The sequence below is a fragment of the Kryptolebias marmoratus genome, linkage group LG1 (genome assembly GCF_001649575.2).
Source record: "Kryptolebias marmoratus isolate JLee-2015 linkage group LG1, ASM164957v2, whole genome shotgun sequence".
NCBI classification, from domain to species: domain Eukaryota; kingdom Metazoa; phylum Chordata; class Actinopteri; order Cyprinodontiformes; family Rivulidae; genus Kryptolebias; species Kryptolebias marmoratus.
Genome location: NC_051430.1, coordinates 29,601,691 through 29,673,779, shown reverse-complemented (window position 1 = coordinate 29,673,779; position 72,089 = coordinate 29,601,691). Strand labels below are relative to the sequence as shown.

General features: G+C 40.3%; 1 protein-coding gene across 1 annotated transcript; it reads left to right on the top strand.

The window, feature by feature from the left end:
* Positions 1 to 19,829: 19,829 nt before the first annotated feature.
* On the top strand, positions 19,830 to 55,035 carry antxr2a (ANTXR cell adhesion molecule 2a). Its single transcript, XM_017430812.3, has 16 exons — positions 19,830 to 20,352; positions 24,703 to 24,774; positions 28,434 to 28,505; positions 29,315 to 29,396; positions 29,486 to 29,590; positions 29,691 to 29,759; positions 30,714 to 30,794; positions 34,333 to 34,393; positions 34,499 to 34,594; positions 36,836 to 36,905; positions 44,471 to 44,549; positions 45,547 to 45,642; positions 50,328 to 50,378; positions 51,186 to 51,275; positions 54,346 to 54,516; positions 54,862 to 55,035. The coding sequence occupies exons 1-16, from the start codon at positions 20,180 to 20,182 to the stop codon at positions 55,018 to 55,020; spliced, it is 1,527 nt and encodes a 508-aa protein (XP_017286301.2). The 5' UTR covers positions 19,830 to 20,179; the 3' UTR covers positions 55,021 to 55,035.
* Positions 55,036 to 72,089: the final 17,054 nt, after the last annotated feature.

Genomic DNA, 72,089 nt, shown 5'->3' with positions numbered 1-72,089 from the left:
CTCATCGAACCCTTGAATCTCTCCCCCCTCTTCAGAGACATTTAGGCTGCAGGAATGCCCCTAATGAAGCTCTGCCGTTTATTCAGGGGTGACCAGCCTCAGCCCCGTCATGTCAGGGCGAAGCAGACGGCGTTACCCCGCACACTTTCTGCACGGTGGAAGATTTCACAGCAACTTTACCTCAGAAGCACCAATCATCCTCCCTTCTCCTCTCTGGGGAATTCTCACTGTGATCTCCTTTGTCTTTGTTGACGTGGGTCTGAGCCTGGCACGCACCCTGAGCCGCCAGCCCTCTTTTGTCTTATGTGGTTTTTGGAAATGGGGCGGGGAGCACAAGGCTTCTTGGAGTGAAGAATGTGCAACGTGTTACACGGACGCCTGCCAGAAGAGAGGACGGCTGTAAGAGCCTGCTTCGAGTTTTAATTGGTCTCATATTCTTGGTGCAAAGATTGAAAGCGAGTGTGTGGGGAGGAAAAAGGGGGAACAACCCAGATCAAATTCTGTTTGTATAAGAAATATGTAAAGAGTTCAGAATAAACTTATCAGATTATTAGTTAAAATTATTTTAAAAATCCTGTTTGCTTCACAGATTTATCCCTATTTATTTATCCCTATTTATCCCTAGTTTAATAACAGTCTATATAAATGCTTTCCTGGTCATTAACTCCAGAATTTAGAGGAATTTAAAAAAAGCATGCAGGTGCTCAGACTGCCTGGGGAGTTTGAGCAACTTTGGGAGGCAGCAAATGTTTTACTGTTAATCCAAGTGTGGGACCCATTGAAGTGTTCAGACTCAGTTTGAATCCAAGTATTTAATGGAGCATCTAACTCGCCCCCNACTTGAGTGGCGTTTGGTGTTAAACTAATATGACTCGAGGCTCAGGCACCGCAGCTCAATGTCCGACTAAATATTGCCGAGATTGGCTCCAGTTTACTGGTATTCTAAACGCACCCATTTAATCTTACAACTCCGCTCTACCCAACCACCGCGCTCATTACTGTCACAGCCCTTTAATATTCGTTCTGTGACCCTTTGGAAATCAGAGGATGACCAGAGAAGCAGTCTTCTGAATTGACTGCCAGGAGGGATATGAAGCGGTTCTCGTTCAGCATCCATCTAAACCTCTTATGTTCGCTCTGGGAAAACGGACACCGTGGCCTCGAACCCTTGTCATCCTGTATGGACAGTAATCGTGTTAAAAGTTCACACAGTTTTCTGAGATGAAAACACCGTAGATGTCCTCAACAGTGTCCCATTAGAGGTGCACATTACAGAGACGTGGCTCCGGGCTGAGATGGATCTTATTAGCTGATGGTTTCAGAGAAATGAGGACACGAAGAGGAGACTTTAGGAGACTGTAAAGCTGCCTGCTGAGCTGGAAAGGTATCTGCCTGCATCAGATTTGGAGTTACTTGTGTATCTTCTCACAGGGTTGAAGAGCGTTCACACCACACGGGGAATCTGCATGGTTTTTACACCTGGACTTTTGCCTCCCATCCAGGTGTCAAAATGCAGCTCTAACATTTTTTTTAGATGAGTTGGAGATCCCCAACACCTCTGTGATTATTTTGAGAGAAAATTCGTGATTTTATGGTTTTATCATGTTCAAAACTCAAGCGACAGGACTGTGTGTGTCTGAGACTCATGCAAGAACAGTGAGAACCACGGAGAAGGTCAGGAGACATTCTGGAGATTTTCTCATGAATGCTATGAACCGACCAATCACAGCCCAGTGAGATACCACCTTAAGTCCACTTCACGCCTACTCACCAACTCCACTCTGTGACTACGAGCCTTGGCTGCTCAGAGGAGTAACAGCAGTGGAGCGACTTCACGTTAGCCTGTTTGTTAGCGAGACGGTTGCCTCAGCTGATTGTAGAACCTCGCTGGGTTGAAACTGTCGGAGACTAGTTGGCGACTCAGAACTTCAATAAAAATTATCGTGTTTACGATAAATCCCATGTTTTTGTGTTCACAGCTTGCAGAAATGTGTTCTAGGTGTGTAAATTATTTAGTTGCCCACATCAGACTCGCATTGGCCCACTTTGCACAAACATTTTAAATCACTGGAGTACACTTTTGAAATGAAGACATGCAGATTTGGACCAGTTTTTAATACTTATTTTTTACCTTTTAATGTGGTTTTTAGGCCTGCTGTGTTTGATGTTCTCTGTCTGAGAAGATCTCAGGGAGGATTATGCAGACTAAATTGAAACTGGTTTGAGATGCCTGTGACAATGCTGCAAGCTTTTGTGATGCATGCAACAGGAACTGAGAACGTCCTCAAACATGTCAGGACATTTTGGAGACTCCCTCACTCATCTCAACTTTAGAGACAGTCTTCAGCCTTAATGCAGCACAGAAATTAATTTAACTGAGACATTTTTACAAATATTAGGCTTATATTTGGTGTGGAGGTAGCTGAGAGTCATCTCCAGCTCATACTTTGGTATGCAAGGTGGTGGGTGATATGCATTCCTGTAAGGAATTCTAGTTAAACTCAGCATCAGGCAGAGCATCCGTACCACTGCAGCCTCCTTTTAAACAGGAAGTGGAGGATATTTCTTCTTTAATTTCTCTGTCTGCTCTCATACCTCTCCTGCTAATGTCTGGTGACACGGCGCTCGCTCCCTCCGCCGGCGTCAGTCGACGCTCTGGAAACCTGAGCGGGAAAAAGGTGACAAGAAAGCAGAGTTGATGGGGACTTGGCGGTTGGCTGGCGACGAGAGCGGAGCACGGTACTGAAAATGGCAGCTGTCAAGAGATGTGACGGGTACCCACACACACACAGACTCACACACACACTCTTACAGACTCGACGCGTCGTCTGAGCACTATGTCACATGTGTTCGGTACTTCTGGTTGTCAGAGTAAATGCAGATGGGCAAGCTTGTCAAGCTGAGTGAGGAAGTCTGGACGCGTGAAGCCAAGTGTGACTGTTTAGGTAAATCCATTAAAGTGCTTAGAAAAAGAGGCTTTCTTCATCCCTTCACAAGAGCCCGTCGTGTTTACGATAAATCCCATGTACTGGAGATAAACTCGGGCTTCAAATGGGTGTTGCTCAGATGATTTCATGATTTTTTTTGTGCTTTGTGTAAACGCTGAAAAAGTGATTGATTAAAGTAGTTAGAGATGGAAAAACAAGATCAATGCAACATCAGAAACAGGACAGAGTTCTGCTCTCCACAAAAACTGGAAAACAGTCAAACATGCAGTGAAGTCCAAATAACACAGAAGGAAGATAATCCAACATGGGAAAGTCCAAATAAATGCTTTATACTTTTACCAAAATCCCTCCCAGTTTGTCTTAATAGCAACCATATTTTAGTTTACATGCAGCAAAAAAAGGTGCCTTAGATGAAGCCAAGATAAACTAGGAAATAGTTATTTAAAACCCTTTTTGTTTGGTGTTTAAAGTGTTTAAAATCCCAGGGTCCTTGCTGACAATCCCACCCGCACCATGAAGCTTTGGGATTTATCACACCATCCTCGCTGGGCGGCACATGAAGTCCAAGTTTCTATTCTGGAGGGCCTAAAGTTGTCTTCGAACGTGAAAGCATGTGTTTATTCACCCAAAGTTCTTCAGATTTGACTAAATGAGGACAACACAAACAAGATCTGAAGAAGTCTGTTTCTGAGATGAGACTAAAAGAAACAATTTTCCTGGAGGAAGTAAAAATTAAACACTTTATTATTTAAATTTAGAGGAAATTAGTGACACAATATGCTTATTTTTTAAAATGAAAATATAAAAATGTATTTAACTTAATTCTAGAAATATTAAAGTTCTGGTCAGGGTCCATATAACAAGGATTTTATATGAAATTGTTTTATGTTACAATTACTTTAGCATTTATGGACACTTTTGCTGATTTTACTTTTTATCTTTTGCTCTTTTTAGCTACCATTCTGCTCGTTTTAGATTTTAGCTGCTGTTCTGCTGGTTGATGTTCAGACAGTGTTCTGCAAATTTGAGGTTTTAGATACTGTTTTAGCTACTAGGTACGGTTTTGTCGATTTTACTGTTCAGCTACGGTTTTGCTGATCTTAGCATTCAGGTACGGTTTTGCTCTTTTAACTTTTAGCTGCTGTTCTGCTTGTTCCAGCTTTTAGCTGCTGTTCTACTGATTTTAGATTTTAACCACTGTTTTGTTCATTTTAGCTGCTGTTCTGCTCATTTTAACTTTTAGCTGCTGTTCTGCTCATTTTAGCTTTTAGCTGTTGTTCTGCTAGTTGATGTTTAGACAGTGTTCTGCAAATTTGAGGTTTCAGATATTGTTTTAGCTACTGTTTTGCTGATCTTAGCATTTAGATACTTTTTTGTTCATTTTACTGTTCAGCTACGGTTTTGCTCCTTTTTAACTTTTAGCTGCTGTTCTGCTCATTTTAGCTTTTAGCTGCTGTTCTGCTGATTTTAGATTTTAACTACTGTTTTGTTCATTTTAGCTGCTGTTCTGCTGGTTGATGTTCAGACAGTGTTCTGAAAATTTGAGGTTTTAGATACTGTTTTAGCTCCTGTTTTGCTGATCTTAGCATTTAGATACGGTTTTGCTCCTTTTTAACTTTTAGCTGCTGTTCTGCTTATTTAAGCTTTTAGCTACTTTTGAGCTTCCTTTAGCTTTTCACAGTTTTCAAGTTAATATCTTGAACAATTCAGTTTCAGCTTCTTCAACACATTTCGGCAGCCATTCAACACTTTGTGCACCTTTTCCTCGTTCAGCTGTGAAAGACTCACTGAAGTGCCTGGAAGTTTAGGACGGGTCACGGGAAAAAGAAAACAGTGTGCCACCAAGTTTTCCTCGGATGCTTGAAAAGTAAAAAACGACTCCGGTGACGGGCTGGAAAAACATCAGCAGGATGAACTGCGAGTCTTTTCCTCTGAGAGCCCCGAGGCACTTTCAGCTGGGGCTGCTGGGAAACGAGTCGGGCTGAGCGGCGCCGGAGAGGTGACGAGCTTGGACGGATTATTTGTCGAGAACTTAAGCGACAGCAAGGCTTGTGGACTTCCTGCTTCTTTTAGCAAGTGTTTAACAGCCCCGGGGGGACAGGGTGCTGTGGCTGATCATTACGCTGTGAAGGCCTCACCAACGAGTCCACGTCAGTCCCGAGCGGCGCCGCAGCCTGACATGTGAAGGAACAGCTAGTTGAAGGCCTCGTCCATTTCTGTCCCTGTTTGTCCCCTGGGTTTCACTCATTTATCTTGTTTTTGTCCTTAGTCGTTTATATAGGATGACACAAGTTTATTCAGTGCTTTTCAACGAGAATACAACTTTAAATCTGAACTTTTGACTCAGTAAAGGTTTGATTTTGAAGACAGAAGTGGTAGAATGATCTTTGCTGCCTGGTTAAACAGAGGCGACAAGTTTGCTCAGATGTTTATTTTACTGAATGTTCAATCATTCAGCTTTAACTTTTCAACTCTTTCAGTGCAAAACATCAACTACATAAAAGGATTGGCGATAATAATATTAGCGATAATAAAAGTCACAAAATTCTCCACGAGACAGAGTAAGATTACTCCTGTCATAAAGTCATGTGTGGGCTTGAATCAAAGGAAGTCAGGGCTCTAAATGATGATGCAATCATAAAACTTCCAGCTTTATTTTAGACTTCTGACGTCGTCCTGCATGCAGACTGAAAACCGCTGATAGGAGCAACAAGTCAAAGCGAAACTGTCCCCCTGACGTTCGCTGTACGAATCAAACTTTGCAAATGATGCAGGAACATTAGTGTGGGTACAAAGATTATCTAAGTTGTGTTTAAGTGTTCAGCTTTCACATGTAATCAACTTTCATCCATCCCACCTGGACCAGTCGAGTTTCTAAAATACGAAAATAAAGATCCAGGTTTACTCTGAACCCTCACGAAGACCGGGGATGCTGAAGATAAATACTGATTAGCATTACTAATAGTTCCTCTGTCTAAAACCAGAACTTAAAGCTGATTTGACCCAGAACCACTTCAGATTGTGTAATATTTACATTTATCCACAAAATAAAACCATCATTCTGAGATGACAAGGATTTAATTTGCTATGATGTTCTGATTGTTTCTTATTTTAACTCCTAGTTATATTTATTTAGGTAAAAATGAAGTAAGCGAACTGAATGCAATATAATATAATAAACTTTTATTTTGTCTCTTTAAGGAAACCGTTGTTGTTGTAGTTTTAATGTTATAAAAGCTTAACTGAAGCTGCTGGTGTTTTACTGTGAAGTCCACTTTTTTAAGGAGGGGGGGTTTAATGTTGTCAGCACAGCTTTACAATAAATCTGTAAAAAATAAAAATAAAAAGGTTGTTTCAAAGTAAACCTTTAAAAGGACTTGATAAGACAGAAACATCTGCAAAGTAAAAGTAAAGAAACGTGAGAAGCTTTCTGGACACAGATGCAATCAAAGGTATTTATTTCCACAAACCAGAGACCTCACATTACTCATAAGTTTGATATGAAAAGTTTTCTTGCATCTGGAAGTTTTTGAAATCCTGCATTTAAAAACTTCGTGCCCGTCAAGACTCGCCTCCGAAGCCCCGACCGACTCGCTCAGAGTCACAGCAGAAAACTGCTTCCAAAAAGGAGGAAATCGTAAAGATGTGATGACCAGCATGGCTCTGGATGCTTCACTGACCTGATGTTTGCAAAGGCAGCTGTCAGCCTGGAAGATGTTAAAACCAACACACACACACACAGAAAGTGACAGCTGACATTCACCTGCAGCGCTCTGGACAGGAAGGTGAGCAAACAATCAGCAGCAGCAGGTGCCTTTTGATGGACAAAGCTGCCAGCACGAAATCTGCATGTCAGCCGAGTAAATAAAACACAGGAGGGGTGGAGGGGCTGGAGCGGGTGGAGGTGGATGCAGACTGATGGTTGTGTGTTTACAGACAGGGGTGATGTCTTCATCTGAGGATAACTGAAGTTCCCGATCCACTTATAGCAGTGGTCTCCAATCCTGGTCCTCAGGGCCTCCATCCTGCAGGTTTTACTTGTGCCTCTGCTTCAACACACCTGATCTGAATCAATGGGTGATTAACAGGCTTCTGCAGAACATGAAGAGGTGATTTAGCCACTGAATCAGGTGTGTTGGAGCAGGGAAACAAGGGAAACATGCTAGATAGTGGCCCTCCAGGACCAGGATTGCCCACGCCTGACTTATGGAAAGAAAATTCAAAAACCCCCAAAACCCTTAAATTTCCTTAGCATTCAAACATTTGTTGTCCTGTTTTTTTCATACGTTTCATTTCTTATTTGCTTTCTGCTAACGTTCAGCTCATTAAGCAGATCTTTGTTTTATTAATTTAACCTTATTAACAAATATTGTCCCCATAGACATGCATGATCTCTTAAACTCAAGGAAAGGACTGTCTGTGAAATCTGCTTCAGAATATTGGACGTATTTTTGTCTTCTTATGCTAGTTTTAGCTTTCAGCTAGCATTTTGTTACTTTTAGCCTGTAGCTAACCTGTGCTACTTTTAGGGTTTGGCTAGCATGTTGCTTTTTTTTAGCTTTTAGCTATCGTTCTGCTTCTTTTAGCTTTAACAACTAAGTTTCAGCAAATTTCAGCAGTCTCTGAGCTTTCACACTGTAAAAAATTCAGTTTATCTCGTTAAATATGATGCTTTAAAGAAGCTGTGAGGGGAATTTTGTGTATTTGTTATAATCTGCATGAACTCATTGTTGCAACATGATTTTCTCTGAGCAGCTGGTCAGAAAACACGAGCTGCTTCAGGACAAGTACAATATAATTGATGTTTTTTTTTATTCTTTGTTTACTGAAATAGCTTTATTTTTGCTACAGTTAAGCACAAGTGTTTGGAGATGTTTCTGTTGTTGAAACTTTTTGGATGTTGTCGTCCTCTTCAGTCCAGATCAGATTAAAACTAAAACCATCCAAGAATCGTCCGTCTCGTCTGATTGTGTGTTTGCTCCGGACCTGAGCAGTTTTTACTCACAAACTTTGGAAACTTTTGTGGAAATCTGCAGCTCTGCGTGGTGGTGTTTTTTATGAGTCCGCCATGGAAACAAGTCGTGTCAAACAAAAAGATTTGTGCTGCTGCAACAATCAGTCACTGTAAACATTATGAGCTCAGTGTTTACTTTCGCCTCCCAGATTCACATCTCCCCAAACTGGACCAAATTCTTTGAGTTTAAAGTTTAAAATCAGAAATGTTCGTGTATAAAAGAGTCCAAATGAGCTGCGCTAAAAAAAAATGCACCTTTTTTCATTCATCTCATCTTCTTCAGTCCAAAAACAAAAACAAAACTAAAATGGCCCACCGAGGGCCAAGGAGCCTTAAATATAAATGTGTTCTGTACTAAAATATGTGAAGACAGACAAGACGAAGCTAACATGTTAGCACAATGTCCACATGGGACAGGGGTGTCTGCACCAAGTATCTGAGCGAGTATGGACACTATATGAGCAGTGGTGGACGAAGTACTCAACTATAGTACTTGAGTAAAAGTATTGATACTCATGGTCAAATCTTACTCAACTACAAGTAAAAGTTGCTCGGTCAAAATGTACTCAAGTTAAAGTACTGAATTACTCGCTTTTGAAAATACTTAAGTATTCAAAAGTACATGCATTTAAAAGTACTTAAGTATTCAAGAATACAAATTAAATTTTCTAATATCAGTATGTTGCTGTATAATTTTCAGAACCTTGTAACTTTCAGGAACCACCTGATGTATCGACGCATAGAAACACTCTGCTACAACTTCTACACCACCTGTAAAGAACTTCAGCATAAAAAAGCCACAAAAAAATAGAGATTTTGAAGAAAATAGAGATTTTTTTGTCTAAAAACACACCAAAACAGAGAGTCTTGATTCTCCTCACACTTTCACTAAAGGTTAAAGGTTGAGTCTATTACCACAAAGTAATGACCAGCTTCCTAGATATGTAGTGGACTGAAAGTTATAAGTTCCCCCCAAAAGAATTATTCCAGTAAAGTAAAGATTCTCAAAAAATGTACTTAAGTACAGTAATCAAGTAAATGTACTCAGTTACTGTCCGCTACTGTATATGAGAGCCTGAGTCCCCTGAATGTGTAATTAGGTCTGTGAGCTGTCGTCTCTGAGGGATCGTCATCGAGCTGCAGCATCAGGACCGACCAGGACTCGTGTCTGTAAATCAGTACGTCCGTTTGTAAAACACACGGACAGAACGGACAAATGTCCCAGCACAACTCTCATCTACAGGAGTGTCGACACCATGGCACCACAAACAGACTCGCAGAAAGGCCGGGCGTTGGTTTGATAGCTTATAGTTTAAAATATTTGCACGGAAACAAAAAGCTCACAGCGACAGCTCCTCACAGTTTGTTATGAAACTCGGACTGAGTGGGAGGACTGCATGCATCACATTTCTGCTGAATATGAATCTAAGAAATAATTATGACAGGCTTTAATTAGCTGTGATGTTCTCGATTAGTAATGTCAACCAGGCCCAAATCAGACTTTCATACTGCAGTGTTTTTCAAATAAAGCGCAAAATAAAACTACAAAAATTCTGTTTTCAGTAACATTCCTGTGAAGCTCTCATTAAATCAAACTCATCTTTTAAAAAATAAACGAATAAAAGCAGCATTTTGTCATCTATTTTAAATTCAAATGAATTTAGCTCTGCTGGTTCATTTAACACAGACATTAATGTGAAAATTAGTATTTTGTCAAAGTTTACTTATTGTTACTGGAGACACAGAATATGATATAATTACATCCATCCATTTTCTTTACCTGCTTCAAAAACAAAAATAAGTGTAATGTTTTCATTTAAAAGGAACCTATTTCTTGTTTAAACATTTGACTCAAACACACAACCAGCAAAAATGCAAAATGAAAAATAAAAAAGTCATTAAAGTAAGCAGTTCATGGTTTTTAGGATCAGAAATGAGACGTGACACATTAGCTTTGTTTGTTTTTCCTAAAAATGAACTTTTACCTCAAAGCTACTAAATAATTGTCATAATTAAAAGATATTATAATAAATAATGAAGCTAATAGAGTCGTATACCGCCCCAACTCCACTGCTAAACATCAGGAAAGACTCTCACTTTGATATTAGTCAGTTCACACACACACACACACTTCCTCCCACCCATGATACTCCACGACGTCTCAGCATTTCCGTGAAAGAAGTTGATGATGGTGAAACAGGCTCATCACCTGTTCTTCTCCCCAACACGCCGCCTCACAGTGTATTATTCCCTCTAATCCAATTAAACGTGGGAGCAGAGGTGCTGTCATTGCCAAACATGTTTCTGCAAGAGCCAACTGACAAAAAAAAAAGCCTCCAGACAGATTAAAGCAAAGAAGATCCTTAATTTGTTAATCACTGAACTCTGCTGGCACTGATAGGGGGGAATGAACACGTCTTTATACACGGGCCTTGATACGAGCGCGGAGTCAAGCGTGAAACACAAAGGAGGAATCAGGAACAATTACCGGGAGATGAGGAGAGGATCAAACGTGGATTCATTTCATTATCTGGACGACGCCTCGCTGCCCGACCTTCTCTAAATGCAGACGTCTGCCTCGGAGGAGTTTGGAGTCGGCGGAGACGGGTTTATCAGGAAACGACCCCACAGCAAGTCGGTGGAAAGCTGTCTGACTGCTAGGGTCTCTGGGAGCATTTTGTTTGCATGATTAGAAGAAAAAAACCTTTGAAAATCAAAGGAAGTGTCACCGTTTCCTGTCTGTCATGAAACATTTGTAGTGTTCTCTAGAAGAAAGATGCTCTTTTTCTACTAACTGAGAGGAGTCATTTAATGTTTGACCAGTTAAATCAAGTATGTTAGCTTGTAACCAAATCTCAACCAATCATCAAATCACCAAATGAGGAAATGTTTGTTGGACTGTGGTGTCTCTCCAGGACACTGGAGACCAAGGAACGAGTGGTTTTGGTCCTCCGTAGCACAAAAAGTGCATCTGATACTTTTGTTTGACTTTATTTCCTGACTTTGATACACAAATCTGGTGCAGATTGTTGATAAAATACTGTGTAGTTGTTTTATTTAACTTCAGCTCTGAGGATTTATGATGCTTTGAAAGCCTTTGTTCTGAATTACATTCACTAGAAGAGACTCCACCGAAGTGAGTTTACAGGTTTATTCAGAGTTTGGAAATTCAGGATGAGGGTTTGAGTCCCGGGTTCTGTGGATCGGGAGAAGGAGACTCGGAGTGTGGGAACATCTGCACCACTGCTCCAAACAGAGAAGAGTATGTTGATGAGAGATGAAGGATGGAGGCAACAACAAGGAGAACTGGACTGGACTGAGTGGAGAACGGTGCTGGATCTGGATCTGGATCTGGATCTGGGCAGGACTGAGTGGAGAAGGGTGCTGGATCTGGATCTGGATCTGGATCTGGACTGAGTGGAGAACGGTGCTGGATCTGGATCTGGATCTGGATCTGGACTGAGTGGAGAACGGTGCTGGATCTGGATCTGGATCTGGATCTGGATCTGGATCTGGACTGAGTGGAGAACGGTGCTGGATCTGGATCTGGATCTGGATCTGGGCAGGACTGAGTGGAGAAGGGTGCTGGATCTGGATCTGGATCTGGATCTGGACTTAGTGGAGAACTGTGCCGAACTGGACCTGGATCTGGACTGGACTGGACCTGCTCTGTAGACCCCTCAGCTGATCTTCACCGTAGCTCAGCGACATGCAGTCAACCTGAAAAGGGTTGATTTGATCTAAGAAGATGAGAAGGGCTGAGATAAGATAAGTTCTTCCCTTCCTGTGGAGGATTAGACTGGCATTATTTATTTGTCTCTTCTTTTCTTAAAAGACTGGACTCAGTCTGTAACTCTGTTGGGTTACAAACGCAGGTTTATGGACTCATCACTGCAGCTTGCATGACTCTTAGAACAAAGAAGAAAAATGGATGTTTCTGTTTACTGCAGATGCTCTGTTAGGTAATTATATCTCAGTGCTGTTACAGTTATTATTTCAGGTCCTCTTTAAAAACTCCCTTCTGTCTGAATTTGGTAAAACAGCTTTTTTGTGCCCCACTTCCCTCTCTTCATGCTTAAAAATGGATGAAGGGCAGGGAGGAAGACAAGCTGCTGAAAGGGTGAGCTGACTACAAGAAGCCTTTCCAGGTAGATCCAGGTGTTATAGAGATGCTGCCCTGGTTAACAAACAGATTACTTTTGTTTGTAAGGTCATCAGGATTCACTTTGGGCTTCTACTGATTTTTTGTTTTTTAGCCTCAACTGATTTATGGTTTGAATAAAAGAAACGACATGATCAATCAGACCCCCAGGTGTGCCACGTGTATTCTGCAGATAGACGTCGTCTCCCCGGTCTTTTTAAAGGACTTCTGAGTGTTAAATTTCCCCTCTCCATATCTTCTACGACCATCTGCCGTGTCCAAGCTGAAAAGTTCCTCCGGTAACGGATGAAGGTGATGTGGAGCAGCTGAGTTTGCTCATTGCAATGAAATGAAAAATGGCTTGTTAAAAACAACTCAAGATGGTCACTGCGTGCATAATTATCACACAAACACGCACGCACGCACACACACGGAGTTGGCTTTTGTGTGTTTTGACACTTGGCCTCGAGTCATGATTGATAGATGCTGTTTACTTCTGGGCAAGGCACTCAATTTCAACTTAAGATGCCATTAGTGACAAACAGTGCTTTCTCAAAGGAGGAAAAACAAGCTAAAATAACAGTTATTAAGGTAATTATGAGTTATAGATGCTATTAGGGCTCAATGCATCTTTGTTATTGTGACTAATACTTCTTTGGTTGCTTTTCCTGATAATTTGACGCCTCTCCAGTTATTGATAACAAGTTTTAGATTTGTGTTGAAGTTCAGACAGAAACTGTGAACGAAACATGAGAAATTCGCTCTCTGCAGGACAGCAAAAAGACTGTAAATATAATATACATGTTGAACATTGTGCACACCGAGACGCTTGACATTAACTCAGTAAATCATCCCAGGAGGAGGATTATTAAAAAATATATTTTCTGTTTCAGTTTGGTTTAAAGTTTCTAATCCAGAGCAAGCTGAATATTTGGATTTTAGTTGATTTGCCTGAAAGTTATTAATGAATTCTTGGGTTTTTTTTACACTTCTTTCATTTCTCTGTACTCAGACATTGTTCTCTTAAATGGTTGAGAAATGAACTCTCTCGGATTTCTTGGTTTCCTGCAAATGATTTTTTTTTTTTAACTAACCCCAGTTTAAAATGGCTCCCACAGCAAACTGACCTCAGGAAACACAAACATGGCTGTAAGTCTGTCAGTTTCACAGAGTTAAAACTCGATGCATTCCTTGAAGAAATCCCAGGCCTTTAGTCCTAACTTGAGGAAATAATTGTTTGTTTTTGCACTTTTTGCTTTTTGTCGCGGCTCTATCTCTTGATTAGCTTCCACGCCTCGCTGCTCACAGAAATTAGAGTTGTTTTAACTGTCACTTCTGATTTCCCCTCCAGCTTTAAAGTCCCATGACAAACCGGTGCACTGCAACTATTTTCTCGAGCCGCTGGATTTTCGCACACATGCAGTTTTAAAAATAATGGGAACTACATGGTTGTTGTGTTGTTTTTTTTAATCCTCTCTTTGTTGTTGTGGAGCTCTGCTCAGGATACACAAAGTAAGCCGGCATATACTGAAACCAAATGGTGTGCAAAAGAATTAACATTCTAATTAAAATCTAATTAGACTTTGATTTGCCAGATAATTATACTCGTGTGTTGCTGTTCTCTGCACTATTCAGATTTGATGAGGTGTGTTATGGTAATTACCTCGCTGATATGGATTTGTGCGACTGGAGTTTTCACTCTGAGGCAAAACAAAAGGAAATAAATTTAAATAATGTAAAAGCTTCGCTTTCAGTGACTGATTCCTGCACTTAATGAAGTGAGAATAAATCAAAATGAATGTAAAATAGTTTAAATGACACATAGATTTGAAGTTAAATTATAACATCAGTGTTTTTCAGCCTTTCAGATCAATAATGAAGGAAACTAAACCTGCACAAAGCATTCTTTAGAGACTTTTAACAGCATCAAAATAAGGCGAACCTTAGGAAACAAGGCAAAGCATTATTGATGTTAAAGAGGGAAGCATCAACACCGGTATCGGGTATTAGTATGATACTGTGTGTACTCGTATAAGTGCTCCTAAACTCACCTCTCTGCTGAGCAGTCAGGAGGTAGAGGAGGGCCCGGTCCCAATACTCGCACTTGCACCCTCGTTCCACCCTTGTGTCCTTCAAATGCCCGTTCATGCTGAAGGGTTTGAGTGCTCTTTAGCCCCGCCCCCTTTGTGTACTACATCCGGCCTTCGGCGAAGCCCGCATCCAAGCAGACTTCGGCGAAGTGTTTACCCACAATTCATCGCTGCATGTGCCGTTTCGATTTTTTTTAATTATCTTTATTGACAATGAAAGGGTTTTGAATTAAACGGCAGAAATATGGCAGTGATGACAGAGCAAGCTGTGTCTGTTACAAAAAAAGCAGTTTTTAAATGTAAAGTTTTGAAATAATTCTTGTTTCACTCTGCTGTACAGGTGTGAATACGATCAAACTTTGCTCCGTATTCAACAAGTCAGAACAAAACACATTTTAACAGCGAAATATCTCATGCAATGACTTTGGAAAGCAAAAATACCTAAACTGTACTTTTAAAATTGTACTGGCACCTTCTTAAGTTTTTGGAGTCTGTACTGATCCAAACTCCTTACCAGTTGGTGGCGGTAATGCACTAAAAACTGCCAATAAAATGAGAAGACAAAGAAGAAAAAGCTGCGTGGAAGTATTTCAAAGTGAGCGTTGGTGACAAAACTAAAGCGGTCAAGAGGAGGGACGAAATCTAGCACTGTCAACACAAACGATTTGATAAAACGTGCAACAAAATCAAGATGGAGCAACGTTCAAGGAGTTTGTTAACAGCAGCAGGAAACAGCTGCAGTCTCTTATTGAGCAGAAGAGGATCCTGGGAAAAAAAACAACCCTCAGGGTCACCAGTGGGCCCATTGGAAAACATGATTGCTGTCCTTGGTCCATTTAACGATGAAAAAGTAATTGCTTTAAGTCTAAAGGCTTTTATTTGTACTTGTATTGGTACTTGGTATTGACAAGTACTCTAATGAAAGTGCTTGTACTTGGTTTGAAAAAATGTGGCATCTGTGTGTCCCTAATTTTAAACAGATTTTAAACAAACACAAACTTAGAAGTACAGAGGCTGACATGTCAAACACAAGAATGACGCAAACTCCAAAACACAAACTAACAAATGCAACAAGAAAATGCTGCCAAATAAAAAGGCTCCAATCACAGGAAACAGACAGAAGCAAAAACCTGCAACCAGCAAAACAAAAGCAAAGGAAAAGTGCTGCAAAAACCAAAAAACACTAAAAAAGAAAAGCTGCAAACGGAAGAGTCCCAGACCACCAGGGGGGACTCCAGGTTGGACTCGGCGGTGTCTTCCTGCTGTTTGACCCGGTGCTGGCAGCCAGATGCCGGTCAGACCACCTTCTGTGTCTCCCTCCTCATCACTATACTCCCTCCTCCTAAACATGGAGGTTCACTTGGGGACCATCAACAAATTACCCAACCAATGACACTTCAATAAAAACGAATAACCTCCATGTCTGACCAAGAGTTAATGTTGAATTGTTTCATGTGGCACACCCAAGTGTATCAGATTTTAACACATTTTATATTTTGTATTAATATATATTTCTTTTTAAATAGTAGTTTTTTCTCAATAGCTTCCATATCTTTGGACCAGGTGACGAAAAATTATCGTTGACTTGTTTCATTAAGTGGGTGTCTCTTATATTATATAATTAAAAATTTTCACCACCTGATCTCAAAAGCTCAGTCAGAATTTGTTTGGGGCCTTTTTAAACTTAATGTTTGGGATTTATCCAGACCAATGATTCCCAAAGTTGGGGTCGGGAACCCAATGTGGGTCACCCAACACCAAGTAGGGGTCCTTAGATAATCTCCAGATATCAACCTACAATTTATGATATATTTGCACCATAATCGTGACAGAGAATTGAAATACATATCATAATTTGATTTTTAAAAAAGCACAATGTATGCTAGGACTGTTTGTGTAGTCATTATGTTCTTATTCAAGAGGGTCATTACCATTTTTGGATATTTAAACAGCCAACAGATGGGATCGAAAGCTGAAAAGTTTGGAAAGCACTGATCTAGACCATTTAAAATACTGGTACCAATAAATGTTTTGGGGGTGATTTGGGTGTTGGGTATTGAAAATCATGTTTGCTGTCTTTAGGTGTATCTTGTTAATATAATGTGAGCAAAATTTAAAAAAAATAAAATGTTTCTGTCAGTGTACAGCCCGTTCCTGGATGCCAACTACTGTGACTTTCTGTAAAATGTAAAACCAGTAAATAAATCCAATCCTTTAATTCTACTTTCAGAGGGAACATTTGAAGCAGCAGATCCAGGTAAACCAGGTACAGCAGGTGTGGAATTACAAGGATTTTTCACAGATTTTATAGCCTGGAGTCACATCCAGAGCCTTGTTCAAACAAGCGAGACAACCGATGAGATAAGCAAACCTGGAATTTCCTGTATGTCCTGGAAACCACCACCTGATGAAATATACTGCTTGTGTTTAATGTAACCTGGGGGGGAGAGGAAGGGGGGGAGTTATGAAATGAAATTACTCATCTCAAGTCAACAGATACAACTGTGAAAACATTTGCATGATCTGTCTTGGTTTTATGGTTTTGGAATGCTACTTTGCCACATGTTCCTGTTGCGTTTGATTAGATGGTGCTGTGCGGCGCCGTGGGTGGAGCGCGGCTTTGGTTTCAGAGCTTAGCTCCCGCTGTAGATTACTGTCCAGGTTTGGGGATTAAAAACACAGAATGAGACGTCCAAACTGAAGATGGAGGCACCTGCAGCTCCTGAATGTGCTTTCAGTTTGGAGCGAAGCTAAATAAATTAAAGGCCTAGCATTCCTCACATGCCAGGATTTGAAACTAAAACCATCTTATGATCAGAAATCGTGGTGTTATAGACAACTTGATCAAAATTTGTAAATGTCATACGATCTGCTGCTCAAAGAATATTCTGGAGATGACGCTCAGCTGCTACCACGCCAAATTTAACTCATTTTCTGTAAAACTGATCGAGTTGGAGCTATTTCTGTGTTGGCTAATTTCAATTAGCTGAAGCGGCCATGTTGAATTGGGTTGACTTCAAATGTTAAAGAAAAAATAATTAAACCTAAACAGCCTTAAGACTGAGGAAAGATGAGGTTTTGTTCATTCATTATAAATTTACAGATAAAGTCTCAGAAGGACTCAGATCAACCCTCACATAAATTATAAAACTGATTAAATTGGATTATTTTCATACTCTTTGACCATTTCAGCTTGCTTTAAAATAAAAAAAACCTACCACCTTTTGGTGATCGCCGGCTTACTTTATGCTAAAAACCTCAGAAATGTTCTTAGTGGGGAAACAGCTTTGATTTCACACGCAGCAGACGTCACATCCTGTCCTCCTGACTTTGCTTCACAGTGACGGTTCTAATGTTTTGCATGCCTGCGATGTTTGCCACGTGTTCACACATCATTTAAAATAAACCATGTCACTGACACTGAGCGGGCCAAGCTGATAACTCGAGACTCCATACTTTGACATCAGAAGAGTTTAGGGAATTTGTGACAATGTGAGAAAAAGAGGTGAATATACGATTTCTCCTGTTTGGGGATTTTGTGAGTTCAAATGTAATACAAGAGTTAAAAAGGGGAGAAAAAAAGATCTCCTTTGTGTGTTGATTCCTGGTGTACAAAAGGAGGTTTTGTTGGTTTTTAGGCCAAACATTAGACAAAAACATGTGGGTTTTTCATGCAAGCCAATTGTTTCAATTCCAAACAGTTTTGTCAGAGAGCTGGACTCGCCTCTTCTTGCAGTTTCAACTGTTTTTTGTAGATTTCTTCTTTTCTTCTTCTTTTTATCAGACACATTTAGAATAATGTAATACAAATGAAAACCTACAGATCTCAGCACTGAGGGAACCAAACTCCAACCCTGAGAAGTGATTTATGTAAAATAATAAATAAAAAACCCTGAAATATCTGAGATATGTGTCAGTAATTTTAACGTGAGATATGTTGCCTAATGCTGAACTTGGTACAGATGTTGCAGGGTGTGTGCGACGGGAACTTGAACCCTGCGTAACAGCTGTTCCATCCCGGGCATGTGCACTGGACTGGAGGCCCATGAGGCCTTCGAGTGCTTCTCAAATAGCCTTCGTGAGGCGTTCAGGGACATGTCTGTTGGACAGAAACTGTTTAAAACAAATGTTACAAAGAACAGCTAAACTACTGTCCTCTCTGGCTGCTGCTGTTGGACGCAGGGGATTTTTGGTCATAAGATACTTCCTGCTTTTGGTGTTTCTAAGCTGTGTGACGCTTTTATTTTAACTGTTTAGGGATGGTAAATACATTTATTTGTATGTATCAGGGGAAAAACATGACCTATGTTTAGATTTCAAATTAGCTTAAAGGTTTGTTACAGGTATTATTACTTCAAAAAAGGTAGCTTACAATATTTAGACTTGTCCCAAATAAACTAGTTAATAGTTGAACATTAATAGTGTGATTCTCTGAGGATGCTGTGGCTGTGGTGGCTTGTTGGTCAATGCTGCAGTCTTGTAATCCTGAGGTTGCAGATTTGAGCCCAGGTTGTGTCAGGAAGGGCATCCGGTGTAAAACGATTTCCAAATTATTTGTATGAGTTTGCTCGCTGTGGTAACACTTGAAGAAGGTACTTTTATTATTCTCTGAGGACGACGTTTGGGTCAGTGATTGAGAAAAAATTACAAACCAATAATTAGGTATGGTAAAAGTACTGATATCAGAGTTTCAGACTAAGATCATCTTATGTTAATAAATAAAAGTTATAGCAGCTTTGGTCAAACCTTGAAGATAACATTATAACATTATGCTCAATCTCATCCAAATAATCTCTAAACTTCTACCACACCAAATTATAGCTCAGTAACTATAACATTTACAGAAGTACAGTAAATTTTCGATTGAATAAGGTTGATCACCTGTGTGTAGGCCATTTTTAATTGGGTTAAGTCCAAAAGGTAATCAGTTGTAGATACACATTCACTGATTACTTTCTGGGAGTTACATTATTTATCCACCTACTATATTTTGCTAACAAACAAACAGGATTGACTCCAACTTCACTGATCTTTAGGCATTTTTGTGTTTACATTCAGTTGGCTGTGGAGACCATCTTGAATTGGTTTGAATCCAAAAATTAATCAATTATAGATGTCAACCTATCTAAAAGTTTCAATAAACTCTATTGAGTCGTTTAATAAGAGATTTTGTTAACAGAAACAGTTCGTGGGAGTTTTAAAGACAGATTTTGAGCAATCTGTTGGGGATCAGGCTCAGCTACTACCACACCAAATTTTAACTCAATGTCTGCAAAATTGTATTTTTGTGCTTGCTTAGCCGCGGCGGCCATCTTGAATCAGGTTAACTGCCAAAGTTAAGCCGCTGTAGATGTGCAACGGTTACTTTCTGAGCGTTTCAAAAAAATCCGTCCTGCGACTAATTAGTTATTTTTCACTTATGCACGCACACACGGACTTGGGCAAAAACAATGTCGCTCCGATTGCGCTTTCGGCGGCGGGTGATAACAAAAGCCGCAAATGAGTCATTTGTGTAAAAAAAAAAAAAAAAAAAAACAGTAACCGCTTCTCCCCAACGGCCGCAGTCACACCTTGGAACGCTGAGAATTCCGAGCTTTGTGTGGGTCCGTGAAGGCACCCCGGCCTGTGAAGTTTAGCACCGGTGGCTGCAACTTGTTAACGGCAGAAGTTAGCTAGTCTCTGCTCGGAGTTCGGGGGGCTTGTTCCGGGGCTCGGTTCGGGTTTTATTGAGGATGTGAGTGAGTGAACAGTGAGTCAGGAAGATGTGGAAACCGCAGCTGCTGACGTCGAGGCGGTAGTTTCCTTTATTTTGCAGTTCAGCCTCTGAACTTTATTCTTTTGTTGGAGTTTAGGTCGAGAAGAAGAAGAAGAAGAAGAAGCTGTTCGTTGCTGCTGGATGTGCACCTCGGTCTCCGGAAGAATTATTGTCTCTTTGTCAACTTGAAGTGACTTCACAGAGACTTATTTTTAACGTGTGCGTGCAGACATGTTGGAAAAGTGTGGTTATTTCACGGCGGAGGAGAAGAAGCCCGGCCACGGGGGCAGCCGGTGGACCTTAGCGGCTGTTGCGGTGACCGTCCTCGGCTTGTTTGGGTCGACCTGCTGGGCAGAAGAAGCGTCCTGTCACGGAGCCTACGACCTCTACTTTGTTTTAGACAAGTAAGTTTGGACACAGGGGGGGACCACTGAGCCCAAAAGACAAGAGAAGTTGTTGCTTTTGTCCAAAACTGCTGCATTTTTTAGGAATAGGAGGTAAGATGGAGAAGCAGGATCTTTCTTTCTTTTAGTTTTCTGAACCATTTTTGGACTTAACCCAAGTTCTGAAAACATCTGGATGATCTCTAACATGTAAATAAAAGCAGAATGTGAATCTCATAGACCCATATTTTGCTCACAATAGAAAATGGCAAACAGCAAAAGTTTAAATTCAGAAATTATATAATTTTGGGGGGGGGAAATATGGTAATTTTGAATGTGATTGCAGCAACATAGAGGCAACAAAAGTCTGTAAAAGTAAGCAGTAAGATTAAGAAAGAAAAGAGCATTTTAGAGAGGCTGAATCTGAGAAGTAAAGACGGGCATTGGTTCAGCAGGCTGAGAAGACTGCCTAAAAATAGTGGAATAATTTCAGAATAATGGTCGTCAATGGAAAATTGGGAAGACTTTGAGTATCCCATCATACAGTTCAGGCTGTGATGTTGGGGCCCTCGGGGATGGGATTGGCTCAGGAACAATGTCTGTAAACACTGTTAACCGGGCCGTCCACAGAACCCTGATGTTCTCCTCGACCCAGCAGGTGCTCTACCTTCTGCTGGGTCCAGAGTAACACCTGTCCCACTCGCTGGACGGGGCTCAGACTGGTTCCCCTGATGCAGCGGTCTCCAATCCTGGTCCTCGAGGGCCACCATCCTGCATGTTTTCCTTGTTCTTCTGCTCCAACACACCTGATTTGAATCAACGGGTCATTAACAGGCTTCTGCAGAACATGAAGAGGTGATTTAACCACTGAATCAGGTGTGTTGGAGCAGGGAAACAGGTAACACATGCAGGATAGTGGCCCTGAGGACCAGGATTGGACACCCCTGGCCTGATTCTAGAGTAGCACCTGTCTCACTTGCTGGACGGGACTCAGACTGGCTTCCCTGATGGGTCTTTGTGCGCCGGATCGTATTTTGGTTTCACCCAGAAGCGTTCAGCTGCTGATGTGCGACTGGAAGGCTCACCGCTGAATATGTTTGACACATTCACACCAAGCATCTGGGGACGTTGTTTTTGGTAATACCCAGATTTTAATCCCTCTGGATTCATTCAAAACAAAAGAGACAAACAGTAATGGACATTTGTTGGAGACGGAAGTCCAGTGAAATCGATTGCAACACTGAAATGCTGCAAGGGAAACGTAAATGCTGTTGCACCACAACAATTTCCTGACTTTATTTCCTGAATAGGCACTCGTTCGTTTGACTTATTTTAGTTCGATCTGAGCCCTGCTCAGGTTGGTCTGCATATGAGACGTTGGGACGTTCAGAGGAATCACTGTCAGTTTGAAACTTTTCTATTTAAGAGATTTTCAAGACATGATTGAAACAAGAAAGCTTGATTCTCGAATATCAAACACAAAACGAATCCCCTGGTGAGTAAACTGATAATCTGAGTTGTGTACACTCACTACCTGCAGTTTTTAGATGATGCTCTAACTCAGGGGTGTCAAACTCCAGGCCTCGAGGGCCACTGTCCTGGAGGTTTTAGGTTTTTCTGCTCCAACACACCTGATTCAAATGGCTTAATTACCTCCTCACCAAATCATCAAGTTCGCCAGGAGCATGGCGACAAGTCATCTATTTAAACCAGGTGTTTTAAAGCAAGAACACGTCTAAAACATGCAGGATAAAGGCCCTTGAGGAATGGAGTTTGACACCCCTGCTCTAAAGTCACGTGGGACCACACAAACCTCCCTCTAACCCGACTCAAGTGGTTTCCTCATAAAAACCAACCCCAGTTAACCAAACCTGAACCGTGCAGTGTTTTTATCTGAGTGCAAACTCTGCATCAGGAAAGTTTCGTTCTCCTGATTTCACCTGATGTGGAGGAAATTCAACTTAGTGGTATAATCAATCAGAACTTTATTTTTCCTACGACACAGCGATGGAACGTGCTTTACAGAGAGGATTTAAAGGTCAATAGTCGAGGTTATGATGCTGATCTTTAGAAATCAGGCCAGTCGATGGTTGATGTACAACCAGTGTCTCTACGTTGACCTAAAAGAGAAATAGTTGCTCTCTGGAAATGTTTTTCAAGCCATAAAATTCAGTTTTAACAACCAATTTGATACGGGTTAGCACTAGGATTCATCTCCAGGAGGAACTTTGAGTTTTTCTCTCTGAGCTTCAGAATCGATTATTAAGATCTCAGTTGAGCGTTAAACGTTGTTTGGCTTCCATAGCATGATATCTGAATGCATTTATACAGATTTTCAATATAAACTGTTTTTCTCAGAGTCCTGTTAGGAAAAAGGATTTTGAAGAAGGAATCATGAACAAAACCAGCTGCTTCAACCCAAAAATAAGAGAAATTTAAACTTTTTGTTTTTTATTTTTTATGCCAGTGGCCATTAACCTTCTCTAAATTCTTTATGAAGGTAAACTTTTCTCTTTGTTAAAACTTTTTACATCCTGTTGAGTGCATCAACTCCTAAAACGTTCTCAAATCAGCATGAAGAGTGTAAATCTTTGACTTTGTTCCTGAGATGGTGGGAGTGTCCATGAAAAATGAAACGGAGCAAATAAAAACACACCCAGCTCTTTGAATGTGCTCCGTTTGACAAAATGAAGGGGCACCGTAATTTATCACTGTCAGTTATTAAATTAAGACCATTTTCTTTGTGAATATTCTGTGAAATGAAACCTCTGAAGCTCACTGACGTGCCTTTGAAGGCTTTTTGAATCGTGTTGGGGGATTGTGTCATCAGTTGGAACAGATTTTGGCGCGGGATCACTTCCTGTGTCTTTCATGCACTCGGAGTGCCGCTTCAGACGTGCAAAGTCTTTGCAGTTCAGCAAAAACTCCTCCAGCGCAGTGAATTATGGGGGAGTTTAGAGCCTTGACAGCAACTGCTTTTAATCCTGCCCCCCCTCCCGGCTTGGAGAAGTGCCATCCTGCAGGACTGCCGAGTTCAACATGGCTCCCCTGACCCAGTTCTGAACTCCTCTGATCCCCGTCTAAATTACAGAAATCACAGGATGATGAGCAGATTACTGCATACTCTGCAGGTTTTTGGGGTTTACTTTATCTCTGCTGATAAAATAGTTTTCCTGGGTTTCCTGCTGGAACTGATGAGTTCCAAGTCTTTATGTTTCTGGTGAAAGATTTTAGATATGAGGCAGCATTTCTGCACAAAGAACCTTCATTATTGTTTGAATGTTCTGTTTGAAACAATGCTGTTTTTATAGTTTGGTTTTAATGACCTAATTTTTTCCAGCTTTTGGTAAAGAGGCATACTACTATTGATTTATTAACAGTAAAATCCTGATTTTATCACCATAGAAATATAGATTTGTTATTATTTTGCAAGTTACAAAACAGTGCATCCAAACTATTTTACCAAGTAAAAACTCAGTCAGTAAGGATTAAATAAATAACTGTACCGGCACATTTATTTCTGACATTTTCATTTATAAGGATATTCAAGATCAAGGCTGAAATTTTAATTTCAGCACAAGTTTTTAGAATAAATTTTACATTTAAAAAGGAAGCATAAGGAAAAACAAGTAGAGCAAGTGTGCTGGAGTAGATTTTTGAGTATTTAAAGAGATTTCGAACATGTAAATACAGTTTTATATATTCCTGCTGGTTGCGTCTGAAAGTCTAAAAATCAACCTTTTTTACCCGTTTAACTGGCACCAGTACGAGTCCAGTTACCAGCTGCTGACAGGCTGACGTCCCGGTTCTGTCCGGGTCCGGTGACCGTTTCCTGCGTGACCTTGTTTTTACAGAGCGGGGAGGACAAGGAGGTGGCATGAAAGATGAGCTTCCTAATGGCCAAACTCTTTTGTTTTATGTTCTCCGTGCATTCATGGAGTTGTAATTATTGATTTAATAACCTCTCCGTCGTTACACCAAGGGCACGTTTTACACACCGCGCTGATTGTGCTCAGATTGACTCATCGAGGGGGGGGAGGGGGGATGACAGGTTGACACACTGCTGTGTTGTGAAATGAAGTTTGTTCTTCAATTCTTGAAATAGTTTTTGTTGGTTTTAATAAAACCACACGTTTCAAACAAAGTTCTCACGCCTTCATGCCTTCCTGTTCTTCATCAGGACTTCCTGTTGAAAACCAAAAACTTGAGTTCAAACTAGTAATTTATTAAAAACACAACCCTGCTTTGAATGTTTAGCTGCTTCATGACACAGACGTATCTACAGTCCTCCAGCATGTGGTTGGTGTAAAGATGGAGAACGTTTTACGACCCGACAGCCTGATGCCGCTGATTCTTCTTCTGTGGTTTCAGGTCTGGAAGCGTCGCCAACGACTGGGGTGAGATTTACTCCTTTGTGAAGAACCTGACCGACCGATTTGTGAGGCAAGTACGAAGTCACATGGAAATTTTAATAATTCGGTTTTTATTTTTAGATTTTTAAATAAGACAAAACTGATAGAAAAGTGGATTAAATTAGTAAATATAGAGCAAAGATCTGGCAGTGACAGAGTTTTGTATCAAAAATGTATTTTTCTGTGAAAATACAGTAAATGCTGAGTCCTGGATGACTGCTGAAGTTTTGCTGAAGAACCTGAAATTGACTTGTTAAAGCTAAAAGAAACCGAGCACTAGCTAAAAGCTAAAAGTAGCAAAATGGTAGCTAAAAGGAGCAGAACAATAGCTAAACACCAGAAATAGCTAAACACCAAAAGTAGCAAAAAAGTAAATACGAGAGTGGTAGCTACAAATTAAATGCAGCTAAAATAGAGATCGGAGCAGCCGTCTCCTGAATGAGCTGAAGGTTTTGATATAAGAACAGCTAAAAAAGCACAAAGTCTTCAGAAGTAGTTAGTGCAAAAAAATGTTTGGAAAAATAATAAAAAACAGGAAAACAACAGTGTGAATGTTCAATTAAAACCTCCCTGTCTCGAAACAAATTGATAGTGGATAATCTAAGTTTGTTTAACTGAACACTTTTGACTGATTTCTTATATTTTACATATGTTTGATATTAAGTTGGATCTTTCCTGGAACTCAGAAGCCGACATCATTGTTTGCCGTCTGTTGCACAGATTTAAAGGACTTCCCACCTGTTCCCCAAACTATCGTTTTGCATCCTTTTTAATCATAATTAATAAAAGACAAAAGCGTTAAAATGGACTCGAAACGTTCAGCTTGCATAATGTTTGAGTCAAACGGCGCCTGCCAGCACAGTACAGACGGTAGCGCCACAGCCAGAATGAAGTGGTTGGTTGAAGAAAATAGCAAAGGCACCAGGTGGGAGTGGGTGGCAGAGAGGAGCAGTCTTCTGGGCTGTGAGAATGGCCATTTGCACCGGGGGGGTCCGGCTCCACACTTATCCCCTGCTTCCACCACAGAACGGCTGACAGGCAGACAATGTACAGTAAAGCAAAAGAACACTGGAAGGCGACGAGGACAATCTGCTAAACAATGCTCGCTCACCAAGAGCACTTCTGTTCTGCCATGTGGAGCAAACTGGACTACTTCATCACCCCCTCCTTCTCAAATTAAAAAAAAAACAATCCCACCACCATCCTCAGATCTGTCCTTGGCATCAGTGCCTCTTTATCTCGAGTTGGTCTTAAAATTCCTCCGTGCTTCTGAAGATTTGTCACGTAAGCGCTTATGAAAATATACATTAGGGCACATTTCTGTCCTAAAGGTTTAGCTTTTAGTCGACGTATGACTGAAATTTAAAGATGGCGTGTGAACGACTACTGCTGCTCTGCTCCTCTCTGCCAAATCTGCTTTAAAGACTGTTTGTGGGGGAGGATCGCGACTGGGCCATGTGTCATGTGGTGGAGAAATATCAGCACCTCTCCTTATGCTCTGAAGGCTTCACATCTCTGAAGGAAACACTTGAGCGCTTAATTATCTGAAGTTTAGCTCTCTCTGTGGGAGGGCATCCGCGTGCACGCTGTCTGAAGCAGAGGTGGTAAGTTACTAAGTGCGTCGGATTTATTTAAGTACTTCAATGTTTCTGGGGTTGGAGATCTTGTACAATTTATCCGTTTTACTAAATATTTCTTAATATAATATTCAAAATCATAATTTGGAAATTTCCAATTATTATGCAACTCTGCTTCTAATGAAGCGATTCTCTCTTTTTTTTTTTTTTTAACCAAATCCCACAGTCCTTACGCCCAACCAGGACAGCTCTACATGAATCAGAGATCCAAGTCTCCATGCCAAAAACTGTAATAGTTAGCGCTCTTTTTATTTCTTTATCATTTCACGCAAATTTTTGCCCGAAACTGGTCGCAATCAGCCAAGATATTCATGCACAGGTGATGATGGGAACCTACGTTTTGGATAAATAATGAACAAATTCATCAATGGATCGCTAAAACAAGACTAACATTTATCTAAATTACAAAGCCGAACATCCAGGTTTGACCAAAATTTAAAGCGTTGCGTAAAAGAATGCAGGAAGTAGATCAGTGGTTCCCAAACTTTAACTTCTGACCCACAAAACAACGTCAGAAGCTTGACTCCTTCTTCTGCTGGTTAAAGTGTAAAACATTTCTAATAAATTAGTTGAATGACGATGTAATGAAAGCACAAACAGCCTCAACAACTATTATAGTATTTAAAATAATTTCGGACTCTTTTATTGCAGTTATGGCCAAGATGTGCTATTAGCAATCATTTTAAGGTTTGTTTGATTTCTGAAGATTGTCACGAGACCCCTCAGTTGTTTGGGCAGACCCAGAACTTGCTGAAGGGGTTTTATGTCCTCACTGACCCTCAGGAGGAACTGCAGAGTTTCGCTGGGGAGAGGGAGGTCTGGGATTTTCTCCTGGACCTCCACAACCCAACCTAGCATCAAAAGCTACAAACAAACCTGAAATTTGCTCCGAAACAACAGACACCAGCTTGGCAAAAACCACTCTGAGCCGTCAGCATCAGAGTCACCACCAAATATTTATTCTCTGTTGACTTTGGAATAATCTTTGCTTCCAGTTGGGGTCAAACATTAACAAAGAAATAAACGAGAGCCCTAATATTCACTGTTTGTTGAAGATTAGCAGCCAGACTTTGGTCCTGATTTAAAGATTCCCTCATTTATTAGATTCAGGATTAATTTTTTTCTCTTAATTCCCATAGTTCCATCCTAGTTGCTTATATTACTCTCACTGCTTTTGCAATTTTTGTTGAAATACCTGTTAATGCTAAACATTTGCTTTTATTTGGGTAAAATCAAGAAATGTGGGTTTTTTTGAGCATTCTTTTTTTTTTTTTTTTTTTTTACCACAAATGAAGATAATTTGTTTAAATGATGTATTCCTCAGCATGAGTCAGTAAAGTTTTCAGAGACAGCTGCACGCCTGGAGTTGCTTACAGTTTTCATCGTAGTGTTTGCATGGTCTTCACCAATTTAATCTGGGTATTTACATAAAAACCACCTGTGTTTGGAAAGCAAAAATCTGTTACCAACCATGAGTCCTCTCATGTGACTGAGGTAGAACGAATGTAAACAGCTTTAAAAATTTAAACTAAAGGCAGATTCTGTAGCCAGAGTTGCATCAAAGTGTCCAGAGTAAACTAACACCCTTAGAAAAAAATCACAGGTACAATATATTTATATATATATATATATATATATATATATGGTGCAGCAGGATGTTTGTGACTCATCGGCATCACAACATGTTTCTTGTCTGATTATTCACTTCCTGCTTGAAGTCATGCACTAATATTAGTTGACATTAAAGGAGCTCTTTCTGTTTGCCTAATTATTTATGTATTTATTAATTTTATTAGCAGAACTGAACTCGCATGAAATCTTTAAATCAAACTGTGGCCCTGACACTTCTGCAGATGCTCAGAGAATTGGACAGGATTTACTTCAGTGATATTTTAACTCATGAAGAAGACGACTGACCTTTATGTGGAGGCAGGACTCTGCTCCGATTCTCCAAAAAAAAGATTTTAATTAGCGCTAAATGGTTAGCGTGAAGACGATGTACTGGTTGCCTACTTTTAAATAAATTTCTTGTGGTTTTTGTTTTTCTCCTCAGCCCGAATATGAGAGTCTCATTCATAGTTTTCTCGGCCCGAGCAGACGTCCTGCTGCCGCTGACTGGAAACAGGTACGAGACACCGAAATCACTCAGATTTATTCTAAACTCTGATGGTAGGTTTGGAAAAACAAAGCATTGCTCAGCAACAAATCTGAACTGCACCTTTTGGCTTACAGGTTTAATTTCTTATAAAAATAACAACTTGATTTTAGGACGTCAAAGAGTTTAACTATGTTTTGTTTTCCTTGATTTAATTTTAAATTGGGTCAGTCTGCAGATAAGACGTTATAAAACCTCAGCATCTATGATTCTCTTATTTGTTTACTGTCAACAAATTTGGACAAAGTTTATTTAGGATGCTTTTTTTGACCTAAAACTTGATCAGATGTTCACACATCCTACAGCCTGCTGCTGCTGTTCCTTTTTTATCACCTGTACAGTTCTGCTGGAACGCCATGATGAAAACCTGCAAAATGTGTTTTTAGTTGTTTTTGTTTAAAAACAACTGAGTGAAAGAAGGTGCTCTTGTTAAAAATCCTCTTTAAAAATTTAAATTTTACTTATTTTGATTGTTTCTGTGTCACAAACCTTTTTATTTATAATTTTTTGTTGTTTATTTAACTCCTTATTTTAAATTTTAAACAATTGTGTTGTTTATGCAGTAGCTGAAGTTATATAGTAGAGATGTTTGTAGATTATATTAAGGGGGTGTAGATGATTTCTTTTTACTTCTAAAGGTAACAAATCATGACTAATTCCCTCTTACAAAGGTGTGTTTTCTGTATTAGGGCATAATGGAAGGAAAATAAGCAGACAACACATTATTTTATGATTTTAGTTGCAGAAAAACTGGTTTAAATGGTAATAAATCCTTTCAGATACGAGATCGAAGAGGGCCTGCAGCGTCTGAGGGATGTGAAGCCAGCAGGTGAAACCTACATGCACGAAGGCCTCAAAGAGGTCAGTTTGTCTTGTGGAATTTTCCCAGTTTTTTAGCATTAAACTCAATAAAACGTGAGATCTGATGACGTGTTGTTTTCAAACTGAAGGCCTCGGTTCAGATACAGCAGCAGCCGATGAAGTCCTCCAGCATCATCTTGGCTTTAACAGACGGGAAGCTGTCAGTTTATGTTCATGAACTCACCGTGAAGGAGGTGACGTGCACTTTTTGTCTGAGCGCTGGCCTGTTGATAAATTGTATGTATTCTTACTGGCGGAGTGTGTCCAACCTGTTGCTCTTCATCCGCGCTGCAGGCTGACGAGGCGAGGAAGTACGGCGCTCGTGTTTACTGTGTGGGTATCAAGGACTTCGATGAGCAGCAGGTAAGGGAGATTTATTCTTAATCTGCTGCAATCAAACATGAGAGAGTGTTTGCGCAGTGATTAGGGTTTTTGTACAAAAAGTTCTGGCAGGCAGGAAGCTTTCTGACAAAAGAAAACCTGTGTTTTACCTGCACAGAAAAGCCGTTTAAGGTACACGTAAATCTGGTGAAATGTAGCTTTCAGTCAATAATTGTCTGCAAAGTGAGAAACAAATCAATCGTTCAGCTGCTGAAAGGAGAAAAATCAAGATGTTAGAGGATTCTGTAACGTATGACACACATGTAAGTGCTCATTTTTAAGGTTCGGTGTGATAAATATCTCCCCATCATGCTGTGCAGAGGAATTGTTATCACCCGCCATAGAAGGCAGAGGGATAATATTTTTACCTGTTTGTGTGTGCATGTGTTCGTTTCTCCATCTGTTAGCAAAATATTTCATGGTCAGCCAAATTCAAGATGGCTACATCAACCTTAGCCTGCACAAAAATGACTCTAATTCAGTCATTGTTACAGATAATGAGCAGAAATATGGTGTAGTAGGAAGTAAAACTAATCCCCAACAAATGTTTCTTTAAAAGTTTGGATTGCAAGGCGGCGGGTGACATGCATTCTTTCTGGGAATGCTGCTGTCATTACAATGAAAGTCTCATATCGTAAAGTGTCAGGCTGTGTTGTCCGTTAATTTCATTTCTATCATGATTGTCTGTTCCTGGTAACCATTGGTAACCGTCCATCCATCGGCACTTATCAAGTCAGAAACAAAGGCAGCGTCGCTCGCAGTTTGTGCTACAATCATTTTTTATAGTTGAGCAAAGTGTTTGCCACAGTCATGCCATCTGCTGCGGCTCCTCCTGCCCGTAACACGAGAGGAAAGACACAACTCAGTCATAAAGAGGAAAGCCGTGTAAAATCAGCAGTCCTCCTTGTTTACTCCTCTCCTCCATCGTACCAACAGCTTGCTGAAATCGCCGACTCCAAAAACAACGTGTTTCCTGTTAAAGATGGCTTCCACGCTCTCAAAGGCATTGTCAATTCTGTAAGTTTGCCTTCTGTTTCTTTGTGTTTGTGTGTTAAAAAGATTCAACTTCATTTTTGTCTATTTTAGCACCAAAGAGGGTTTAGTCCTAGTTTTAAAAAATGTCAGATGTGCAGAGATTGGATCTTTTTTTTGTGCAGTTTGTCACTATTAAAAGCAGCATCAGGCTAAGCTGCATGGAAATCTTTGTGGAAATGACCACTTGATGTGTCCTCATTTTGCAGACAGGGAAGGAAATGCCTCACCCACTCTGTTGTAAATTACACAGAAACAGATGCTCACCGTCATGAAGACGCTCATTGTACTGCTTTTATTCATTAAAACTCACCAGCACCACTTTAATACTTTTAATTCCTTCGCTTTACACGAGAAAACAAAGTTCAGCACAACTCCTGCTCCCAGTTTAACACTGTAATTTGTGAAAAGCAGTCACAGATCCAGCCTCCTCATCCTCTGCCAGCTAATTAGTGATACTTTCCATTTGCTGCAGCTTTAAGGCTGAACGCTGTCAGCAACGGTGGAGGTTTGCACGACGAAATGATGACATGAGTCTGAGGACTCTGACCCGAGCTGGTCCTACATCTGCCAGCGAGGCTCTCAGTTAAAGGGCCAGAACGTTACAGAGCTGTCAGACGTGCAGCCAAAGGGTGGGACGTGTTCCTGCTGCATGATGCAAGAAGCAATCAGCTGCGATTTATGGTGCTGCTTTTATTAAGACTGTCAGGAAAATCTGGGTTTAAACTGTGGTTTGAATTCTTTCAAAAACACAAGAAAAGGAATTCATTAGAAATTACAAAAAATGTTGTAATTGTTACATCATTAAGGCAGTTATATGACCTTTTTCATGTTCTGAGCTTTCTGATAAGGGCTGGTATTTAAAGGGTTTATTAATGACTTGATTTGATGACAGAACTAAACTGTTAGAGATCGATGGACTTTGAGCATTCTTAGTCTTTTTCTAAATTAATGTACACAACTGAACAATAATATTCTTGTTATGTGATGTTTTCTGTCATTGTATCACATAAGAACAAAAACAAGTAAATATTACGTCATTGAAATATCTACATTTATGTGCAGAAAATGTCAAATTGCAGATATATAACTGGACACTGCTTGTTTATCGAGACCAAAAATTACAAAAGTCTCTTTCACACGTTTTCATGTGATTTTATTGCATAAGAGTCATTTCCTGAGGCCCTCATGAGAACTTTAGGGAGAATAATGAACCTCAGCTCAGCCCAGCTTTTGTAAAGTGCCCTGAGATGACTTTTGTTGGGAAATGGTGCTACATAAATAAACTGAATGGAATTCAGTCCCCTTTGAAGAGACCAGTGATGCTTCCAGCATCCAAATGAAACGAGAAGCATTCCTCTCTGATGAGTAACTCCTCGGCCTCAACACTTCTCTGTTGGATTGGGAGGGTTGGAGATCGTCTGTGCAGCAACCAGGAAGACAAAACTCACAGAAAGAGGCCTTTTCCTTTCATTTATTTATTTTATTCACTGCACACAACCTCTGTTCTCTGAGCTGCAGGCCTCTTGGGAAAACCCTCCAAAATCCAAATCGGTCAGTTTCATTCTTTAAAATGTCACGCGCCCACACATTGAGCCGAGTTTAGTAACTTGTAGAGACTTAAAGCTGTTTTTGTCATGTCTTCATGGAAGCTTCCACTTGATTGTTTTTAGCCCTTCGTCTTCATCCTGTCAGAAAGACCCTTCAGTTACAGCCCTGGCTGAGATATTCAAATGCTTCTGGATTCTGGACGACTGCCGTCTTTTTTTTCCCTCTGCAGCCTGTAAATAATGTCTGTCACTAGATCCTGCAGAAATGAAAAGCTGCTTGTTGAGCCGAACCAAACTGAGGCCTCTAATCTCACCATTCAGAGCGTTTCCTTTCATATCTCCAGATCTTACAGTACTGTGAAAAAGTATTTTCCCCCTTACAGATTTCTGTTTTTGCTTCATTTTGTCACTCTTACAGCAAACAGATTTTAATGTCAGACAGAGATAATTTGAGTAAACCCAAAATGCAGTTTTTCAAACGATGATTTCATTTATTAAAAGAAAACGGTTTTCCAAACCACCTAACTGCCTGTTTGTTAAATCAGGAGTTCAGTTGGACTCTCCACACCCAGGCCTGATTACTGCCAGACCCGTAGAATTAAGAAATCACTGAAACAGAGAAGACATGGAACAGTGGTGGACCTTCCCGACCAAAATTACTCCAAGAGCTCATCGACTGCTCAAACAGGAAGTCCCAAAAGATCCCAGAACAACATCTGAAGCCCTGCAGGCCTTACCTGCCTCAGGTGAGGTCAGAGGTCAACAGTAAAAGAGACAAAAACTGCTAAAAATGGCCTCCAGGGCAGAGTTCAAGGCCAGATCCACTGCAGAGCAAAAAGAACACAAAGACCCGTCTTCTGGGAGAATATTCTGTAGACTGATGATGAAGTGGATCTTAAAAGAACATCATAGCCACAGTGGAACATGGTGGTGGTAGTGTGATGGTCAGGACCTGAACGACTTGCTGTGATTGATGGAACCATGAATTCTGCTCCGGTCATCACTTCTCCACGGTCGCGTCAAAGACTCGTTAATCAACGCTTGGTTCTTGTCGTCGCCTCCACAAGTGACACAAAACCAGTTTTTAGGTTTAGGGGGCGCTCACTCCTTCACATCAGGCCAGGTTGGTTACATTAAATTACTCAGGTTATCTGTATCTGATATTAAGAATTATTTGATGTAAGTGTGACAAAACAGAAGATCTTTTTCTGTGAAAAAGTATTCAGATTTCTTCTAACTGTCCATGAAGTGGAATTTTATCATTTTCAAACAGAAATGTTTCCACACTCAGTCACTGCTGAGGCCTTCCCATCATTTCAAGACAAACAATTAGTTTTATTTTATTTATTTATTTATTTATTTTTTTTTTGTATGCTGCCAAGGAAGCAATTAGACCGGAAAGATGGAGGCACAGAGGAGCAGCAGCTGTCATACAACCCTGTCCTCTTTTATCAAACCATCATCCCTAACAAGGCTGCTGTAAACACTTCCATCTTCCACTTCTCAGATTAAGCTTGTGTCCAACATCAAATGAAAGGTTCAGATGTCCTCTACTCCCATTAATATGCTCCTTTTTACCCACTGTGAGGCTGGATTTGCATAGTTTTTCCTTTGTTGATTTATTGAATGATAGTGGGAAGTGCAGCTCCATGACAGTGGGCTCACTCCGGCCTCTTTATATGATAATGCAACATCCCGGAGGTTTTTAATAGAACTGAGGAACCATAATAGTCTTGCATAATTTCCCCATAAAGGCTGACACAGCTGCTGTTTTACCTCCTGTTCTCCTCGCTGTTGATCGTCAGCGCTCTCCTTTACCCGCCGGGAACCGATCAGGAGCGGGACATTTCTCAGGTGTTGCACCCTGATCTGTTTTCTAAACTTGACAGAGCCAATAACGGTCAGGGCTTGATGTATTTATTTTGCTCCCCCAAGCAATAATGCAGCCATTTAAATGTCTTCTCATCCTCCAGATCTTAAAGCGGTCGTGCACAGAGATCCTGAGTGTGGAGCCCTCCAGTGTGTGTGTAAATCGTAGGTTTTTCTCTTCTTCTTCTTCTTCATCTACCTCTTTACTGAATGTACTGTACATGCAGGCGCCTCTTCATCCCTCTTATCTTGTGTTTATTGACATTTCAGAGTCCTTCGACATAGTCCTCAGAGGGAACGGCTTCGCCCTCGGACGCAACAACGACGGCGTCGTCTGCAGCTTCATAGTTAATCAGCAAACCATCAGTAAGCGATGCTGCTGGCAAAAAACAAAAACAAAATGTGCATTCACACAAGAAATATTTTTCAGGGTTAAACTGACATGTATAAGATGCATAAAAGGGAAGTTTTGTTCACGGCTTCAGCCACGTCATCAGATATGAGCAGATATGATCAGGAACCATCGTTTTTTTTTGCTCCTCTTCCAGCAAATTTAAAAAAGGCTTGAATGACACACTTCCAGGTAAAGTTACAAGCAATTTCTTACTAACTGTTGTGTTCCTAATTTTAACAGTGCAGTACTGATGAGGATCATGGAAGAGAATCGATCATGGGTTGTTGGGGTTTTTTTGTTCTGCATTTATCCTCACATCACTGAGTCATGAGGTCTACAGAGACTGATTAGAAAATATTCTTCAAAGCAAAATCCTAACTTCTGGTTGATCCTGTGCAGACAAACAGACTTAACTTAAAGGTCGTGAAAAGTGAAACTAACAGCTCTTGAAGTGATGCATATCACCCGCTGCTTTGTGTGATCTTTTAGCACTTCAAGTGTCATGAGGATGACTCTCAGCTACTACCACACTAATGTTTTAGCCCAATATCTGTAAAATTAACTGCATTGTGGCCATTTTTGTGTTTGCTAAGGTTGATTAAAAACAGTTTAAGGATTCATGAGATATTTTGCTAACAGACGGACACTGCTTCTTATGATTTGAGATGATTAAAACAAAAAAAGTGGGTTGAAGTGAAGTTAAAGAAAAAAGAGGTAGATTTCCTGATGGTTTAATTTGATTAAATTCTTCCTGCAGGTACAAATATGCTAACTTGCACAAACACATCCTCCCCTTCTTTTTCTGATTTTATCTGTAATTGTCTTTTAGTCTTTGAGTCCTATTTACTCTGTTTTTATTAAATGAAACCTCAGGATGACGTGCAGGAAGTGGTCAGCAGTCAGTTCAGCTTTCTGAGACGTTTCGAGGCTGAACTCGACGAAACAAGCCGTGATCCAGACACAGCCACACCTTTATCTATATAATCTAAATTCAGCCAAAGAAAGGAGGCTATGTAGGTCACTGTGCTCCTTATTTTGAGCTCGCAGTCTGTTCTGTTGAGAAATCCTTTTTCAGGAAGCAAACGGGATTTGGCACCAAAAGCCAATCTTTTAAAGCTCTCATTTGGCCGCGGGATCTGTGGAGATCGGCGACTGCCAATGACAACACTTCCATCCTTGACAAGTTATTTTTGATTTTTCAACATTACATCTAAACTAAAATACTTGAACATATTTTCTTTTTCTTTAAAAAAATAAAAGTCCCTTATCTGAATTAGGAAGTGGCCACGAGCAGATGTCTTCCTGTTAGTCCTTTCTCAGTTTAGGCTGTCTCACATTCGCCCACTTGGGGCTATTTATTCCCTTATTGGCTTTTGCATGTGTTCAGTCCAGACCTTTTTAACAGTGGGGCACCTTATAATTATGGACAAGCATCATGGCAACTATGGAACACACGCCACATATGTGAAACAGATGCTACAGTCTTCCCCATCACCAAACCAGTTGGAGCCATGTGCTGACAAGAAAGAAAAAAACTAATCCGTTATATGAATAATCTCAGCGGCAGCCTTTGTCAACCTGTGATGAACAAAACACACAAATTATAATCCAATCTGCCATCCCTTTGTTTTTCAGCTCCCAGTTTCAGTTATAAAACATCAGATATATTAAAATATTCACCTGTAAGCAGCACAAACGTGTTCAGTAATAATTAGAATAAAAGGCATTTGATGAAGCTGAAAACCAAACTGAGTTTTAGCTTTTTTTGCCTTTGAGTTCATCTGAGGACTGCTGGCTCGTTGTTCTGATGAGATTAGGAGTCATTCTGCTGGAATTTGACAAAACTGAGCGGGTAATAATGTTTGGATGTGACTTCTAATACTTCTAGTTTGATTTCATATGAAAAGATGTTTAAGGGTTTAGTTGGGATTAAAAATCTCCGATGCTCTTCGTCTCTCAGAGGCGCTTATTAATTTTTGCTGTACTTTGCACACCTTAAATCAAAAATACATATTTTTTAATATTGTTTATTTACTATTCTATTTAATTGACTTTTTGGAGTTTCTTGTAAAAAAAAAACGATTTTTGTAACCAAAGTAAATCTTGGTTGAGCACTAATTTGGTAAAATAAGCAAATTCAACAACTAGTTCCAGAACAATTAAACCAATTAACCAATTAAATGCATAATGAATGTATTTGTTTTTGTTTGCAGATCAGAAGCCGAGCAGTGTGCGTAACGATTACCTGATGTGTCCTGCTCCTGTTCTCTACGATGTCGGACAGTAAGTGGAAATGCTTGTAGAGCAGTGGTGTCCACTCCTGGTCCTGCAGGTTTTAGATGCTTCTCTGCTGAGACACACCTGGTTTGAATGACTGAGTGATAACCGGGCTTCTGCAGAACCTGAAGACCTGCTGAGGAGCAGAGAAACATCTAAAACCTGCAGGATGGTGGCTCTCCAGGACCAGGACTGGGCATCACCGTTTAGACTAACGTTTGCAGGTTTTACATGTTGTAGCACAAAAAAAACATCAAATCAGATTTGATTTTTTAAACATATTTAAGTCGTTTTTGTTTAATAAGTTTATTTAAATGTGGAAAGGGGGCCCGTAGTTTTTACTGTGAAACAAAATGGCATCAAAAAAAAGTTTTTCTTTCTAGAACACCAAAAAAAAAAGCTTAAAATCCTTTTTTTTTTTTACATAAATCAGGAAACCTTAAGCACAAAGATCAGCTATAAATATTTAAAGTGTAGAAATTACAGCAGGTTTTACTCTGTTCTTTTGGTGTTTAAATGAGTGATTTTTTTATAGATGCATCTCTGCTCTGATGTTGGCACGATAACAAGAAATGTGTTAAATTTTAATGACAAACTTCACATCAAGGGACCTTTATATGGATTCAATATGTTGTTCTATAAATTATTTTCCATTAAATTGGGAGAGAAAGAAAAGGATGATCATGTTTGGTAAACTGTATTATTTTTATCTGACCAAGTGTGTCATGTCTTTTTTCTTGTGACACACACTTCGTCACATTTACTTCCTCCTTTTAAACGACCAGAGCAACCGTCTGAGTCTATAGATCATCTGTAAGTTAAAACTCCGGCAGTAAACAGTGCAGACAGGAAAAACACTGTAAATATGTGTGTGTGTTCCAGCCTGTTTGATTTTTAACTGCATCTTTTATAATCCCAAACCATAACAGATGATTGCTAAGGCATTCTAGATGGAACAACAGATTTTAATGTCCTTGCTGACAGCAATCCAATCAAAAATGTATGATTATGAGCGCCGCTGGCTCCTGAAGGCCTCTGAGCTCTTAAAGAGATTATGTATCATGACGACGAAGCTGTAACTACTCCACATCAACTTGAACCTCACCTCCGTTAATCCGCCCGTTATTTTAAAGTCAACCTGCTCACGATAACATGGTTTTTACCAGATGCTGAAATAAAACGTGGATGTGTAGTCGCACCAGTCGTTCAGTCGTTTATTTTTTTATGTTTTGGGGCCTATTTGATACTGAGCGTGAAAACATTCAGTGAAAACCCAAACAGATCCCACTGTTTTCATAATGGTGTTTATCATTTTAGCAGTAACAATAAAAACAGTTTAAGGGTCAAACAGGAACTTCACATTCTCACCATCAGGTTGTTTTTTTTTTTTTTTTTTTTAACATTTCCTTGTTCTCTTGAATTATTGCACAACAATCTGACAAATATCTGAACTGCTGATGAATTTGATGTGCATTAGGACAGCATAAAAAAGAACAAAACCCTCCCCTTCTATTTTCTTAAATCAATCCAGTGAATGTTATTTTCTCAGATTTTGTTGAGTGTTTCAGTAAGAAACCTCCTCCTTTAAGCTGCAGATCTGCTGTACGGGGCTTACTGTGTCCTGATAGGACCTGATGCTGATATTACGTCCCCGACATTTGCAAAAGACCTGCTTAATTAATTGTTGGCTGCTGGAGCTGACCCATTAAGTAGTTAGCGGGTATGAGTGGTGAGTAAACACATCTGCTGGAGGGGCTCTAAAAGGATGTGCGACAGATGCAGCCATTCCCTTTTCCACACTCCATATTTAAATAATTCACCATGCACTGACAATCCCTGCACCCCAGACCACCTGCATGGAACGGCAGAGCCTGGAAACTTTCGTCTCCATCCATCTGTCCGCTTCTGCTCCACCAGTACATGCGCGCAGGAAGCTCCACTCAGCCGTACAGGAGCGTCGCTTCGCGTTCCTTTGTTTTGTTTTCCCTTTGTAAGCTCGTTGAGTGTTTGTGTTTCTGTCCTGACCCCACAGACATGAGTTGCTGTATTTCAGAAACGGCAGTCTCTTGAGTTTTGGTGCTCAGCTGCAGCTTCCGGTCCCACGGGGCACCCGGAGCACACGCTCTGTAAATCCAGCCTTGATGTCCTGGAATCGGTGTCCTCTGTTGGTCATCGAGCTGTGTAGGAGTGCTCGTGGTGGAGGCATCATCTGTGCTGACATCTGTGGCATCAGACTTGAAACGCAGGCATCTGCTGACCCCCCTCCACCACCACCACCCCCCGCCTCTGTGTATCCCCATTAGGAACCCGTCTGAGAGGTTAAGTGGCTGCGTTCCTGCAGCGGCATGTCATCACCTGTGTTTTCACAATAACGATGCATGACCAAAGAATAACTTTGGGGGGAGGTGACACCTGCTTTACAAACCAGGTATGGTGGCTAATGCTAATGCTAGTTAATGATTTACCAGGCCGTCTCGCAGCGGCACAGCCCCATCTGCTCCAGTGGGGGCATGAAGATGTTTTTGAACCAAGTGTCCTGCTGCTTGATTGTCGTGGCACAGACGTCCTGCATGTGCACCGGTTTGCAGTGACACGATGAGACTGGATCCAGATTTGTTTGATTATCTCCCCCAAGGAGGTTGTGTTTTTGGTAGTGTGTGTTTGTCCATCGATCTGTTAGCAAGATTACTGAAAAACTGATAAACAGATTTTGATTACATTTTCAGAAAATGTTGGGATTGTCATAAAAAAAAACAAGTGATTAAATTTTGGTGGCGATCCGGATCCTACAATGTTTTAATGACCCTATGGCCTTGGCGGAGGTTTGAGCTCTGAGAGCTTCTTGTTGGGGGATGTAATTAGAAGTTTGGAAGCTCCAGACAATTAATCTGCAGTTCAGCACTTTTGCTGACATGCAGGATGCATGTCGTTTAAGAGTCTCTCATCAGTTATATCCAATAATTAGAGAGTTTCGCTGAAATCCATCTTGTGTTTTGGGATATTTTGCCAGCAAACAGAGTTGATTTCAACAGTTAACGCCGAGGTTTTAACTAAAGTTAATATAATGCCTTGATCTCAAAGTATGTGTTGTGGACACTGCTCAGCTACTACCACACCAAGTTTTAGCTCAATATCTGAAAAAATGGCTGAGTTATACAACCTTTTGTGCGTTTTCTAAGGTCAGTTGGCTGTGGCAGCCATCTTGAATTCGGTTAAGTCCAAAAGTATATCAGTTGTAGAGGTACATCCATTGATAACTTTCTGAAGTTTTGTAAATTTTTATTCTGTGATTCAAGAGGTATTTTGCTAGCAAGCACGCAAAGTTTACTGTAAATAACTGTTGGCAAAATTTAAAACAAATCTTGTGTGATCAGTTATCAGACTCAGCTACTGTCAAACCAAATCTTAGCTTAATATCTGTAAAATTGAATAAGTTATAGCAATTTATGTGTTTGCTAAAATTGCTTCAATGTTTCACAAACCAAGGATAGGATTTATGTGTATTTATGGGCTTACGGGGGTAGCGGCTCTTCAAAGAAAGTACAGTGAAGACTTTAAGGCAGTCAGGACGGTCCCTAACATGTAGATGACCCAGCTACGTGTTGATGCCAACCCACCTGGTGCTGCAGTTCCTAAAGTTGGGGATGAACTGAATTTTTAGAATTTTAGAAACAATTAGAACCAAAAGCTGTTTGATTATAGAGTTAACATCCAGAAGCTGATGAGAAGTTACACCAGAATCAGTTTAATTTTTCACGAGAGTGCATGTGATGCTTTCCAAACTCTCTGGAACAGAACTTCTCATCTGGTCCCCAGGCTTCATGAGACCATTTCCTCCCATCGTCAGAACTTCTGCCATGCAAACTCGTACAGAGTGATGGCTGCTGGATGCCAAATGACAGTCTTCACATATGCTGCTCCGTGAATTATTCAGCCTCCTCAATTTTCACATCTTTAAGGGAAGTTTGAAAGCCATTAGCGTCGTTATTGTTGGGCCACTCCAGCTGTAACGCGTCACCAAAACTTAGCGTTAGTCTACTTTTCTGACAGATCATAAGTGAGCCCAGGGACAAAGTTTGTCCAGCTGGGAACCAAATATCTCAACGAGAAGACCCGCAACTGGGGACCTAGTGTCTCTTTCTGTTGGAAAGTTGACTGATCCCTGTGCCCTGTGACAATCTGCCCTCTCATCTCCCATTTATTGAAACATTACGGCCGACCCACCAAGCAGCTGCAGCGCTCTCCTCAGTGTCACTCAGTGGCTTTTACTGCAGGAAAGTTCAATGACAGCCAACGCTCTTTTGAATTATTCATGCCCCGCCCCCCTTTTTTTTGTTTTCAAAGCCACTCGGTTGCCTTTTTTGGATCCTTTTAAACCTCATAATTAATTGGTATGGCTTCGTGTTGTCTGTACGGTGTATAGTTGTGGGGAAAATTCACCATCTCTAGATATGCATTGATGATTTATTACGAAGGAAACCAAGGAGTTACATTGAGGAATTGTTTATTTAAGCATTCTGATTCAGCAGAGGCATAAAGGTCAACTAACTTGTCTTTTTAATTGTTTACATAAATGCAGACCCAGATAAATCTGCTGAAACAATGCTTCATTTCAAATGAAAAGTGATCGACTTAAAAGCAGTTGTTTAATGTGTATCTGCGTGGCTTTAGGAGGTAAACAAAAAGAACCGTGAAAAATGATTTATTGATTTTACAAAGATATGCTTCAAATGAATGGAAAGTATTTATCTTTGCATTGTAGTCATGTTTCAATCTAACTGTTTGATCTTAATTAGTGTAACTGAGACATTGAGTCTGTTTTGAAGGGAACAAACAGCCTCTGGCTGGTTTGGTTTGGTTGTGTTCTCCACCCAACACGGAGCAGAGAAAACAAAGGTGATGGAGAGAAGATTATAGATATCCATGTTAAAGATAAAGACCGTCTCCAAGCAGCTCCATGATCCTCTGACCACAGCTGACAAGATTAATAAAATATATAAGGTTCATGGGAACTTGGACGCAAGAGAAAGTGCAACCCCGGGTTGATCAGACAGTGTGGATGATGCAACAAAACCATTCAAGATGAACTCAAGGTTCAAGGCCCGTCACTTTCTGATCTCACCATTCGTCACAGTTTGAATCATAATGAGCTCCGTGGAAGGAGACCCAGGAGGCTCCACTGTTGGCAGAAAAACACAAAAAAAGCCTGACAGGAATTCACCAAAACGCACGCTGACGAGAACCAAAGTTTCTTGGACTGATGAGACAAAACTGGAGCTTCTTGGCTCCATTCACATCAGTTTTTTCTATATTGTGGAAGAATACCAGCAAATTTCTGTCTGTATTCCCAGGATTTGCTCTGAGTTTTGTATTATTTTATTTTTTTATTGACCTTTTTCAGATATAGGTTCAGCACCAGGCCACTTTTGTTGGTGTTACATGACAGCCTTTTTGTCCTTTCTAGTTGAAGCAAAAGTGGTGACAAAGAGAAGGAGATCAGATTTTAAATAAGAGTCAGTGTCTCTGGGGAGGGGGAGAACAGGTCCTGCTCACTATGGTTGGGTTGTGGTGCGTTAAGGATGTCCAGCGTTGTCAGCCGAGCAGGAAGTGGGTTTGTCAATGTAACCCGCATGGGAGCTTTCCTCCTCCACACTGCGGGGTCCGCACCTCCAGCTCGATTAACAACCTGCCCACCATTATCTCGGATTGAGAGTGTCAGCTAAATTAGGCTCTCCCCTCACCCCCCTCACCCCCCTCACCTCACATTCAACACTTAGTTAACATGCAGAGACTTCAGACACCTTCACCGAGCTGCAGAGGCGTGCAGCCTTCCTGGAAGCTGCTGTCGACACATAAAGATGTTTGTGATGGAGGCAAACTTATCCCTCAGTAAAACGCAACCTCAAGAAAGATGATGTCTTTGTGCAGTTTTTAAAATTATTAGGAAGTATATTAGAAGGTTAAAAATGTCAGTCACATAAAGTAGAGTTTACAGTATTTAGTTTTAATTGTTTAACAATCAAATGGATATCTTGAAACAAAAGGGACAGTTTGGTTGTTTAGAAATTAGTTTCTGTGTAAAAAAAAACAAACAAAAAAACCCCCCTGCATTTTCTGTAAAAAAAAAAAAGACTGCTAAAACTGGCTTAAGAAGCTAAAACCTGAATAGTTAACGCTAAAAGAAGTAGAACACTAGCTAAACATAGCTAAAAGTAGCTAAAAGTGAAAAAGGAAAAGGCTGTTTAGCTTTTAGCCAACTTTTTGCTATTTTTAAAGTAGCTAAATGTAGCAGAGCAATAACTAAAGGTGACAAATGGCTAGCTAAAAGCTAAAAATAGAAAAAAATTGTAGTAAGTAAAGTAACATAAGAAGACAGATATAGACCAAGCATGGTGAGATATTTAAAAAAATAAATTAATGAAAGGAATTGAAGAGATCTGAATGTTTTTCTCTGTGGAAAGTATATTTATAAATTAAGTTAAATATTTTGAGAAGTGCAAACGTTGCAAAGACAAATGTCTTTGCATAAATGTGTAAAAAATAAAAATCAGGAAAACTAATATGTGAATGCTTTACATTCTTAGACACCATTTTTGTTGTTGGTGCTACAGATGTATTCTTTTCTAGCTTTGTAGAAAACAAAACAAGTTAAATATTCAGTTTGTTCTGTTAGGTGAGAGAAAAGTAAAGTGAAGCATCAACATGTTGGGCGAGTTGTCAAAGTGCATCCTGCGCCGAAGTTCTTTGAACTGCGTCTTAAATATTTATTGTGGCAAACAAGGTGAGGTGCAAAGAAGTCGGTTCAGGATGTGTAGAATTTACTGCATAGTAATGGACACATGGTCTAGTTGCTCATCTGTTCTGAACCACAGGAGGATTGGTGGCCCAAGGCACTGCCTCGGGCACAATCCACAGCAAAGAAAGCGCTCTTGTTATTATTCTACAGCAGCGTTTTTAATGCAGGCCTCCCCTGTACACCGCCGTGCTCTCACAGCTGCCCCCTCGCACACAATGCCGCTCTGCAGGCTTCTTTCTCCTCTGTCCTTTTTTATGTCGGAGGGAGGATTTCAAGCGTTTCGCTCGCTCCACGTCCCGAGTTCTCATTAAACCTGCCGTAATTGGATTGGGCATAATAGACATATGGAAATTGCGGTGCCGTTCATCATTAGGGTTTTAATTGCACCCATTTTGGCCTCTCCATTTCTGCCTCTAAATAAGTCATAGGAGTTCACGAGCCTCGTTACTGCGAGTCAAGTTGGTTCATCCACACACACACTGATGGCTGGGATAATGAGAACATTTCCTCCCTTCCTGTTTGACCGTCTCTTTCTGTGCTGTTGTTTTCTTTGTGCCAATGTAACATTCAAAAATCAAGATTTAGTTTAAAATTTAAAAAAATCAAGTCAATAACTGCAGACATTTCATATCGCTTAATAAGAGTTGGTGTTAAGATTCAACAAAAATGTTTGTTGGAGATTTATTTAACTGTTCACGTTGTGCTACAGGCCTAAATTAAATGAACTATCATTCTGCCACTCTGTAAACTTTGTTGTTGTTTTTTTATTTTCCAGAACCATGGATGTTCTTATCAGCCTAAACAACGGAAAGACTTTTATCTCTGGTGCCCACACCATCACTGCATCCACATGTGTAAGTCTAAATTCATTTAATCTTGTCTTTTAAAGCGAACGCATACAGTTTGTTTTCAATCTATAAAAGTTATAAACAAATATCCTGCCTGACTTGTTAGTGCTCAAAGTATGTGGTGTAGTTGACTCTCAGTTGCTAACTCACCAAATTTTAGCTCAATATCTGTAAAATTTACAGAGTTGTAGCCATTTTTGTGTTGGCTAATGTCGATTAGCTCTTTTAGCCATCGAAAAATGAGTTGTAGGCTTGTAGATCCAATAATTACACTGAGAGTTTCATTAAAATCTTTGTTTCATGAGATATTTTGCTAAAAGACAGAGACAAACACACCTTGACTATTACATTATCGCACGCTTTTCATGACGTCAGGCTCTGAAATTACAGTTCTTCTCTCAAAAAGGATCTGCTGCGCAAATAGATATAGTTTATTTAACTTAATTTAAAAAATTCAATCATTATTTAGGGTGAAAACGTTCTGAAATATACAATGTTTCTAATAATACAGTAATTGTTTTAGTAAGTTTAACTGTTTCTAGTTCAATGCAGCTGCAACCTTTCATCAAGCTGTGTTCATCTTGTGGTTTAAATGTGTGAAATTTAAAGTATTCTTGTTACATTTAGTCAGAACTTCCTCTCCACCCCTTCGTTTTTGGAGGAAATCACGTAGGAAACAACAGTTTCATGTTGTCTTTATTTATCTCTGATATTGTCACGTACATGCCTACTTTTGTTAGTAATACTGAAACTTTTTTTCTGATTCTAAAAAAAAAAAAAAGTGAAATTATTAAGGCAAATAAATAAAATTATAGAGCTTTTTATTTTTCTTTCAGCTCCTTCATCTACAGGAACGTGTGACCGTTGTTTGAAGTTAGATTATAAATGTTCCTGTTTCTTTGCTTCATATGTTCACCGTTTAACTAATGTTTAATCCAAGGTGGGGTTTGTTTTGGATTGAAAACATTGTTGAACATGCATTTGGTATTTTTTTCTCTTCCAGTCCGATGGGCTGGTGGTGGTGATAGTTCTGCTGGTGCTGCTGGCTCTCATAGCGTTGGCCTTCATGTGGTGGTTCTGGCCTCTCTGCTGCACGGTGGTGAGTCTCATAACCCATATTTCACTTTGGTTAACCACAGCTGCTTGGTTATACAGACAGGCTTCACATGAGAAATGACAGGAGGGCTGATAAAACCAGCTAAAAAAAGACATGAAAAATGTTGCACATTTCTTTAAAATCCAAAATAACTCTACTTCAATCTCAACGGGAGTGAGAACACTTCCTTTTTTTATATTCTGACACCTGCAAACATCCTGTTGCTGCAAACAAATCTTCCTGAAAGCACAGGTTGTCTTTAAAAAGTGCACGTTTTGCCTGCTCACTAGTTAAAACCTATCAGGAGAATGGGTTAAACGTCCACAGCAGGTTGTGTTTCTCAGTCTTGTCACCTTCGCAGCAGCGGCGGTTTATCCGCCTCAGAGAGGAAGTGAAGAAGTCGTGTTTTCCTGTTTATCAGCAGTTAGAAGCCGTAAAGTTATTTTCTGCAAAACAAAACAAAACAAAGTGAGGATTAGCAAGAGAAGGATGTGAGTGACAGTTGCTGAAGTTTGTTTATACAAACCTGATGCTAGACCCACCCTGGGACAGAAGTAATTCCTAATAATGCCAGAGATTTTTTTCTGGTTTAATCCCGTTAAATCTGTTTATGCTCAAGCTTAAACTATGTTTCCTGATCTTGTCAATCAGCTTGTTATTCTCAGCTTTGTGTTTATCTGTTTCTTTTTCCTTTTACTCATTTTTCAGTTGTTATTTCATAGTTATTTTTACTTAAAATCACAGCTATGAAACAAAATTAGACAAAAATATGGTTGGCTTTAGCATCTTTCAAGTGTTCGGGAGGGTGGGTGGAACCAACCCGTCCTCCATATTATTCCCTGAAGCGAATCAGAAGATGTGCTTTAAGTTTCTACATTTCTCCAGTTGTTTAAATCAGGAGATTTAGGCTCCTTCCATGATCTCAGTGCTCCCAGCAGCTGTCATCGTCTGTCCAGTTTTTATTTATTGTTATATAATACTTGCTTCTGCTGCTGAAAACAAGATTAGGCATTAGGGTATTTCTATCGAAGTATATTTATGAAAGAGGAAAATAATACTGTCATTGTTTGCTTTATAACTGTTTTAGGCCCATAAACCCCAACATCTAAAACACTGGAATTCTGCGTAAAATGTAAATAAAAACAGAATGCAAGGACGTGTAAATCTCATCAATAAGGAAGGTTTAAAAGGTTATTTATTAAAACCACATCTTTATCCTTTTAAAAAATCTTCACCTTCTTTAGTGAGAATATAAAAAAAAAATCTCATTCACTTAACCAATTACAGAAATCCACCGCAGATTATCGTTTGGGGCTGAGAGCGAGGGGCTACAGATGGCGTGCACCACCTCTTTCCCTGAGCCTTTTTCTATTGAGATCTGATAAAGGCAAATATAACCCCCCCCCTCACCGCTCTTCACCACCTCACCTCACTCACCCCTAAAATGATAGACGTCACCTGGCTTTGTGGACCTGAAGGGATCCCATCCAGGATGAGATGGAAGCATATTTTGGAAAACCAACAAAGGCATTAAAATGTAAACCCCCTGCAGCATGTCTGGCCGCAGACGTGTTTGTCTTGGTGGAGGGAGCTGCTGTTGCCTTCCATCGAGGGACGCAGCAGAAGAGGAGGGCCATGTGTGGCTTGTTAATATTTAAACCCCCAGTCTGCCAGGTTTCAGCAGTCGGGATGAGGCGATGAGGCCACGCACACACAAACAGACGTGCCCAACCTCTCTCCCACAATCCCTCTCTTCCTCTCTCTCTACCCACATGGACCCATGCCAGCCGAGAGGTCATATCAGCTGCAGAGTGCTGATTTCTTTGTTTATGATTTGTTGGGAAATTAGGCTCTGAACCCTGTAGAGTTTATTTAAATCAAAGTTTGATATACATCGTGAGTTTATCCAAACTGTCTAAAATATTTATACAGTAGAAACAAAAAAAAAGCATTTTCTGTATTAATATAGTTCGAACGCTGACAGCTGAGTGACTTTGCTGAAATCTGTGAAGGAATGAATTGTAACTGAATAAAACAAGCAGAACAGAAGCTAAAGTAAACTGTTGCTAAAAGCTAAAATTAGCAAAACAAATCAGCAAACCAAAGCTAAAAGCTACAATTAGGAAAATCACTATTTCAAAGCTAAAATTAGAAAACTGTAGCTAAAAGCTAAACTTAGCATTAGAAGTCAAAAATAGAGCCAGAATGCTGAAGCAGATTTGAAAAAGAATAATGTTTTTGAAGGAATTGAAAAGGTCTCAAATAAGGTTTAATGATTTAAAAAATATAGAAAAGTTACAAATACCTAAAGTCATAGCATCCTGTTTCCAATCGAGCTGGAACTTTGGATAAATTATTTTTTAAAATAGAACAAAGTTTGCAGAAGTAGAGTCCAAAAATGTACAGAAAAACATCTAAATAGTAAAACAGTGTGAATGCTGACTCACTATTCACACTGTTGCACATAATTTACCACAATCTGGCACACTTTTGGAAACATTTTGTGCCTAATATGTTTTTAACATCTGATTATGTATATAATAAGATGTCAGTCTTGCTTCTGGATCAATGCAGAACATTTCTTGGTGTTTCTGAAAACCAAAGCATCTGAAATCACTTCTAAACTTTCAAATATGGCACCTGCCACCGATCCATCATAACAAACCTCCCAAAACAGCTTGACGCGACACCGTTTGAGCTGGAGTTTGGGCTGGAGCATATTTTCCAGCCCAGTTGGGCGGTCACAAGGACAGCCATATGTGGACAGTGCCCCGAGTGCCTCTGATTGGTCCGATTCCTCGCGGTGTCGAGGCTGCGGTGGGCTGGTGTCAGATGGCTAAGCATCCTGCGGTTTAGTTTTTAATTATGCCACCACGTTGCAGAGAGCTCACATCTGTCCATCAGGTTGCTGGGAAAGAGCAGCAGAGCTTCATCATTTGTGTAATGCTTTATTTAGCCCACAACATGTGCAGGAAATCTGCTGCATAATTACTTAATAAAAAGAGATAATCCCCTCAACGTAAGGTGTGGCTGAAATGCTGTTAATCAGCGTATGGAGAGGTCGTCAGCAGACCTTTACAGGATTTGCGTACAGCCAGTTGTGTGTCAAATAGAAATTAATTAACCCTAATTGATTGTTTTTCATTATTCTAATGACAACAGTGCAGGGGGTCTGACAGTATCCCTGAGCTTAACTGGGACTCAAACAGCTGTTTGGATCCATGATAGGCCATAATTACATTGCTCTTTTTTCAGAAGCATTTTAACATGTGCATAACCAGCTATGACTTCAGTATCTGTCTGTTAAGATTATTCATCTTGGAGACATGAATAATAACCTCTCCAGAACATTATTATGGTGTGGCTGTTCTTTCTTTCTGTTGGGACATGCCCTCAGCGTTTATCTGCTTCCTTCTTTGTGTTTAGTGCTAAAGTCCATCACTCCGTTTAAAGGCGGCTATTAAAGACGGCCTTATCTGTGTGTGGTAGGAAAACTGAACAGGAAGAAAACTTTATTTTTTCATTATCTTCTACTATTGAGGCTTATGCAAACTAGAGAAACTCAGATTATGTTAAAATGCAGAATGAATGAGTTCTGAAACACAGTAACATAGTAGCTAAAAGCTTAAAGTAGCAAAACTGTAGCTAAAAGTAACAAAATGGCAACTATTGTAAAGTAATGTTGAAAGCCTGACTAGCTGGTTATGCTGCTTTGTTTATGGTGTTTTATTAAAAGGCATTAAAACCACAGGAACAGTAGGACAGAAATATTTTTTTGTTTGTTTGTTTTTTTGATAATGTGACTTTTGAACACCGTGGTATGCCTTGAAACCAGTAATCCGCCCGAGCCGACTCCTGAAAGCTGAAAACCCGTCTCTCCAAGCATCCGTCTTTTCACGGTCGTGTTGCTGTTAGAGTGAGTGGCAGCGTCACCGTCAACAATCCCTCGGTTGAAAGTTGGACATCAGGATGCGGAGCTTCTGACTGACACCTGACGAATGTCGCCGTCGGGCTTCTCTTTGCTTTGCAGTGCACATCTGAAGGAGTCCGGTCGAGGCATCTTGTCTTTGAGTGGAATCACATTGTGGACAACCTGTTCCTCAGGTGTCGTGTCATCCCGCGTTGTCATGAAGACTGCTGCTGGGCTGGTCACTCTGCTGCTGTGTGGGTTTTATTTTGCTCCGAGTGTTTGCTGCCACTCATCTTCCCTCCAGACAGGACTTGGAGCCGAGCCTAAGCCTCCTCCTCTGTATCTCATCGGAGCTAATTAACTCCTCAGGACTTTATGATTGGGGGGATTGCTTTGGAGCACTGAACCTCGTCCAATTAATTAAGAGCTAAACGGGCAACGGCGCTTGCCCCAAAGACTCCCCTGTCAACAAGTTGATTTTCAGCTTTTCTTTATTTTGCAAGGGGGGCCCCTGATGTTGGTTTACAAGCAGGATCCTTGTAATCAGTAGTCAGTGGGGCGATGGGGCCCCAGTTGCAGAGAGTAAAAGCAGCCTTGCGGCGATGGTGTCGCCATCAGGAGATGAGCTCAGGGACGTCTCTGTTCGGCTGCGTCACCTGTCACGAATCAGCCCCGTCAGCCTCGTCTTGTCTCGATGAGGTCTGAGCATGTTCGTGTGTCTGTGTATGTCTCCTGACGAAATTTGCTGATGCTCTTTTTTTTTTTCCTGTTTATTTAGGTCATCAAAGACCCTCCGCCACCTCCTCCACCTTCTCGTCCCCCTCCACCTGTGAGTATACACCGCTGGTGCAATCAGAGGACAACAGAAGTGTCTTTTGTACACAGAAAATGTGCCTTTATTTTCATTAAGTCACATTTTACATTTTGAGAAAATTTGGAGAAAACTTTTTTAAAAAGAACATGGCAGCAGGACTTGGGTTTGCAAAGCTGCATCTACAATGTTGTTTGGACAGAAGAGACCAAAGAAGAGATATTTGTCAATACTACACAGCAGCATGTTTAGCGAAAATTCACATATGAGCAAAAACACCTCATTCCAACTGTCAAGCATGGTGGTGGAGGGCTGATGGTCTGGGCTTCTTGCAGTCATTGAGTCGACCATGAACTCCTCTGTAGACCAAAGGATTGTAGAGTCGGATGTGAGGCCATCTGTCCAACAAACAGGACAATGATCCCAAACACAGCAGCTAATTACAACAGAACGGTCCAGAACCAGAACCTCAGAGAGCTGAGCAGAAACCAATGAGCTGAAGCAACGCTGGAAAGACGAGTGGGCCACAACCCCTCCACAACTGAGAGTTCTGCTGCTGGAGGAGGTTCTACAACCTGCTGGAGCTGCTTTATTGTCACTATTTTTAAAACCCTGATTTTTTTTTTTCTTCTGTAATTCTTTATTTGCTGGAGTTTCATTGAAACCAGGTCATTCAAATCGACCAAATCCATGTCTGAGGCAGAGATAACTGCTTAAATGTCTCTTCCTTTCCGATGAAAATGGAACAAGAATCTTGTAGTTCCTTATTTTTGTAACTATTTCTTCATTTATACAAACATTTGACATTTTACTCATCTTTTCCAGGAACCTGAGCCACTGCCAAAGAAGAAATGGCCGACTGTGGATGCCTCGTATTACGGAGGAAGAGGAGCAGGAGGGATCAAACGCATGGAGGTCAGAACCAAACCACCGTCCTGGAACATGCTGGTTTTACTTTAAAACAGCTGAAGTCGTTCACAGACCCCAGACAGGAGGAGGTGGCGTGTCTCTGTCGGGTGGAACCTCCTGAAACCAGCTGACATTCAGTTTTTTCCCGTGAGGTTAGAAGTTTGTCAAGTTACGCAGGCTGCAGGCGGAGCAGCCGAGTGACTGACCGGTCCAAACGCTGTCCTCGTCACTCCACTGATGCTTTCAACATGACAGGTCCTGCCATCTTGTCCTGATTGGATCAAGTCATTTTTTGGATGAAAGATTGAGTGCTGCTGTCAGCTTGACACATCCACCTCGCTCAGTTCTCCTCTCCGCTCCCCCTTCTTGAACTCTTCGTTTTCTGGGGGTTTGTCTTTGTTTCCCAGCTCCCCTGAAAACAAGCTTCCCTCTTCCTGATACTCTCCTTTCAGCCCTGAGGAAGTCATTCCAGAGTTTTCCCATCATCTTTTAGGATTTCCTAAACCTTAGCTTTGTAACCATGAATGCTGCTGAGATTTAGGCCTGGTTTTCATTTCTTTGTGTTCCTCCTCCAGTGATTCAGGCTCTGTCCACACAGGAACAGCTTTTATGAATGCCTAAATGTGTTTTATTGTTTTAGCCTTGTATTCACATGGAAACAATGCTTTATGGTGTTCAAAACTGGGTTCCAAAGTGAAAAAAAAAATTAGTTTTTAGTTTTTGTGAGGACAGCCTAAACACAACCTTTTAAAATCTATGATGTCATTATCTTACCTCCTGCCTAACCTGCAACTTTAATCATGACAGACATAACGACAGATTACATGCCTGTGTTTGTGCTCTAGTTTCTGAAGTACAACAAAACCTTGGTATCCTGTATTACTTCAATAAACAGACAAAGCTGAGGAACAAGAACATTGCCCTAAATAGAACGGAGCAGAAACCCCTTATAAATATACCAACTGATCTCAGGCCAGAAAGGTTTTTTCTACTGCAGAAACAAAATCAACAATATACATCAAATATACATTTAAAAAAGGGGGGGAAATGGTTTTAAAAGGCTGACTTGTGTACAGAGAATTACCTTGATTTGCTTTGAACATCGTCGTCCCTCTGTGGATACTGGAAAGAATCAATCATTTCCCATTTTTGGACTGACACGAATCCCAGTCAGTACTCCTGCACTTTTGTGGTCTTGTAGTCTGTGACATAAAGTATAAATACCACTTTTTCGTCAGTTTGCTGTTGTTTCCTGCAGCGCCACTTACAGACCTGGCATAGTTACTGCAGCATATTTTGTGGATGAAAACACATTTTCAGAAACAGTGCCATGTTTAGGAGAAAGGAGAACAGAAAAGGATTAAAAGGTCTTGTTTCCCGTTGATGGGTCCATCCATACGTCATGAAAAACAAGGCGCTTGTTGATGTCGACCTCTTTTTTTTACCGACCACATTTAAGGTGACACTCTGAGGAAAAACCTTCACTTCTGCGATCTCGCTGCCAATGTTTCAAACGATTATTGAGCTCACCGAGGTGACGACGTATCTTTAATTCATCACAGGGCTCTCTGTTCTTGATGAAGCAGCAGGCCCGGGAAGTATCCCAGAGATGATTCTGAAAAGCTGTTCTATATTGTCACAGCTTAACCTACAGCTTAAAAAATGTGTCACTAATTAATCACCTCTCCCTATTCATGTGGCTGGAGATTTTTTTTTGTCTCCTCCTTGCAACAGATGTGATGATTTCAATTAAAAAGCAGGACAGCTTAACTAACACACAGGCTTGCCTTCACACACACGCACACACCTGACACCACGTATAAATGTGCACAAAATTCAAGATGAAAGAAACGTTTTTTGAACGTCATGGCACCGTTAAAAAATGTGTTCAGTTTTATAAAAGTTGATAATTGACTCCATCCATCCGTTCACTCGTCCATCCGTCCATCCATCCATCCATCCGTCCATCCATCCATCCGTCTGTCCATCCGTTCACCCGTCCGTCCATCCATCCATCCATCCGTCCATCCATCCATCCGTCTGTCCATCCGTTCACCCGTCCATCCATCCATCCATCCATCTGGTCCGTCCATCCATCCATCCATCCGTCCATCCATCCATCCGTCTGTCCATCCATCCATCCGTTCACTCATCCACCCATCCATTCATCCATACATCCATCCGTCCCTCCATCCATTCACCCGTCCATCCGTCCGTCCGTTCGTCCGTCCATCTGTCCATCCATCCATCCATCATCTGTAGTCGGGTTATAAAGTCATCAGGTCCAGGAGAGAAACCGAGACCTCCTTCTTCTCAGCGACCCCCTCCAGGTCCTCCTGGTTGATCCCAAGGTGTTCCCAGGCCAGAGAGGATCCACAATCCCTCCAGAGAGTTCTTGTTCTGCTCCGAGGTTTCCTCCCAGTGGGATGTGCCCAGAAAACCTCCAAAAGGAGGTGTCCTAATCAGATACCTGCTCCACCTCAACTGACTCCTTTCGATGAGGAGGAGCAGCGGCTCTTCTCTGACCTGAACTCTTTTTTTTTTTTTTTTTGATCACAACAGACCGAAGCAACACCCTCATTACTGAGGAAGAGGCCCAGATCCATTGATAACATCTTGCACTCCATCCTATCATGATTCATGAACCAGACTCAGAAATGCTTGAACTCCTCTGCTTGAGGCAAAGGCTTGGAGGGAGCGTTCCACCTTTTTCTGTTTGAGAAACATGGTTTGAGGAGCTCTCAACCCAGCCATCTTTAGGTTGTAGTCAACCTAAAGAACGTAAAGAGTGATTCCCATCATTTCTTTTTGACCCATAAAGCTTGTTCATTACCTGAACGAGCTTTGGGACATGTTTGACCAGGACTTGCAATGAAAAAATGAAAATTGAAAAGATTTAGTTCAATATGTCTTCACTGGGCTTGTAGGCTTTGAGTTACAACACAAGTCAGCCAGAGGACACATTTTATTAAGAAGAATTCTGCTGAAATACAGTAGCTATATTTCGTTGAGAACATCCCTTTGTTCAAATCAAAACATTTAATTTGAGCCTTTTGTATGTTTTCAACCTGCCCAGGTGCGCTGGGGGGAGAAGGGCTCGACTGAGGAGGGGGCCCGGCTGGAGATGGCCAAAAATGCTAAGGTCTCCGTCCCCGAAGATGTGGAGGAGCCAATGATGAAACGTCGAGCTCCTAAAGCCAGCCCCATCAACCATCAGGCTGAAAACAAATGGTACACTCCTATCAAGGTGAGCTCTGCCAGTCTGCAGCTTCTGCCTGGGTTTAATAACCACGTCAAGTCAGGTTTTAAAAAAAAAACACTATTGACTGAAGTGTACTAACAACAAAAGCAGCATGAAAACTGATGGGGTTATCATTCAGTCTTTTGTGTGTTTTCTAAACCTTTTATAAATAAAATAGCAGAATGATAGCTAAAAGTAGCATGAGAAGTGTGTAGAAGCAGTTAGACTGTAAGAAACGTACAGAAAATAAAAAACAGGAAAGTTTATCTTTGCTGAATGACAGGAAAAAAACACATTTGTGTCAATAACTTGTGTTCAAGTTTTCCCCTCTTTATTTTTGTGTTTCATCAGGGTCGCCTGGACGCTGTGTGGGCTTTGTTGAGGCGGCAGTACGATCGAGTCTCCATCATGCGCCCCACCTCAGCAGACAGGGTAAGTCAGGAAAATCACTTCATTACAACAAGTCACATTCACACAATGATTCACAAACCGGAGGAAGTGGTGTGGTAGAGGAAGCTGGAATTGAACCACCAACTCTAGGCTTGTGATGACTGTTCTTCCTTCCAGAGTCACGTCAGTGAGTTTTCCGTCTCATTAGTGAAGATGAAAATCACAGATTACCTCACACTATGATAGGATGTGTGATAAATGACTCACAATATCGATAAAGTCGTGATTTATCAGTTTGCTAAACAATCAAACTGATGATCAGCTGATCAATCATCAAAAAATGCTTGAAAGGTAAAGTGCTGACGCATCTCATTTCTTCCATTATTACAGCTAACTCTCTTCTTTGGCTGGTTTAATTTTTTTTTTTGGTCATGTTTTAGCAACTACTCAAGTCGGCATAAAGTACTGATGCCAGGAGCAAGGAATTCTCTTTATAGTGCCCTATTTCTCATTTAAAGCATCAATATATGCCGTTAGCATTCAGGGTTGTTTTGCTTGATAAAGCACAACAATATTTTGTCTCTTCCCTACTTATCAGTTCAGATGATTATGCTTTGGTTCTTTAATATCTGGCCTCAGTTCTCATCTTATCTTCCAAATCCTCTGTGTCAACATGATTCCAGTTTAGGACATTAATTTATAGTTGCATTGTTTTACAGTTGTGCTTCCTGTCAGCAGAGGAAGCTTCTGGCACACATTGTGCAATGTGTTTATGTCTAAACCGGGTGATGAGCTGCAGCTGCAGAGACTCGCGGAAGGAAGCGAGACGGGGACGACCTAAAATGGTCAAATTTTGCTCATTCTCTGCAAGAAAAGAGGAAGCGGAACAACACGCTGAAACCAAATGCCCCACAAGCGGTTAAGAGAGCCCGTTGCTCCAAACCGCCACTAAGTCAGATTTAACCAGATACTTTAATATGTATTTAGTGCTCTAACCCAGTGTCCTCTGCAGACACATAGCTGTACACCTAAATGAAGGGTATGGATTTGAATCAGGTTGTATGCAAGTAGGAAAAAAAAACCTCTTCCACTTTTTCCTACACGTTTTCTGCTCCCTACTTCTTTTTTTATGCTACAAAGCAGGAAAAACACAAGATATTCTAAATAAATTCTTTCCAATAAAATGTTCGGTCAAATGAGAAACATCACCATGGTGGGTGTTTTTTGCATGTCAGAGAACAGGAACCATATGAGTTTTGTTCAGAGGATGATGTCAGACTGTAACTCCCATGTGGAGTAATGTTTCCAGCTGTAAAAAAGAAGGAAAAAGTTGCAGAAAAACTGGCAGCTTTTAGTCTTCAGGTTGTCACCGCAGCTCTGCTCAGCAAACCTCAAAATGAGTCTTCAGTTAGCTGCTTGTTAACAGGAAGGAGAATTTATTTACAAAAATCATTCACTTAAATACTTCATTTACTTAAATTTAAAAATGCTGAAGAGTCCTCTCTTTAGTGACGATAACTCGCTGTGAGATCAAACAAATTATCAGACTTTTTTAATTTTATCTCTTCAGTCCTTGCCCCCTCGTTTACATCAGATGTTTGTTTTTTTGTTTACTTGTCTGTGACTAGTTGGCAAACAGTCAAGATGGTTGCGTTAATTCTTCCAAATCATTCATTTTAGGTAGATTTTGAGCACTTAAAGCTCATTGCCCATCCCTAACATCTGCCAGGGAGGGGCAACAGAATAATATGCACGGCCAAAAATGCAGTTTTGCGAGAGAAAATAGGCCGAGATTTTCTAAAACTTGCTGCTGAAACTGTAGCTACGCAGCTCGATGGTCACTTGGTTGCAAGTGAATCTGCAGCTGAAAATTTATGCACTTTCTTTCTATTTTCCTGCTCTTTTGAGGGATTTATTTTCATTGACTAGTCTCCAGAGGTCGCAGCTCTGTGAGGTACCACCCATCAGGTGTGATTCTGTCTGAAGAGAAAGTCAACAACTTGACTTCATCAAAGCTGAGGAAGTCTGCCATCTCCACCTAAGCTGCCACTACGCAGAGAGTGCAGCAATGCTGTGGAGGGGGGAGTCGGGGGGAGGCTGTCTTTGATGGCGGACAGGAAACCTCCAGGGTCATGAATCTTTCAGCTGCCTGGATCTGCGGGGTTACAAGGACTCGTACAGGTGTAAGGAAGCAGGTTGTCGCAGACATCTGTTCAGCACGGGGACACGGGCGTCCACCCCCTCACTCACCGCCCAGCTTCCATCACCCTTCCCTCCCCCCCCTCCCTCCTCCTCTCCCGCCGCCCGGAGTCAGACCGCTGGATTGTCAGCAGATGCAGAAGAGAGACAGAAAATGAGAGTGAAACTCTTTTTTATTTATTTATTTTTTTTCTTCCATGGTCTCACATTTAGCGCCCGAGGGCCTTCAACACCAAAGGTAGAGAGGGGGTGGACACAGCTGCAGTGCCGAACTTGCCCCAGGCACAAATAAAGAGATCTAATGTGGTTTGACTGTGTTGTGGGTGAGACCAGGGAGCCGGGGAGGCACTTCAGAGCCAACTTCGCACAGCAACATCTGCCGCCAAGTTTTGCCGGGGATCGACAGGGGACAGCAGGTAGAGGAAGGTGGCAGGGAGATGGAAGGAGGCTGCTTTTTATTTCTGATGCTCTCTCAGGCTCTTTATGAAGAGGCGGTGGATTGAATTCATGCAAAAAAAGAAAAAAAAAAATTCTCATTTGCCACCTCCCACCTTCACATTCCAGGTTTTGTTTTCTGAAAGCAGCTGTCCGCAAAATGTCAAAACAAGGTGTGCAGTGGATGCTAGCACAACATGCATTAAATCCTCTGCGTCCTCCTACAGACGAGCAGGCAAGCCAGGAGCAGAGAACAGGCATTAGAGTTTGTGTGCGTATTTCCACTTGGATCCGTTCCTCTCGCTCTCATCTGTTTCTCACCAGGGGGACGTGTGGGCCGAGTGTGGTCTGCGTGGAGGTTAATACTATTATCTGATGGACTTCTAAACCACGGCTGCAACATAGCGTTTGCCATTTGGAGTTTCTGAAATATGCTTTCAGCGTTCCAACGTCATAAATTAAAGTTTAGCTGTAATGAGGCGGTAAAAGACTCATGATGACCCTCTAAGTCTTTCTCCTTTCTCTGCATCAACATCTTTGCATCTCTCGCCGTTGTTCGAGCGGATGGTGCTCCTGCTGTGACGGCATCTTAATTCAACAGCCCTCATCGCTTTGTGGATGGTATTGTGGGAGTGTTTAATTAAGTGACTGTGAGCAGAGGGACTTCACAGACTGGAAGAGTCCCTTTAGATGAACGGAGGGAGGGGTGAGAGAAATGGATGGATGTTAAAGGGAGGTGTAAAAAAAAAAAAAAAAAGACAAGGCTGGAATGAGCCGAGGGCCACTGAGGGTAGAGGTGACAGTTTGCTCGCCTGGTGTAACACGGCACGGCTGAGCTGTCCGCAGAGGTCACAGCGGTGCATGTTTGGTTTTATTTTCTCCGTCCTCAGCAGCTCATTATCGCACCTCTTCAATCAATACGATGCAGCTCTTAAATGGAAATAAAGTAAACGGAAGATATCTGCTTCCTAATTGGAATAATTGATCGAGTCAAAGGTGTAACATGTACAAACCCTGTTCCAAAAATGCTGGGACGTTGTGTAAAAATGTAAATTTAAAACAAAATACAAAGATTTGAAAATCTCATGAACCCATATTTTATTCACAGTGAGGCATAGTAAACATATCAAATGTTGAAACTAGTAAATTGTTTCATTTTATGAAGAAAATGGGACAGGGACAACAAAAGGCTGTAAAAGTGGTACGAAAAGGAAACCGCTGGAGGAGCATTTAGCAACTAATTAGGTTAATTATCAACAGGTCAGTCAGAGGACCGGGGATAAAAAGAGGATTTTAGAGGCTGAATCTGTCAGATATAAAGATGGGCAGAGGTTCACATGACTAGAATCCTCTACAGACAGAATGGGACAACATTCCCTCCAAAACCTCCAGCAGCTGCTGTCCTCAGGGCCTAGATGTACTGCTGCCATAAAATTCAAAACTACCTTAATTCTTCTTAAGTAAATAAATAAATGTTCAGTTTTTTAGTTGTAACATGTGTTATGTTTTCTATGTGTCATTGTGAACAGAGTATAATTTATGAGATTTGTAAAACACTGCGTTCTCTTCTTATTTACATTTTACACAACGACCCCACTCCTTCAGAATCGGGGTTGTAGCTTCTTGACATCGGGAAATCTTCAGTAATTACTGCATTCATTCTGAGACATGAGTGTAATGAGTGTAAACAAACAGGACCATGGCTGAGACGATTGGCAGCCTGTTTCTGGCCTCTACACTGCATTTTTACATTGTGAGCAACCGGGTCACATTTTGTGGGAAATGCTCTTGTAGTGCAAACGGAGCTCAAGTTTCTCAGAGTTTCTCTCAATAGCAGATGGTGGAGGGAGTGATGATGGGAAAAAAATCATTTTCCAATATGTTTACCATCTTCAGACAGTAACCATAGAGGAAAACTCGGATCATATCATCATCTTCTCGAACAAGATTATGGAAGTTGATTCTTAAAGAGACAGTGGCTCTTTTTCTGCATGTTGCACGGGCTGTAATCTAAATTACTGCCACCTGTTAAAGTATTTTAAATTAAAAGTGTGCCCTACAAAGATATTTCTTTAGTCATTAAAATAATATTTGTTGGCTAATTAAATAGTCTGATCTATGAAAGTGTTATTAGTTAATAGACTCCATGTGAGCATTTTAGATTTAGTGTTCTTTAAGCAAAGAAAACACTCTTTAAAAACAATAATAATAATAATAATTTTCTTCCAGTATTTGACACATTACCCCCCACCCCCCAACACCCCCTCCGGGGTAACACGTGGAGGGGGATGCACATATTCTGAGCTCACCCATGACCATCGTTTCCTCTTTATAATCCTTTCAAAATAAACTGCGACGGAAGAAACAGACGCTCTGATTTTTATTCCGAGACCAAGTGCCAGTGTCTAAAAATTGCGACAATTTCTAAAAAATTTCCCCCCTTTTTTTTTATATCAGACTGAATGTTGAAAAATCACCACCCTTCCCTTGTTCTGTTGTCGTCCTTTGCAGGGCATGAGGTTTCAAAAAAAAAAAGTCCAGACAAAGATTTATGACTCAAAATGGTGGTGGCTGCAAGAACTGCAAACATTTAGGATAATTTTATTAAATAGTTCTCAAACAAACCCAAACAGTGTGTTCTCTGCATTGAATGCTCTCATAATGAAACATAAATGTTTGAATATTTACTTCAAGGTATTAGTTATTTGTAATTACTCAACAGAACACTATTTAAAAAAAACAAATCTTAAAATTAAAATTCACTTTGAGACCTGAAACCTGTTTTAGAATTTCACGTTTTTCTTTTTTTGGCTGCTCATAAAAAAACTAAAACATAACTTTAACAAGAAACAGTTCATTTGATCCTGTAAGGATTTGATCCGTTTTATTGATTATGTTCAACTTTTTATTGTAAATGTTACACTTTGCAGTTATTTTTCTTATATTTTTGTGCCTCAGTCGTTATAACCTTTCAAAGTGTAACAGCATCGTTGTTGATTGAGTTCAGTATTTTATTTATTTAATGTAATAATTAGCAATTTATCGGACAGACTCACAGTTCTTTTACATTAAGATTTAACTGATTACGTTCTAGAAAATAAGGGACTGGAAGTGACAAAGATTCGATCCGAAACTGAAGCGACATAAAAGAAGAGAAAGACGGCGTTAATATTAGGACACAAAGAGTCGCGGACACAAAGAGCTCGAGAAATAACAATAACACCAACAGTGGACCAGTCCACCACTGAATCAGATTTAACTGTTGGACTCCAATCGACGGGTTTAGCTGTAAACTGGCGGACTTATTGGCTGCACTGGTGGATCAGTATGTACTGGACAAGCTGGTCACATGGAAATATTCCAAGTGAGCTAGAGAGAGAGAAAAATAACTGCTTCCACTGAAACTTTTTCAGGTTTGAAAAAAAAAAAAAAACACTCAGAAAACATAAGCAGTAAAAACAAAAAGCAGTGAATATGGCTGATCTCACACATGTTCCTCGGAGTTGCACAGAAAAGTTCACCCAACAGACTGTTTGTTTAGTCTTCTAGGTAAAGGATGTTTTAGCAGCTTCTTTCTTTGCATATTCTGCGTCTTGATCTCAGTATGTAAAGCAGAGCAAACATTTGCTCGGTGCGGTATGAAAAAAAAAAACCCAAACAGATGCACACATACTCATCTTTTCGCACATTTGCTCCTTTTGTCTTCTTGCATCACAATGCCACATTGAATATGGTGAGAACATCTTTCTTGAAACTAATAAAAGCCGTCAAATGTATTGTTCAGTGTTTAACAAAAAGCCCTATAAGAGCGAAAAACATGACACATCCTTGCAGGTTTTTCAGCACCGCAGAAGGCTGCTTTGCTCTTCCCACAGCTGCTAAAAAGAATATTTTGGTGCCTACATGTCTGAGAGGACGAAATGGGTTTAATATATGCTGAAACAAAAGGGTCGACAGCGACATTAATGCAGAATAAACACAGTTTAGTTCATCAGGGAGCTGACATCAGTCAGGATGTTTATCAAACACATACACACAAAAAAAAAACTTTAATCAGAACTAAACAACCTGGCAAATAATATTAGATTAAAACAAACCTCCAGATCAGAGAGCATGAGATTTCCTAATTAAGAGCGGTAATTAGAATTAAACCAGAGCGTCACGAATAATGAAGCGTTGGGAGAAAAGGTTTTACGAGACTCCAGAAACAAATGACTGCTCATGCTTCACCTACCAGCTTTAATCTGACGAGAAATGATCAGTTTCTGTCTCTTTATTTGTTTAATTCAGGAAAATAACAATAAAGCTTCAGTAGATGTTGAGTTTATACATTAAATATCTGTGAGATTTACAGATTTACAAATAATTTATCTGCAAGTCATCATGAGTGCAACACAGTTTCAAAAAGTGCCGAATAAATGAACAATTTTTAATTTCAAAAATAAGTTCAAGAAATTTAAACAGTGGATTTATTTTATGTGCCTTATTTGAAATAATACAACGAATAAGTAGAGCAGAGACCGTTTAAAACAGGCAGTTTTAAGTTTCAAAAAGGAAGAAGTGTAGGTTTATTTAATCCCACCATCTGTCATTTAGAAACTAAAATTTATTTCACAATTCAATCAAGCTGCGTTAAACATTTAATAGGAATAAAAAGGAAATTAAATGTCAAATGTTAAGCTCTTATTTTTAGTTTAAATGTCAGACTAGTGATTTTGCTGCGCTTGCTTGTTTGTTTTTTAATCAAATCTAAAATCAAGGATTCATTTGTGGTCATTGTGGCTGTTTGAAGCTCCTGGAGCAGAACGGTGGCGGCGGCGGGCGGCGAGCCCTGGGCCTCATTAGTCCTATCAGTGGACGGCCTTGTTAGCCCTAACAAGTAACCAGCTGACAGCTCCATTCAGCCCCCCCCCTCCTCCCCCCCCCNAGAAGTGACAGCTTTAACTGCAGCGGAGAGAGAGAGCCGCCGGTTTACGAGCGGCGCCCGCGCTCTCTTAACCAGATTAGTTCTTTTTACATTAACCGAGGAAAAGTAGGGCAGATGTCTGTGTGACTGGTTGTAAATTTGATAATGACCGCCGTGCAGATCCCCTCCCCCACACCCCGTCCCCGCCCCTCGTCCCCGTCCACGACCTGGCTGGTGAAAAGGGACGAGTTGACCCTCCCCGTTTGTGTGTCTGTCCTTTTTTCCTGACCAATAAAAAAGAAGCTAATTGTTGTTGGTGGCGGCTGGTTGGAGGAGCGAAGTTGAAAATGGTCTGATGTGAGGAAAACTGGTCATCTGGTTGTTGTTTTTATTGTTAAACTTTGAACACTTTATTGAAACTTTAATTCCTTTTAAAACATATTTGGTTTCTCTCTTGTGGTTGAATAAGGAGTTTTTATAAATTCTGTATTTGTTTACATCAGATGGTTTTAAAGCCAATCCTGAAGTGTTTTATTACTAATGATGAACTGTTTATTTGGTCAATCACTGTTAAAGAAAATGTCAGTCTTACCTACGCATGCTTAATCAGTTACCAATTAGCAGCTGGTTTATTGTAGCCCTCAGCTTCGTTTATTTTAAGCAAAAATGTTCGTCTATATTTTATTTTTAGGTGTACAAGTTCTTCTTTTTGTTAAGTTTAAGTTAAACAATTATTGTTGTATTTTATAAAATAAAAAAAAATGCATATTTGCCAAAAATTAAAAAAATATCTAAAGATTGTCACCGGCCTTAGAAAAAGTCATATTAGTCCAGCTCTAATCATTAATCCTTTTTCAGCTCTAAGTGGAAAACAAAGTAAAATTGTTTTCTTTTTTAAATCCTTTTAGAAAAAAAACCCAACTGGTTTGTTGTAAGTTTTAATATCCTCCTGAGCTCCTGGTTAATTTCAGATTATCTCTTGTTGTTTTGTTTTTTTTAATCTCACGTTGTAAAGAAGCTCGGCTCCTCATGTTTGGAACCGGGCAGCGCCCCCCGAGTGTGTTGGTGTTCCCGTTTCCTCTCCATTAGCTGATCAGTGTTGTTGTATTTGGGTGGCCGGGGCTGGTACCTGCACCCACTGGCCCTCCCTCTCTCCCCCCCTCCCTCGTCCGGGGCCTGATCGGATCTGAACTGATGTCCTGCCGGTGCCTTTTCTCCCAGCCGCCCTCAGACTGGTCGGAGCGGTGACGGTGTCGCCGCGCGCCGAGCCTTTTCTTCATCACCGATTAAAATCAAAGCCTCTTCGTTGGGCGAGGACCGCTGGGATCTTGGCTTTAATTAAATTACATTATTGTTAACGTCAGCTTTGCCGAGGCCAACTCTGCCGCATGCACTTTGCCCTCCTCCTCCTCCTCCTCCTCCTCCTCCTCTTCCTCAGCTCACCTCCTGACAGACATATAGAGGAGGGGGAAGGCGGTGGATGGTGCATACATGCAGTAATGTATTCTAATCCTCCCCTCCTCTCCTCCCATCCATTTGAATTTTAAGAAGATGGAAGCAGGGAGTCATGTTATGCAGGGAATATGTTCACAGTGAATATTCAATTAGCCTGATTGTACTTTGTATACATAAATGTAAGGTTGTGTCAGCGGCGGATAATGTGCAGTGAAAGGCCTTCGTGTGAAGCTGTACGTAGCATGATCTCTTTGTAAATGATCATGTAAACAGACTTAAACAGATAATTCTATATTTTTAGACTTGTTTAATTGTTTCATTACAGTGAAACTAAAAAGAAACTTTCGACTCTGATTTAGTTTCACGTGTAAATGCATTAAAAAGTCTTTATGTTAGAAAATAAACTAAACAGCTTCCAGACCATCTCACCCTCCTGGCCTCGCCGTCGTCTTTTGTGAATAGAGCACTGAAGTGTCACTAATGCGGCTCTATTCATTGATTTAGAGGCTGGAATGGTATCTTTATGACCAAACGCCCCCCCCCAAACCCTCCTTGGTTCTTGCTGCTGGCCTGTTGCTCCAGTGAAGCTCATGGGTGATACGACTTGTGCTGAATTTTCCAGAGATGCTGGTGTTTGTAACGTACTCCTGCAGATGTATCCAAAGAATTAAACCAATGCATTCATCCGATTTTATATCAGATAAAAAATATCAAAGTCAAAAGCTAACAGTGTTATTTTTAAACACATGTGGAGCAGATGTGCCACATGTTTCATTGCACATAAAGAGGATTTTACAGATTTTGTGTTCTGAGGCCATTATTGTTAGGTCTTATTTTGTAAACTTGTACTTTAATACTTGTTTGTGCCGCTAAACGAAGTAGTAACAGAACCATAACAGTCGACACGTCAAAATGTAAGCCAGTTTTGCAGCGAAGACATACTGTCTGTGGGATCGCCCGGCTGCAGGATTTAAAATCCTAAACAACATTAAACAGATTCACTACGGAGGAGAAGGTTGATGGTGATGAACAGCTGATTTGCATTTAGTTTAAAAAAAAAAAAAACATTATTGCTCCATGGCAGCACAGCGGAGTTCTGCTTCACACCTCTTTTGGTTCCTCAAAGCTCGCTTCATTTCTGAAAGCTAACGTCAGCTTGAATCGAGTTGACTCCCAAATTTAATCAGTTTCAAACTAAAGTTAGTCTTCCTGTCTGGTTGGTTTCCACGGTGAGATCAGATTTTAAAAACAAATGTATTACTTAATATAATATATAAAAATAAGTCATAAATGTCCACCTTCAACAGAAATGCACATTTATAAACGAAACACTGAGTTCAGTCCGTCCACGTTTCTTTGCTGTAGGAAAACGGATCCTTCGGTGCTAATCACATCCGTTCAGACGCAAACGTTTGACGCTCATTGACCATTTAAGGTAATTAGCAGCATTCGTGTCACTGGCTGTGAATAGGTCGCTCCTCATCCAATTACTGGCTCCACCTCGTTAACTCCTTCAGCGCCAGGCTTCTGCCATTTTATTTTTTCCACTGTGATCTTAATTATGCTAATGAGATTAACCATTAGCTCTTTAGTGGTAAACTGTGGGCTCAAGCTCTCTTAAAAGCCAGTTTTAATTTGTATTTGACCTTCTAATTAATTTCGCTGTTTGCATTCGGTGACCTCTAGCTTCCCGCGCCTTAAACCTGCCATGATTAGCCGAGTGGGGGCAGATTGTATTTCCTTTTTGGACTTTTATGGATGCCAAATATTTGATAAAGAAAGAGGCCTTTTAAAATTCTGACAGTCGTGGCTTTGTTTTAATTTTAAAAAGCGTTTTATTCTGAGAAAGACTCGTCACTGCATGACCTTTTGTTGGAAACAGAAACTGCTGAAAGACTTTTACTGTCACCAGCGTCTGGGTTGAATTCTTTATTCATTTTCACAACTGGAGACGAATATTCCATGAATAAATTACAGTGGTTTGTTATTGATTGATAGAAAAAAAAACATCCAGATGTGACAGGAGTTGGCAAAGTGACTCGAGACTTTTGTCGAAGTGCTTCCAGATGTGGTTTTCACAGAATGTCCTGAATCAGAAGAAGAATCTGGATAAAACTTTGCGTGTTTGTGTCACTTGTCTCACCTCGACCACTTTACCTGGAGCAAAGAGGCCAGTTTTATCGTATATTCTACCAATATGTCGTTTATCATCATAATAGATGTATCTGATGGTAATGACTACAGTTTATAAAACAGCTTATTAACCTTAACGACAGTGTGATCTTTTACAATTGATAGGTTGTCTCCCCTTCAATTACACTGAGTAATGATGATACAGATTTAATTAATGCAGAAGCGCTCTAATGGATGTTTTAACGGCTGTACAGCAGCTTTCTTCTGTTGTTAGTTGTTTGTTGTGTGAATTCTGATTCAGCATTCACGCTATTATTTCCCTGCTTTTTTCTGCTTTCGGCACTATTATTTAAAATGGAACTACTTCTGCAGACTTTGTGCCAATTTAAATAAATAAATAAAAACATTCAGCTGGTTTTATGCTTTTTTGTATTTAACCTTATATTTTCCTCATAGAAATTAATTAATTCCTTTAAAATATTATCTTTGCTTCATATAATTGGCTCTACTTTTGTCTTTTTACGCCACTTTAAGCTCCTAACTAACCTTAAGTTGCATTTAGCTTTTTGTAGCTTTTAGCTTCTTTTAGCTTCTTCAGCAACTTTCAGCAGTCGTTTTTTGCATAAAATGCTCCTCCTCTAGTTTATATTTCTGAATATTTAAGCCACAACAGCAGATATCTACAAAAAGCTTAAATGAATGGTTCATGGTTCTAAAACGAAGTGTAAAAATATAAAAAGTAACGTTCTGAACCTTCTGAAGTGCTAAACGTTCATCAGATAAAAACCCGATTTCTTCTGATTCTGTTTGTTGACGAGCTCCCGGAGAGGAGACAAAAGAAAACAGGAAGAATCTGTGTTCCTCGGCCGTCCCCGAGCTTCTCTGTGGTCCGTCTGTTTATGTATCTGTGTCTCAGAGCGAATGCTTCGAACGCTGCCTTCAATCCCACTGTTGTGGATCACAGATGCACATTCAGTCCTGTGTTCTCTGCCGTCTTAATAGTGTTAACCCGTCAGCTGTCCCCAAACTGAAGACACAAGCGTCTTTAGTGTTTTCGCTGCTAAGCCGGATTTTCGCTCTTTCTCACCAAGCGGGTAGCCAAGACACTTTCCTCCTCTCCTCTTCATCACAAAATCCTGCTTCTTCTTCTTCTCTCCCAGGGAATTTTGTTTACAGCCTTGTATCCTAAAACATTTTTCTCTTACTGCAGAAAAGTAGGTGTTAGATTTCTTTTTGTCCTAAAGGGTAAACAGGAAAAACACTAAAGGCAAATACTACAGAATGCTAAGTACAAATACTACAGAATGCTAAACACAAATACTACAGAATGCTAAGTACAAATACTACAGAATGCTAAGTACAAATACTACAGAATGCTAAACACAAATACTACAGAACGCTAAACACAAATACTACAGAACGCTAAACACAAATACTACAGAACGCTAAACACAAATACTACAGAACGCTAAACACAAATACTACAGAACAAAACAGCAAAACAGTAGCTAAAATAACTTTAAAAAATAGCTAAAAGCTAATCACAACAGTAGCCTAATGCTTAGATTGAACAACAGTAGCTAAAAGTTTGAACCAGAAGTAATAGCTAAGAGGTAATGTTAGCAAAGCCAAAAACAGTGAAACAGTAGTTTAAAGCTAAAACCAGCAAAACAATAGTTAATACTAGCAACTAAAATATTGCAAAAAGCTAACATTTACGTGACAGTAGCTTAATGTTAAACTTAACTAAAATAAAGTAAAATTAAAAATCCACATTCATTTTGATGAAACTAAAACAGTTAGTTAAATATTATAAAAGTTCCAGATCCCTGAATGAGCCAAGGGTTTTTGGACCTGAGTGGTTAAAGTTCCTGAAAGTTTGAGGAAGCAGTTCCTGTCACAAACTGGATGGAAAACAGGAAAACGTTGGTGTGGAAACTGAATGAACCTCCAGCTCTACATGCAGAATAAACATCTTGTGGACTTTTTGTCTCTCGTCACAACGAGCCAAATCTGTTTTGTGAGACACGACTTTCGCGATGAAAATTTCTCCTCGTGCTTTGTCACGTTATTTAGTTCTCCCCGCCAACTTTCAGCTTCGTTTTGAATCCCTCCTCCCCCCGCCCGCCCCCCTCGCTGCCTCTGACTTTGTCCTCCTCAGCATCCTTCACACTCCCTCTCCGTCTCCATCCCTCTCTGTCCCTTCACATCGGGACGAGGGGCTCTGGGTGCCTTTGACAGTGCTCCTAATTAAGACGTAAAACTGTGGGCAGCAGGTTTCTGAAGGTTACACTGTCTATACCGCAGCAAGTGATAAAGAATGGAGTCACTGATGACATGTGACGTTTTCAGCGGGGATGATGCAAACCGCGCCTAATGAAGCCAGAGCTATTGAGGAGGAAGCGGAGGGGACAGGGGGCCTCTGTGTGTCTCTGTGTGTGCAGAGCATTTGCATGTGTGTGTTCGTGCAGGTTTTTTGCTCCAAAGGCCTCTGGGAGTTCAGGGGCAGAATATTTAAGTTAATTAGACAGGTCAAGAACACGAGACGCTGCTCTGCACTTAAAACTCGTCCACGGTCCCGTCACCCCGCTGTCTGTTGCTCATTTCATGTTCCCTCGGCAGGATGTTGGGTCAGTCCCATGATTTAAATCACTTCCTGCGGTATCCTTTGATTCAGATAGTTGGAAGAAGATTTGTTCACAGTATTTTTCTCTGTTCAAGCAGAGTGTTACTGAGAAGGGTTTCAGTAAAACGGATGACATTAAAAATTATCTTTTTTTTTAAATTTTGCAACATGCATCCCCTAACTTGCAATGAACATCTTGTTTTTGTGTTTAATTTCAGTGCACAGCATGATTTCCAGCAGCCTTGCTTCAAAGAAAATAATAAAACATAGATAATACATCCTGAAAATATTTTTAAAGAGAGACTACAATGAATACTTCAGGTTGAGACAGAGAAAGGAAATGTTTTTTTTACACATTTTTATGCAAATTATTCCACAAACAGTAACTCTTAATGCGTCTTTTACTGTTGTAATTTCTTTAAATAGATTTTCAATTATTTGTTGTAACTTTTGCTTCTTTTCAGTGTAACTTACCCCAACAGTGTCAGTTTTTGAACACCGATGTTAGAATGTTACTCTGTTGACTCGACAGTTTTTATCAATTTAAATATATCAAAAAAAAAAAAAGAAATCAAGTCCAGAAAAGCATTTCATAGCAAATATGCTTCTGTTGACATAGTTCTGTCTCTAAAATCCCTTTTTAAATGCTGAAAGCATCATTTTGGGACCTGAATTGATAAAAAAAATCAATTGTTGGCAAGCCAGACCCATGTCTCTTTAATTTTAGTGGTACGTTCATATTTTTATCTGCCAACTTCGAGGAGCATTTATAAGCTGAGACAAACACTTTTTTCACAGAATATCCAGAATCTCAAAGCAGATCTTTGATGTTTGACATCAACAAATAATCGTTTTATTAATTTTTTAATGTAAGATAATCATATTCAGAACAAAAATAAACTGCAGCCAAACTTATACTAATAAACGGCAACAGAATAATCAAGTAAAGAGATAAAAAACAAACATTAAAATAAATCAGAATGTAAATAAGTTACAGTCTCACAGCGTAGCAGATAAAACAAATCAAACCCTGGAGCTGACTTTGGGTTTCTGTCCAAGTTAAGTTAAATATGAGATTATAAAAAGAATAAATGTGTAAATATGGCACCAGTAACCCTCAATGACACACAACTCCTGGTCAAACCAGTCAGCTCAACAACCTTTTTATCCATTCAGGAAAAAAAAACATCAAAATTAGTTGAATCGTTGAGCTGAAACCATGACTCAGCATTTAATGGACTAGTACTTGGTATAATATAATGAAAGCCAAGAAGGTTTGGTTTTATTCTTAAATCTGTCAGAATTATTAATTATATAACTGTTTAATACAGTTTACGTAAGACATTTAGGAGTATGTTTGGAGTTTAGAGTCAACCCAATTCAAGATGGCCACCACAGCTAATCAACCTAACAAAAAACTAAATGGCTATAACAAATATTGGTGTTAGCAGCTGAAGCTGATCCCCGACAAACACCCTGGGTGCTAACGGATCATGCAAGATCTGTGTTTAAAGCTTTAGCAATAATTAATGGAGTCAACTTTGTCTGTTAGCAAAATATCTCATGAACCACTGGACATATTTTCAGATAACATTTTGGGAAATAATCCCTGGATCTACCCGTACAAGTGATGGATTTAATGACGCTTTCAGAAAGTAACCAAACATCACACGGCGTCCATCTTAATTCAAGATGGCTGCTACAGCTAATCAACATTAACGCAGTCAGTTTTACAAATATCGAGCTGAAGTTTAAAACAAATGGAAGTTATTTTTACTGAAACTTTTAAATACTGGCTGCAAGGAAACTGAATAATTTCTTCTTTGTTTATTTATGAACAAAAAGCTCCAGTTATGAGATGAGCCTGAAAACATTATTAACTGTTTTATATAAACAAGAAAGAGGGACTTTATTGTGAAAGACCTCGTCTCTTAATAACCACGCTCACACACACTTTGTCGCTCTGTGTTAATTTTAGTTTGTTTATTTTTTGGAGATAAATTAATAAAATTCCAAATTAAATTCCACTCATGCAAAAATGAGCAGCTACCGTGACTTTAAATAGACATAAGCTATATCCAAACACATTTCCATCCAGATGCTGCGTTGGTGTCGGATCTCATCACTGCTGAGTAAAATCCTCGGCGTACGTCCGAGGCCGGAGCTTCTGCGGCGAACGTATGAAACCTGTACCTGTGAAATATAAAAGCTGAAGCCCGAGTCGGGCTGCATCTCCCAGCGACGACGTGAAAGTGAAGCTGAACTGAAAGCGGATACATAAAACATGACAGCTGGCGTTTTCCTTCAAACGAAATAATCTTGACACGCCGTGCTGAAAAGCACATAATGAAGACTTACAGGACGAGGCGTCGCTGATTAGCATGCGCGTCGCCTTAGCAGTACAGCTTGACTTCCTCGGAAAACTTGGAAACGCTGAGCAGAATGCTCTCGGCCACTTAATGTGACATCATATGTGGCTCCTCCTGGTCACATTTCCTCTTGAGACTTGCAGTATGCAGACTGTAATGAATTACATGGCCAGTAACCTCGCCATTAGGAAAACAGCAGTGATTTTAGCCTTTTTAATGCTGTGCCGTGCAGAGTGGAGCTGCTCCAAACTGTTGAATAATTGCACTCAGTTCTGAGTGTTTGAGAAGAAGCTTCAGGCAACTGTGAATGTCTGAACTCTCCAACATATGCAAATAAATTAACATAATACATATTGCGCTCGGTTTTGTGCTCATGGCAGCAACAGAGGTTGAAACGAGTGTTGACCCACTGAAAACCTGCTTAATTAATCAGCGCCATCAGTGTTAAATCGGCGAGATTTAAATCATCAAAAGAGCAGCAACAGAAACTTCCTTTTTCCATTTCGAGCTTGACATTTAGACTTGCTAACTAAACACTGAATGTTTTCAGCAAAAGTGATCTTAGATCTTTTATTTTTAATTATTCTTAGATATTTTGTATTTTCTTACAAGAATAAAATTTAAACTATGTTTACAGTCACCCAAGAATCTTTAAAAACTTGTCATATTGAAACTTGAACACATTCTTGATTATTTTGTGACAAAACATTATTTGTTATACTTTAAGTCAAACTGCGAAGTCAGATTCTTTTAATGTCTCTTGTTCTACAATCTGCACTGAAAGAGTGGCTGATTTTACATATACGTGCTCGTTGATCATGATGGTTTTTGTTGCAAATTTTTAACATTTTTTTAAAAAAAAGCAGTTTTTTTGACATTTAGACTGGAAGTGGTACCACTTGTCTTTAGCATTTGAAGTTTGCTATTAGAGATTGGAGACACTGGAGACCATGTGTCATCTCCAGGGGAGAAGATTAATCGGAAGCTTTATAATTCCAAGTGGGAGCCAGGATCTCAACAGGAGAACCTACCAGGGCTTCCCGAACCCGGTTTAAACTCAGTGGGT

What these genes read in the sequence shown, in the direction of transcription:
- antxr2a (XM_017430812.3), top strand. Translation starts at nt 20,180, where the DNA reads ATGTTGGAAAAGTGTGGTTATTTCACGGCGGAGGAGAAGAAGCCCGGC. An exon ending in AGTTAATCAGCAAACCATCA is followed by an intron (nt 34,595 to 36,835) that starts GTAAGCGATGCT and finishes TTTTGTTTGCAG; the next exon opens with ATCAGAAGCCGAGCAGTGTG. An exon ending in GGCCTCTCTGCTGCACGGTG is followed by an intron (nt 45,643 to 50,327) that starts GTGAGTCTCATA and finishes CTGTTTATTTAG; the next exon opens with GTCATCAAAGACCCTCCGCC.